Source organism: Canis lupus, chromosome 6 (genome assembly GCF_003254725.2).
Source record: "Canis lupus dingo isolate Sandy chromosome 6, ASM325472v2, whole genome shotgun sequence".
NCBI classification, from domain to species: domain Eukaryota; kingdom Metazoa; phylum Chordata; class Mammalia; order Carnivora; family Canidae; genus Canis; species Canis lupus.
In genome coordinates, this window is record NC_064248.1 from 46,200,889 (window position 1) to 46,272,977 (window position 72,089).

A 72,089-nucleotide genomic window follows, 5' to 3' on the forward strand; every position below is an offset into this window, starting at 1 on the left:
CTACTTATGTTTTGTTTTAAAATTTTAAATATGTTTTAACTTTAACTATACAGTGATATGTTATATTAAATAATAGATGATGCATATTGTATGCTATACTATATACATTAATATAATATGTACATATAATATACTGAGTGTTGCTGGAAGGGGGTGGGTGGAGGGATGGGGTAACTGGGTGATGGGGATTAAGGAGGGCACCTGAAGTAATGAACACTGGGTGTTATATGCAACTGATGAATCACTAAACTCTACCTCTGAAACTAAAAAAAAAAAAAAAAAAAAAAAAAGAAAGAAAAAAAACCCTAAATGTTGGGGATTATAAAATCTTATTTTTTCTTATTTTTACATTCTAGTCATTATTCTAGGATTTTGAGAGAAAGAGAAACAATGAAGTGTAAAGAAGAAAAAATGAAATTAAGTTTATTAAATACTTAAAAATAAATATATGTTTATATATGGAATATATAATGTAATTCTCTAAAAAACACCCAATTTAAACAGCTTAAAAACAAGCATAACTAGGTGAGCATAAAACTAAAATGGTCGAATCAAATACATATGGCTTTACTAGGATAAAGCATAGTTAAACATTCACAAGCATTTATCTTTTAATGAGTGTTGCTTTTACTATGCCTTACAAGTGTGTTGATTAATCAAGAAAGTCAGTTATCAGAAGTTATTTAAGAAAACTATGAGATAAATACATTTCTTTATATTAAACAGATAAGTCTTGAGTAAATCAAGTCACTTTATCCTTGGAAATTTCTATATTGTTATGTCAACAAGGATGTGAACCCTTTGATATCGTCTTCGTTGTCACATCATAACAACTACTATATATTGAACAATACCAAACCCATGACATGGTGATTTTGAGTAGTCTTTAAAATGTCTTTTTTAGTAGTTCAAATAATTAAAATGATGTTATTCATATTCTGTAGCCTCATTTATTATGTTAGTATGTGAATGGAGTCTATAACAGAGTATGCAATAAAAAGGAACATGCCAATGTGTTTTAAATTAAAGAGTATAATCACAAGCTATAATCCACATGACTCCAAATTTATCAGACAAAATGTTCTTTCCATGGAAATCAGTAAAATAAGAAAAGTATCTAGAATATTATTAGAATGGTTACTTCTTATTTCTGTGACCTAATATACTGATCGCAATGAGAAAGTATTATTTCTTTAAAGCAATCTTTTAAGGATGCCCAGGTGCCTCAGTGGTTGAGCATCTGCCTTCAGCTCATGATGTGATCCTGCTTCTCCTTCTGTGTATGTCTCTGCTTCTCTCTCTGTGTCTCTCATGAATAAATAAATAAAATCTTTTTTAAAAAATCCATTTATTTCATTTTTTGTTTGCGTCTTTATTTATTTATAGAACCATAATTTGTTTTAATCATCTTGAAAAGATCGCTACAACCAGCAACACCCTGCTTGGTAAAAGCTACAAGAAGTCATTAATTCTTTTAGTTATTTTTAAAGAATATTCTAGGGGAATTGGAAATCTACGTCAAAGGTTACTTCACATTGAAAGTATTCTAACGAGTTAAGAAATGCAGACAGTTATCAATTATACGATTCTTGCTGGTAAAACAGAATGGGCAGTGTTCATATAAATATCTATAAGAAAATTGCCACAGTCCTCTGTCTATTGACAGTATGCTACAATGGCACCAATTTCTTGTAAATTATCAACACAATAGAACAAATGAGGGTGAGCAGATCTTGGTATATTTATGAATGGAAAACATTACCATTATATTAATTGTATCCTATTGTCAACATCCTTTTCAGTACTGGTGAACAAGCACTATCATTGATGTAAATGACAAAGAAATTTGAATGTATTATCTGTGAAATGATGATTGCCTATAGTATTTTAGGTACTAAGGTTAAATATATATATGAAATATATATATGAAAGTAGTATCTAGGAAAGCTTTTTTTTTTTTTTTTTTTTTGCTTGGGATTATGAGACTTCCTTTTAGTCCTATAGACACAGAAAAAATAGAAAAATAGTCAAAAGCAACAAGAAAGAGGAACTAGAATAACATCCATCTGTTTTAATGACACTTTTATAAATAGTGAAATACTTAGTATTATATGCATTAAAGGGTAAAAAATCAAAATCCATAAGTTGTAGCCCTTTGAGTTAAAGATACAATACAAAATATATAATACAAAAGAAAACAAAGGAAAAAATCAAATATTAACTGAGGAGTCCTAACTAATGAAATAAAAGCAAGCTTTGTCATTTCCAGCCTACCTTTTAGAAATATGACTTTAAAAATAACTTTTAGCTTCAATATTATTCAACTAGTATATTTACAAGTCAAGTTGAATCTAACTAATTATAATTAGAATCAATTAGAACCATAGTATTGGTTGTTTTTCTTCTTTGAATAAGTTTTCAATGACAATGAGTCCAAGTGCTCATTTTAAAGCAATCACCCCATTTGAGAAGCATCTGTTATTAGTGTGATGGTACCAACATCCATTGAATTCAAAGCAAAATTTCTACAATTGCACTAAGCCCTCAGAAGAAATATAGAAGAAACACTTAGTCCTAAAGTTTTACTATTTGACATTAAAAAATGGGTGACAGAACAGAGCAGATACGAAGAGAACAGTCATCCAAATTTACTTCCCCTAATGAGCACCAGGAAGCTATATTGTTGGCATAAGTAATATATTTGCATAAGTTGGCATAAGTCATTATATTTTTTAATTTCATAACTTAGATGATATCAACTTACAATAGAAAGAGTTTTTTTTTATATGAAATGATAAATGAGTGGAAGAGAGATAGAATAGATCAGAAAAGGCTAAGGCTTACAATTAAAAAATGCCAGAAAGCTGTACCTGCCCAGTTGTCATAGCCATAGCCCTGAAGCAAGAATCTAAGATCATTACTTTAGAAAACTATAGATCTCTAACCAACACTTCATGAGCTTTATTACTCAGCAATTTACTTCTTTAAATGTATCTTCCCCATCTCAGCTTCTGACCTCAGCTCCAAAAATGGTCCTACAAGCTATTCAGTTTAAATTTCTGCTCTTGATCTAACCTTGGCCTTTTTGTTTATTTGTTTGTTTTAATGAAAAGCCTCTGCTCATGCTTAACTTCATTTTAAGACTCCAGGGGTTATGATGTTCAGATCTCTCTCTGACTTCAGGTTAACCTGAGCTCCACACACGTAACTCCACTTGCCTATCTTTAGCATTGCTTGTCTACACAACAGTGTTCTTAAATTCTGCTCTTAGATTTTAGGCTTCTAAATCATGCCCATAGCCTCTAAAGCAAAACAGGGCAAAACTTTTTGCCAATTTTTAAGCAAATTCTGAATTCATCAACATCTCTCTTCTGGTTTCCCATAGTTTTCCTGCTTCTTTCTTTGTGGCTACTAAGGAAATTTCCCCTACATCCAAACAGAAATTGCTGAAAGATTAGATTACTCCAGTTCTTTATTCAGAATTTACAGAACTATTATTGGAAGAAATTCAGAGGTATCAATTTCTTTTAAAATTAGCTCATGATTCTTTTTTTTTTTTTTTTTTTTTTTTGCCAGTTGTACTTCAGAGCCAAGAATTGGAGGGGAAAAGCTGTAAAAATTAGTGTTGCTTCATATGCCAAAAATCTAAAAGAACCCATAATGTAACAAACTAAATTAAATGCAAGATTTGGAATATCATGACTATATGAAAATATATCATACCCTCAAAGTAGAGTTTTCAGAAAAAAAATTGCTCATATCCACAAGTATCACTGCAGCTCACCACTGTGTAGGAGTATTGCTTTCTTTTAGTGAAATAATAGCTGTTTCAGCAATCTTAAACTGGAATATTTTTAAATAGTATTTCCCCTCTGTGAATCTATTATATATCTTCTTTCATTTGAAGAAACACAGTATCTGTCCATCAAGTCTTTTTCCCACCTCAGTCTTGAATTGTCTGTTCTCTCCACTATCAAACTCAGTGGAAATAGTTACATGTCAGTATTTAGACATACGTTATCATACTTCAATATTAAATCATTACAAAACTCCACTTCTGGATAGTATATATCAGTTTCTTTCATTATTACCCATTCAGGATTATTATACTATTATACATCCAACATTTATTGAAGGTTTATTTAAGAATCGTCATGTACTTAATATTTTAATATATTTTTGTAGCAAGATAGGTAATATGAATCATTTTTATATATGGTTTGATGTTCAGAATACAAAGTAGGTCATCTCATTCCCCTCAGAATTCAGAGCTGGGAAGAAAAATGAACCCACCACTCAGGAGGTATGCTTTTATTAGAATATTAAAACTCTACAGTACATTGTATTTTATTCTTGTATTTGGTTGCTTAAAAATTCAGAATTAAATTCTTTCTTGGCATAAGTGTTCAAATAAATTTACATTCATTTTTATTCTCCTTTCTCTCCATTTTGATATTTAGTTCACAAATTTTAATTTTCATTGTGACTTTTGGGTTTGTGGTATCTATAACTTTTATGGGTTATATAAATACTGTCTTAGAATTGTATAGGCTACATAGTTTTATAAAGTACAACGATGATGCATATTTCTGTGTTCACAATGAACTGTAGTTAACAGGGTAGAAAGACATAATAACAAAATTAAAAAAAAATCTTTCATTTTATACAAAGTAGACTTTTTTGTTTAATCTATTAATTTAAATACGTAGAGGATAGAAGTTATGTGCATAAATGTGAGCAGGATACTAATTGGTAATAACAAGCGAAAATTGCTGCAAATTTGGACAAGTTATGTTTGGTATCATGAAATCAATTTGGGACATTGCTCTAATACCATTCTCTGAGACGAAGACTTTTGTCAGTTGGATAGTCAAAAAGAAAGAACATGAATCATCCTGACCAATCCTATCTTGGCTTTAAGCATCAATAACAAATTACTATCACTGAGAATGGCAGGTAAAGGACTGGGCAGGGGAAATTGTTAAAGGAAAAAGAAACAGAGTAAATGACAGAAATCAATGCCATGGTCAAAATTTTTCATTTATAACAGAAACTAGTCACATAATACCATATTGCTAACAAGGCATCTACACTCATTTTGTGATTTAATATTTAGGCATTAGCCTAGAAAAATATCTACTTTGTTCCCCAAAAGATGCACACCATTGTCAGAACAGTGGGGGAAACGATCTTTGAGGCGTTAGGAGCCTGCTCTGACTTCTGTAATGGTGATTGTACTGCCATTCACATTGTAATTATCATTATTTACATTGGCTGAAAATGAGAGATGAGATTATATTCTTCAGGATATATTGGTACAAACCTAATGGCTTAAATTATACAGTTTTTTAATAATATAAAAATATGTCACATGCAGACATTTACATTATGGGAGCCCAGTTTCATTTTTTGAACACTTTGGTTAGATATTCTCTGAACTTCTTAGAACTATTATTTCCAGGAGAAATTTTTAAGAAGGGATCACAGTTGCTTTGAAAATCAAATGATAAATGCCCTAGAAAAATGAAAATGTCCAAGTAAAAAAAAAAAAAAAAAAAAAAAGGTGAATTGTTAAAGTCACATCCAAGGCCTCTAAAAATATTTTTGTGCTGTTCAACAATAGCGGTGTCCTAGTTTTCACATAACTTCCACATTAACAAATGGGTTTTGTCAGTAAAGTTTATGGACACTTGGATACTTTAGGCATTTGTAGACCTCAAAGCTTGCTGACATTTTAAACAATTTTTCCTCTATTGATATTTATATTGCATAAATTTCTGATTTTAAAATTAATTATTTGACTACACTTCATTATTTTACTCACAACCATTTTGCATATTATTTTATTTATGTATATTTTTTACTGAATAAAATTGGTAGGCCCACAGCTTGTGCAAATTGTTATGGTATTTCTGCTCCTGGCAGTGGAAGAAAAGTTTATCTTAAATCATCTCTCCCAGTGAGGACAACTAGAAAATTTATATTTGAAAAAATATATAAAAATCGTCTAATTAAAGCGCAGAAGACAGCAAAGATGTGAGGTAATTAAGATCACAGAAAGAACAGAGCCTATACAGGGTGTGCCTTTTCCCTTGAGGTACTTGTCAAGTCTAAAATAGGCAAGAATGAGAGGCAAAAATATGCCAGAGCTCTTCACAGTCTCGTGGGCTGGAGTCAAACAACTGGAGTTCTGTATGTGACAAGTAGGACAAGGGTATCTGTTAAGGCACTGGAAGAAACATGCCTTAGTGGTAAAGAAGAGCTGGCAATAATGTAGCAATCGTAAAGACTGAAGCACCTTCTCCAGTCATCTCAATCCCTAACTGGTTAAACATTTTCTGTGTGCAATCCACCTCTAAAGAGAAACAGGAGTAAAGTATTTCTGAAGGGAGATAATATAATTAAGATATTCAAATCACCATGATTAAACCAACAATAGCTTAACGCCTGGCTCTCAATCAAGATATATAAAAGTAACAGGAATTGATAAGAAATAGAAAAAACAAATGATAGTGATGGGAGCAAAGGTTATCCAGATATTCAAAATGTCATATACTGACTTTCAAATGAGCAAGATTGATATGTTTAAGACATTTAAGTGACAAGATGGAGGATTTCAGGGAAAAAAAAAGAAAAGGAATCAATGGAAATATAACAGAAAACAAAAGCTACCATAAATTACAAAATGGACTTAAATGGCAGATTAGACAAATGAGAAGGAAGAATTGTTGAATTGTATTACATGTAAAAAAATAAAAATAAAAATATATTTTTTTTTAAATTGCAGAATGAAGCATAAAATGAAATGAATATTAAACAATGAGAAACAATATGTCAAAGAGACTTTTCAATTCTGACAGGTAAAGACCTTGGAAGTTTTCCCTCTTGTTATTATAAAAATAAAGTGTTGCACAAACAAAACATTTACCTTTCTTGGACCATCAGAAATCTGAGGTTGCGAAAGGCAGATTGCCACACTGAAATTTGAAAGAGGAAATTCAGTCACGGCCAGGATTTGGTTACCTACAGCAGAAGCCATTGGAGCTACTACAAACTGGTAGAAACAGTAAAATGGTCATTTTGATAAATTACTGAATATAGAAACTTTTACCAACTCCTCTCTGTGAAAATCCAGAACAATCTTCTTGAAACTTTGGTGGGGATATGGTAAAAGTAATCATTGTGAAATATGCCTAGAGTGTTTTAAAGGCCTAGTCTCTAGAGTAAAGACTTTATCAGAGACTTCCCATGGGTGTTGAATTCAGAATCCTAGTACTGCTATACATGAAGCTGAGCAACTAAGTAACTGAGTGATAGGTGGAATGAGTCAGATTTCTCACTATTAGAATTGGACGTTACAAATAAGCAGGGGGAAGAGGGTAAAACAATCACTACGTGGATATTTGTGTGTATCTGGTATATCTGTGTATAGCTGCTATACCTTGCTTTGTCAGCTGGGAGGGCCTGACAGAAATAGCACCTCGGTAACACCCTAGTACCCAAAACTTAATTTCCAACGCTGTTCTCCTATAAAAGGAACCAGAGTTCATTAAATAAATGATTGATTCTAGGGTAAGGGAGAAAGTATAGAAGATTAGCCTGGGGCATCTTTTAGTGCCAAAAAAATAAGACTCTGCTAAAACCAGACAAAAAATAAACAAACAAATAAACAAAAACAGTGATGGGAGTATCTGAAAAGGATGTAGCAGTCAGTGTAAGAAATCTCAATAGCAAAAAATGAAACAATACTCATGAGTTTATACTGTTTTTATCAAAAACAAATGAATAAATAAACATTTGAATAGGGAGAAGAGTCAAAACTCTCATGCAGAAGAATTCCAAATAATTTAAGTAAAGAGTTATACCCTCAGGCAGGTGGAACATAATTCCCCACTCCTTAGGCAGGATGGTGCATAGTGATTTCCTTCCAAAAAGTACAATGTGGAAAGGGGAGAAAAATAATAACTGTAGAATGGGAAAATCTGACAGTCATTACTTCAGCCAGAGGTAAGTCTTGTTAGTATACATTCATGAGAAGGGCACTCTACCTCTGTAGTCATCCTCCAAAAAAGTATGTAACTCTGTTCTAATCATGAGTAAAACATCATACGAATCCCAACTGAAGGGCTTTCTACAAAATGCCTGAATGTACTTTTCAAAATTGTCAAGATCATTTGGAAAAGGAAAGAAAAGAAAAAGTTTTTTAAGAAACTAGCACATACAAGAAAACTTAGATGCATGACAACTAGTTATTATATAGTGTCTTGAATGGAAAAGTCCATTTCTATAAACAAGGAAATATGAATAAAGTGTAGTCTTAAGTTGATAATAATGTATAGTCATTGATTCATTAATTGTAACAAATGGACAATACTAAGATGTTAGTGTAATAGAAGCACAAAGGATTTCAGTGTTAGCTTTCCTTGGTATGATTGAAGGATACGTGAATGTTTTTACTTTATGGAAATTCCTAGAGCTGAACAGTTTTGATATTATCTTTTTCTATCTTTATATTATACTTCAATTAAAAAGTTTATCAATAAATAGAAAAGAAAGCATAGAGATGATTATCAATTGAACTGACAGAGCAAAGTCCTATGAAAGTAGATCCGCACATTGTATAAACCATAGAACCAAGCCAACTTGGGGCACCTGGGGGTGACTCAGCCAGTTGGGTGTCTGACTCTGGATTTCCACTCAGGGCATAGTCTGAGGGTCATAATGAGATCAGCTGTCTTGTGCTCTGTGCTCTGCAGGAAGTCTGAGATTCTTTCCCTCTCCCTCTCTCTTTGCCCCTTCCCCGCACTCATGCAGCCCCTCTGTTTCTCTGCCTCCCTCTCCAAAATAAATAAATCTAAAAGAAAAGAAAAGAAAAAGTACCAGGCCAACCTTCACATGAGTCCCTAAATTGTCAAAATGTTAGGCAACTTTCAGCTCTAAAAGTGCAGATGCCCCAAAAGGAGGATCGAGTATGCACTAAAAATCTGCATGAACTCTGTTGGATCTCCAGGGTCTGTCCTTCACTATATATATTCAGAATCTTTAGAGCACTTAAAGAAGACTCTCAATTCATGTACAGGGTCCCCATAACACACTGAAAATTTCAAAATAAAATATCCCAATACCCTTTCTCCATCAAACTAATACTGTAAAATTCTTGAATCTTCTTTAACAAAAAATACCAGAAAACTATTCTCTGTGGGGATATTGACAAATGCAGAAACATGAATTGACACATACTGATATTTTGGTGTCCACTAATAAATTAAATAAACAGCCTAATGTAAAAATCGACATTGATATTTCAGAGATGTTTTTATTACTTTAAATGTATACAAATGAAATTTAATGAAACCTCTAATAAAAAGATAATTCTATAACACATATATGATAAGAGAAAATATATTCTGAACACCTGGATGGCTCAGTCAGTTAAGCATCTGCCTTCAGCTCAGGTCATGATTGATCTGAAGGTCCTGAGATTGAGTTGGGCTCCCTGCTCATCAGAGTCTATTTCTCCCTTTTCCTCCGCCTCTCCCTCTCCCTACCATTCCTGCTCTCTTCCAAATAAATAAATTCTAAAATTAATGTTTTTATGTCAATATTATCTTGATGTCAAAGATAATTCAATATGAAAGTCATACCTTGTTTGAATGTTTATGTAAATTCAGACACTGTGGCTCTAGCAAGGTTTATAAATACACTATGTACTTGCGGTACCACCACTCAAATGAGCATCTCTTGAGAGGTAAAATTTTTTGACCAATGATTATGAGTAAATTGTTACATTTATTAAGGAAGCTTGACATAGATAAAATATGACTCTCGGAAATATACTCAAGTTCATTGGCAATATAGTGGCAAAGCTTTATTAGGCTACCTGTTTTGATTTATATAGGGAACCTAAGAAACTTGAATACAAACATAAATGAGAATGCACAAAGAATATGAATAGAAATTAAAACATAAAATTACAGTTTTTAAATTAAAAAATAATAACAACAAAAATCCCTGTCTCTGAATCATTCCTGAAATATCCTCATCATATCACCATTTTACAATGAGAAAATGGACCAAGTGGCTACAGAAGCTAGTGAAAATTTATTTTACACTAGGAATCCTTCACATCCTGTAATAATAATGTCCTGTGAAGCCTTCTGTTTAAGATGCATCATTGTCCTCTCCTACGAGCATAATCACCACTAAATGTAGTGATAGAGAATCTCTGCCATGGTAAACTTGGCCCTATGTTCAGTTTAGTTACTCCCTATTTCAAGCAATACCTAGAACTTAAGCCAAAACATTTACACATAAATATGCCAATTATGTGGATCTTTTTAAGACTATGGACATTTACCAAAATAATTCTCAACCTGCAAGATTAAGTCAATAATATGAGAATGTAGATATTCTTTGAACATATTATAGCTCCACATAAAGAGATGTCTACTAATTTATAAATGCAAAAACATCCTTCATATTTAGAATCAATCTCAACCAGAGAGGCCAAGAGTTTTGCCCACACTGCTGATATTAACATGTCTCTTAACTTGGCATGAGTTCACTTAACAAATTTTGAATTAAAAATATGTTACATAAAAAAAAATAATAAAAAAATAAATAAATAAAAAATAAAAATAAAAATATGTTACATAAGCTAGGTTAGACCATAAAGGGGTTGTCCAGGTCCAAAGAATTTGATAGTAAACACTTGGGCACAATCACAGGTTGCTTTGGCTATAAGGTGCTGGGAAAATTGGACATCCACATGCAGAAGAATGAAACTAGACCATTCTCTTGCACCATACACAAAGATAAACTCAAAATGGATGAAAGATCTAAATGTGAAACAAAAATCCATCAAAATCCTAGGGGAGAACACAGGCAACACCCTTTTTGGACTTGGCCATAGCAACTTCTTGCAAGATACATCTATGAAGGCAAGAGAAACAGAAACAAAAATGAACTATTAGGACTTCATCAAGATAAAAAGCTTCTGCACAGCAAAAGAAACAGTCAACAAAGCTAAAAGACAACCTACAGATTGGGAGAAGATATTTGCAAATGACATATGGGATAAAGAACTAGTATTCAAGATCTGTAAAGAACTTATTAAACTCAACACCCAAGAAACAAACAATCCAATCATGAAATGGGCAAAAGACATGAACAGAAATTTCACCAAAGAAGACATACACATGACCAACAAGCACATAAGAAAATGCTCCGCATCACTTGCCATCAGGGAAATACAAATCAAAACCACAATGAGATCCCACCTCACCCCAGTGAGAATGGGGAAAACTAACAAGACAGGAAACAACAAATGTTGGAGAAGAGGTGGAGAAGGGGGAACCCTCTTGCACTGTTGGTGGGAATGTGAACTGGTGCAGCCACTCTGGAAAACTGTGTGGAGGTTCCTCAAAGAGTTCAAAATACATCTGCCCTACAATCTGGCAATTGACTGCTGGAGATTTACCCCAAAGATACAGATGCAATGAAACGCCTGTATACCTGCACCCCAATGTTTATAGCAGCAATGTCCACGATAGCCAAACTGTGGAAGGAGCCTCGGTGTCCATCGACAGATGAATGGATAAAGAAGATGTGGTCTATGTATACAATGGAATATTCCTCAGCTATCAGAAGAGACGAATACCCACCATTTGCTTTGACATGGATAGAATTGGAGGGTATTATGCTGAGTGAAGTAAGTCAATCGGAGAAGGACAAACATTATATGGTTTCACTCATTTCACTTATGGGGAGTATAAGAAATAGTGAGAGGGATTAAAGGGGAAAGAAGAGAAAATGAGTGGGAAATATCAGAGAGAGTGACGGAACATGAGAGACTCCTAACTCTGGGAAAGGAACAAAGGAGTAGTGGAAGGGGAGGTGGGCAAGGGAGTTGGGGTGACTGGGTGTCGGGCACTGAGGGGGGGCATTTGACGGGATGAGCACTGGGTGTTATGCTATTTCTTGGCAAATTGAACTCTAATAAAAAAATATACAAAAAAAAAAAAAAAAGAATCAAACAGAAAACAAGTAATGCAAAAGACATACACCAGACAAGGATATATATCAGTAAGCATGTATTCAAAACTCACAAGGGAAAAATATGTCTGTTTCACTAAGCAATGTACTGTGAAACAGGTCTGCAATTTTGCCATATTCCATGAGGTTATAATATATAGTTCTATCACGCTATTTCTTCTTTTCAGTTAAAAGGGTATGATCCATATTTGTTCTCTAGGTGTAACATTAACTGGGTTAGTTTTAGTTTAAATATGTTATCATTCTCCTGGTAAGTCATAGGGTAAGAAAACAAGGCCAAATATAACTTGTGCAATATTCACATACTGCATGTGGTGAAGCCAATTTGACCTCTAAAAGGCTCCTGAGTGCCACTGATCTTTCTACATGAACTTGCAACTTTGTGTTGTTTCTAATCATTTGGCATTTTTCATTTTAGAATCTATTAAATAAAAATTGATAAGATTAATTTCTAGAAGATGCAAAGTTGTTACTGAAGAGTATTAGAACTATATCAGAAAATGAAATTAAAATGAGGCAACTGTATCACAAATTTTCTTTTGATGATTATATTATCCATAGGATTTCATTTTCTTTCAGAACATGATATGTGTTCAAGGCACTAAATGTATTCAGGTTATTTTAGGAAGCTTTCAATATTCAGTGGACTGTCCAGAATACAGATTACTAATACTGCTAAATTATGTGCCCAGTTTACTCTATTAAAGATAGTCAATTAGATAAGTTAAAATGAAATCAGGAATATTTGAATATTGCCATTGTTAATTATATCAAGTATTTTTCATACATATGCATTTTATTATGACATTATTGACATCAGCATATAATCATTGAAATCCCAAAATTGTCCCAAAAGTAGTCCCATTTTAAGGGTGTCTATCTTACAAATGAATTTTACTGCATGAATCTAGTAAAATAGAATGTTCTTTGAAACTCATTTTGTTAAACTATATACTTTCATTTTTTTCCTTCTAAATATCATTTTGTATCTGCATTCATACATAGCAAAACAATCCCATGAGTGTTTTGATTTCTATTTCAAACCTGCAGCTGGAGTGTTTCTAAAAATGATGCATATAAAACATTTCCTCAAAACTGATGTTAACAGAAAAGGCATTAAAGGTTGCCTCTACAAATGAGGACTGGTATTGATTCTTATAAATAGGGTTCTACTGTGCTTTTCATGTGTTCAGTCATTAACCAGAGTATTTGGATTATACAGCTTTTATGATTCTTTCTGCACATATAGCCTGATTTAATTTTAGCATTTTCATTGATTTCAAGGGGTGTCACAGAGGGCAGCAGGACGTACTGGGTTGACAGAGTTCAACATATGGCATCCAATTAGAGATACCAGAGAATGTTAGTACTTTCTTTCTCACTCTTATAAAGAAGAAAGAAAGAAAAAACACTCTAATGCTATTTATTGTTGAGAGAAGAATGCATCTAAGATTCCACTCAAAGGCTTTTATAGAATACCTCTTCTTATCATATTTTATCACAATAGATTTGCAGGAGTTATATAAAAGATTTTTGGAAAATTTTTTAGGTAGTAAGAAATGCTTATAATGGATTTGGCACCAGACAGTGCTATTTATCATCAATATGGTAAATTTGGATAATTTACTTAAGCATTTGAAGCCCTAATTTCTCCTGGGTAAAATGAAAATTACAATCTATTTCAGAAAGCTTGTATTTGTTTCCTAGGGCTGCCATAACAAAATACCAAAATTTGGATGGCTTAACACAATTGACATTTAGTGTCTCACAGTTCCGGAGGCTGGAGATAGTACGTCAAGGTGTCAGCAGTGCCACTCTCTCTCTCTGAAACATGTTGAAGAAACTCCTTCCTTGCTTCTCTTGTAGCTTCTGGTGGTTTGCCAGCAATCTTCGGTGTTCCTTGGCTTATGGTTGTGTCACTCTAATCTTGTCTCTCTTGTCCCTGTGTGTCTCCATCTCCATGTTTCTTCTCTTTCAATAAGAACATCAGTAACACTGTGTCAAAGGCCCACCCTACACCAGTATGATCCCATCTTAACTAATTGCATTTGCAACAATCTTGTTTCCAAATCAGGTCACATTCTAAGAGAGGACAGCTTAAAACTTCAACATATTCTTTTAGGAGGCACAATTCCACCCATAACAGAGTGGGAGTAAGGATCTAAAGAAAATAACGATAATTTTTTTTGCATGCTATCCAGTAATAATAGCTTCTCGATGAGTATTAGAGAATTGAGAAGAGAAAATAAAGTCATCTAGACTTGAGTCAAGTAGGATCCTCATGGTTCCATTAATGGCAAAGTCAAATCATAGAAAATTGCTAGCAAACTAAAAAGCTGATCCCAGAGGTTCAATGCCTTATGGTATAGTCAGGAAATTCCTAGGCCAGCATTTGCACAACAAACATTGGAGCACGTGTATGTGTCCTACTTGGAGAACTTAAAAAAAAAAGGAGGGAGAGAGTGACCTTAAACCTCCAATCACTGTGGTTCAATAGAGTTAGGTAGATGAGGTATGTTAATATGTTCATATGAAGTTCCTTTGTTTCAGATACCCAGGTTTGAAACTTTGAAAACCACTAATTAATCTGGTTTCTAAAACAGTCATGTTAGTGAAACTTATTTGTGGTCAAGTGTTTTCACTGTGACATAATTTTTTTTTTTTTTTACTTTAAGAAAGTGATTCTCCTTCAGAGTTCTTCCTATTTTTCATGTCAAGATTTGCATATTTTCCAGCTCCTCAGATCTCATGCTCTCTTTTGATTAAAGGATGTAGTATCAAGCTAAAGCAAAGAAGAGAATTAAGTTTGTAGTTAGAGTCAGAAAGGAGTTGTGAAAGTTAACCAGATTCAAATCAAGAAAAAAAAAAAGTACTACAATCTAGAGAATAGAAAAATGTGAGGCAAAATGTGTTTGAGAAGCATATAGATTTCCAGATTGCTTTCTTTGTTCATTGCCTATGGGAGACTGAAACATCTCTACAGAGATCTTAAGGTAGATTATCTGGAGAAGTTACAAATGTGGATCTATAAATTAGGGGTTAATAGGTATAAGATCAAAGTTTGAATACCCTGTAGGCAGGGACAAATCAAAAATTGTAGGATAAGAATCATAAGACAATTTGAGAGGTCCTTAAAAAAAGATAACAAAATTATGAATAAAAAGTAGTATTCAACACTGAGCATTTTATAAAAATGTGAAAACAATCCATACTATACCAATTTTAAAATGCTGGTAAACACTAAGGGATCCCCAAATTTTAAAATAATATATTCATCCACCAACTGCCTAATAAACTTCTATACTACTTTTGCTATATATTTGCCTCTGTAATATCCAATTATAATCTGGGTGATTATCCCAAAGTTTAAAAAGCTGTAAAGTGGCTTTAAGTCTAGGTAGTCTTATTCTATAATCCATGTTCTTAATTTTTATGCTATTCTACCCAAATAAAAGGAATTCTCTTTTTTACACATAGATGCTTGTGAATGCTTATAGTATCTGTGAAAGGACAGACAGAAAGTTTGAAGAGTGGTAACCCCTGGAGATAAGAAGTGAGGGGTAAAGGAAAGGAATATGAGGCAAAGTACTCATTGTTTACTGTTTTGTTCCTTTTGACTTTTATACAATGCTCTTATAAATCAATGAAACAGAAAAATAAGGAAGACAGGAAGGAAGAAACTAGTAAAGCCCATGTTTATATTATAAATATATTTTTTTTCTAATCATGGCTAATTTCACTTCTCCATGGAGAATATTTTATGGGCTTTAAAACAGTTTAAAAGCATTCTTTATTGACATGCAAAAATGTACACATTGTAGTGAATGAAAAACAATTTTTTAAAGTTTGTATATTTTGGAAGTAGAGAGAAAAGTTATGTAAGCATTCATTATATATGTCAGATTACATATGGAATAATAAAGACCAAAATTTTAAAATAATAGAGACAGCTATAATTATGTCTGATTGTGTTTTTTGAAGTTCTTACCTAAAATCAAGACATACATAGTACTATCATAATAGTTTAAGCAATTACAATTGATTTGGCTCCAAAAAGTATGACAGTGAATCTCATGTTTTAGACTACTCTTAGTGTTAACATAATTAGTGACTTTAAGGAAATAAATTACTTTTTATTCATGCTAGTAAATGTAATGAAGTTAAATTCTGAACCATAGGAAGCCAAGAAACAGACTTCATACATTCAAGGTATAAATGTTGTTTGTTTTGGAGAATGAAGGTTTCTTGGTTAATTCTTTTACATAGAAACAAATGAACTTTGCAGGTGTATAAAGAGCATTATACAGACACATACCATACTCTTCAGCATTCCCAAATAAGTAACACCGTTATCTGGTGGTGCATAGTGCCATGTTACCTATAACCACAGTCATACAGGCAATGTACTCTGATTAGATTGTATTGATTTGATAACATTTGAGAGAAAAAGTGTCAAAACACAAAGGCAGAGATATAACAACGATGACAACTTTCAGCCTTTCACTGTTTTTTGTGGAGTGTTCATGGACTATTGGATGAAGAAGATAAAAGTTGCAATCTCTGTCAAATAAAATACACATCAACATTCTTTGATGAAACACCAAAAATACTGCCAACCCTGATCAAGACTTCTTCCTTCTGAGAAAATAAAATAAAATCAACGAAAAATAAGTCAGAAATCTGAAATATATGTCTATGTGAATATATATATACACATTTTATATTGTATTATATGCTACATGATGCATACAAATATAATATGCACATATTTTGTAAGACCAAAGTAAAAATCAATAAATATAAAATATTCTTAAGTTGAAGAATAAATCGTATGCCAGGTATATGAATAATTAACAGGGTTTTAAAAAAATTTGAAGGCATGTATAACAATAAAAATGAGTGACATTTGCTGCATGACGGCCATCTGTAGTTCTGAAAATAATTCTCAACTACTAAGGTTGAATTTTCTCTTCCACATTCAGTAATGAAGCTGATCTCTAAAGCCTCCCTGGCATTTTACTTTTATTACGCAGTTCTATCCAGAGCACGGTCACTGGTGCTTCACTCAATGCCTGTTATACTTTTTTTTTTTTTTTTTTTTTTTAGTTGTCTGCTCACTGCACAGTACCATAAGAAATATCTTACTTTCATGAAAGAATCAAGGGAAGAGCGGTTGTATAAATATTATTTGGCTGTTAAAAAGACATTGACTTTCAGGACAAAAGAAAAACTACAGATATTACTAAACTATTTAACTAAAATAGACTATATTTTTGAATAAAAGACATTTTTATGTACAAATTTCCTCTAGAGATTTTATTTTTGTTGTAGGTTAAAAAATATAAATTAATAAAAAAACAAAAATCAAATTATGGAGTAGAAGTTATTTTTTTCCAATCATAAGGAGTGTTTTACTATTCATAGATTTCATGTGAAAATTCTCAAGTCTTTCTCATATATTTTCACATACTTATGCCTTTATACAATTTAGAAGACATGCTGTTAGGACATGATTCAGTTAAGGCAAAGCAAGAAGTTACATTTATTTACAGGAGAAGGTCGGTAGTACCTACTATGTCTCTAGCATTGTTATGACAGCACGAATGCTTTGAGTGATTTCATCATGTCCCACATAATACACATCCATCTCGACTTGTTATACAACAACATACATTGATACTTTTGTCAGATTCAATACCAATGGATGTATCAGCTTCGCCCAGATTCGCTGCCAACACTTAAAACTACTATCATATTTTTCCTTTCTTCTATGTATTTGTTACATTTTGCTGCACCAGTGGGAGATGGACATTTTACCATTGTTGTCTTGTAAGTAGGGAACAGATAGTCTGATAAGGATAGAAAAAGCATGACTTGGTCATGATGAATTTTCCAGCTTTCAGTTACTGAGTAAAAAGGTTGAAAAGACTACAATTTTCATAGGATGTAGTTTCTATTTGGGATAGATTCTCTGTTAAAAATAATAACCAAGGGGTACCTGGCTAGCTGGGACAGGAGAATATGTGGCTCTCTGATCTCTGGGTTGTAAATTTGAGCCCCATACTGGGAGTGAAGATCACTTAAAAATAAAAATCTTGTTTTAAAAATGTATTTATTTGTTTGAGAGAGAGAGAGAGAGAGTGGGAGAAGGGGCAGAGGGAGAGAATATCCAAGCAGATCCCCACTGAGCAGTGAGCCTGGCATGGAACTTGATCTCATGACCCATAAGATCAGGACCTAAGCTGAAACCAACAGTTGGATCCTTAACTCATTAAGCCACCCAGGCGCCCTTACTTAAAAATAAAATATTTGAAGAAAAGTAATAACCAAATGGCTAACATTCTGTAATTGATTATACATGATTTCTGGGTGCATTGAAAGTGGACGTTTGCCTGGTTGTAAGCATTTCTATTATTGCTTTTATATTATGTTGTAAATATTACTTTGCATATTGTTTTCCACTGGACAATGAGCTCCAAAAGGATAGGAATCATGTGTTGGCTACCATGAGCATAGTCTCTGACCCACAACAAACACTCAAAAAACAAACAAACAAACAAACAAACAAACAGCAAAAAACAAACAAACAAAAAAACAGAGTGGGTTGGATTTAATCCATCACAGGTGAGACTTGTAGGCCTCAAAAGAATAAGATTATTGATATGCTTTCAGAGGCGGACCAGTTTTTTTAGAAAAGGGGAGTCAAGAGTATTCTTATTAGTATATTTAGCCCTTAAATATAACAAAATCAATTTCTGCTTTTGTCTAATTAAAAATTATTTTCCACTAATTATCTAGACCTGCATCTGAAAAGTTAATAAACCAATTTTAGTGCTCAGAATAGACTCTTTACTTTTCAGTTGAAAAGGTGATGGAATTTGTATCCTGGTAGCACCAGTTGGAAGGCCTATTTCTGTGCAGTTACTCAAATGCCTTTTAATTATGCCTTTAGCCAATGTTATAGAACTACAGAAAATTGTTGAAAAATATTAATCATGAGTTTTTTGGTTTTGTTTTTTGGTCTAAATTTGTGTTTATATTATTACTAACAGCTTTTTAGGAGCAATGCCATTTCTAACAAACTTTACCATGATGATATGAAGAATGATTAGGATAACTTGTAATGTGCTAAATCAGTTAAATAATCTATCTAAAGAGTAGATGGGACTATTTTAAATCCACTTACCATCTTATTTTTTCTAAATATTTAGATTTTTATGTTAAAATAATTTTCAATCTAATTGTTTATAGGTAGTTTGTACACAGTTTTTAATACAAGTTATATTTTGGGCTCACCATTCCTACTACTCGTTTCTACCACTCTACCACTCTCCCAAACACAAAATCAATAGGTTTGGGCATAAAAAATTTTTTTTCAGTTCTTGAAATTCAAAGTTTAAGTCAGAAAGAATACGTTTAATGAAAATATTAATACCTATGATCTTGAGGACTTGCAGACAGGACCATGTGATCCAGCTGAGTTTGTCAGTGGCTTTGTTGGCTCTTTTGTGGCTCTCTGGTTATTGATCCACAACTTGGGTTAAATCATTCATGAGAAGCTACAATATGCCAGGAAGTACACTGGGCATTAGGTATTCAATGATGAGTAAATCTAATTTTATGGGGGAAAAGAGACAAGTAAATAGGTAGTTATGGTACAGAGTATCCTGAGGAATTTCTGTTTCCCAAATATATCTTAGGCCCATGAACTCTTTTCTCTGTGTACTAATACTATTATCTCTTCACAAAAACTATGACTTATCTAAGATACTAAATTAGATTTTAGCATTTTTGTCTGCCCTCACCATTTTTTTTCTACACATTTGAGCTAGAGTTAGGTTTTAAACAGGCAAATCCAAAAAAATTCAAGCAATTATAAAACTTTTGAGTTTTATAATAATTTTATAATATAAAATATAATTTTGTATTATAAATTTCTCACTGTTTTTGGATAAAATTCTAAATTATTTACATGGACTATAGTTTAGCCTTATTTACCTCTTCAACCTCATCCTCTGATATGCATGCATTTGCTTTCTGTTCCTAAGCCACTTAGGCATTTTCTCTATTTATGATTATGCAACACTGCTTTCCACCTTAAAATCATAGCATATGTATTTCTCTGCCTCATAAGATGGTTGTGACACTCTGAGGTTTTGATAAACTAAAGTATTAAAGTATTCGTATTGTTGTATCACATTAGTGATATAGTCAGGGACTTCTAGGTAATAATTTAGGAATTAAACCAATAGTCACCATTGGGACAGGAAAAATTGATAGATGACAGTGAAAAGAACAAGGAACAAGAGTAAGGAGTATAAACACAGTTCTTGCTTTGGGAAATTGAAGATACTTTGGTTGGGTCCATGTTCTATTTTTTCTAATCCATCATTACTTTAAAAATTTTTAACCAGGGATCCCTGGGTGGCTCAGCAGTTTAGCCCTTGCCTTCAGCCCAGGGCATGATCCTGGAGTCCCGGGATCCGGTCCCACATCAGGCTTCCTGCATGGAGCCTGCTTCTCCCTCTGCCTGTGTCACTGCCTCTCTCTCTCTCTCTCTCTCTCTCTGTGTGTCTCTCATTGATAAATAAATAAAATCTTAAAAATAAAATAAAAAGTCAAAAAAAATTAATCAACCTCATTTTTTCAGTTTCTACTAAATGCTCTAAATGCATTATTCTAAGTACACTACATGTGGATATTACTTTTTTATAATTATGAACTAAGTATGTAAAATATGTCTAATACATAAAAATTATGAAAAATATAAGTTTTAGTCATACTCTTTATTTAGCAAAAGTCTTCCTACTATCCTTTTTAAATGCATTCGATATAAGAATCTTCTGTGCTTTTCAAGTTTAATTCCTACTAGAAAAATCTTTAAAGTTCTTGTTCACTCAAAGTATCTAAGAGTCTGAAGCCATTAACACCATATCAGACTTTGTTTCGGATCTAATTGATTGTTAAGGGATATTACAGGGTTGTCTTGCTCTAGGAAAGTAATGTGCTAGACAAAATTCTCTCTGAAGAGCTGCATGGTATTGAGATTCAGCTGAAAAAAAGAAATAACGACCCTTATCAAGCTAAACATTTGAATGAGAACTTTGTCATGTATGGATGTATTTTTAATAAGAATCAAGTTGAAATTAGAGGGGAAAATGACGTCAGATGCTGTAAGATAATCTGAAAAAATTCAGGCATTTGGCATAACATATTTTTAAATAATGCCTACTGATGTTTTTTTCTTTTTTTTTTTTTTTATTTTTTATTTTTTTTTTTTTTTTTTTTTTTTTTTTTTTTTTTTTTTTTTCTAACTTTAATAAAAATGCCTTAAGCATAAACTTAATGCCAAGTGAAGCAAACACAGATGCTTCTGTTTCATAAGCTATGTGTTCCTTTCTCTCCTGGGGATCATCATGTTGTAGTACTAATACTGAATTACTCAAGAGGCTTAAATACACTTAACTTCTTTCCCTTAAGGTTAGTGGGAACTGTAACACAGAGAACCAAGTATAATTCTCTACATGAAATTCTTACCTCAAGACTTAGAGTAGTGTTGGGCAGCCCCGGTGGCTCAGCGGTTTAGAGCCGCCTACAGCTCAGGGCGTGATCCCGGGGTCACAGGAACGAGTCCCACATCAGGCTCCCTGCATGGAGCCTGCTTCTCCCTCTGCCTGTGTCTCTGCCTCTTTCTCTCTCCTCTCTGTGTATTCTCATGAATAAATAAATAAAATCTTAAAAAAAAAAAAAGACTTGGAGCAGTGACTTTACAGGCTTCGAGGATGCCATAAAAGATGTCTGCAGTTTACAGTGCAAGGTAGAGGGAACATTAAAATACATGCTCACAGTTTTAGATAAAGGGATGGAGAGTTCACCATTTATCCCATGTATGTTCCAATTCCAACAAGCAAAGGAGTTAGCAGCCTAGACCTTTCAAATGAGTCAATCTGTGACACCTCTGATGCCAGGTTAACCCTTGTGGTTATAACACAGGCAATGTTTTGGAGCATTGCATTTTTCTATAACAGCCTAAAACAACCACCTTTCAAGTATCTGTCAATGCTGCATAAAATTTGTATTTAAAATAATTATTTTATCTCATCATTATGTTTTAGCCATTTTAATGAGTTTCCTTATTTCTCTGTTGAAAAAAAAAAAAAAAACACTCTCACGATTATTGTTCAACATAGTACTGGAAGTCCAACCTCTTTGACATAGGCCGCAGCAACTTACAGCAATCAGATAACAAAAAGAAATAAAAGGCATCTGATTTGGCAAAGAAGAGGTGAAACTTTCAGTCTTCACTGACGACCTGATACTCTACATAGGAAACTCAAAAGACTCGACCAAAAAATTGCTAGAACTGATACAGGAATTCAACAGTCACAGGATATAAAATCAATGCACAGAAGTCTGTTCCATTTCTATACAATGAAGCAGAAGAAAGAAATCAAGGAGTCGATCCTATTTACAATTGTACCAGATACCATGGAATAAATCTAACCAAAGAGGCAAAGTATCTGTACTCAGTAAATTATAGAACACTCATGAAAGAAATTGAGGAAGACACAAAAAATTGGAAAAATGTTCAATGCTCATGGATTGGAAGAACAAATATTGTTAAAATGACTAAGCCACTCAAAGCAATCTACATATTCAATGCAATTCATATAAAAATACCATCAACATTTTTCACAGAGCTAGAACAAACAATTCTAAAGTTTGTATGGAACCAGAAGAGATCCCAAATTGAAAAAGAAAACCAAAGCTGGAAGCATCACAATTCAAGACTTCAAGCTGTATTAAAAAGCTGTAACCATCAAGACAGTATGGTGCTGGCACAAAAACAGACACATAGATCAAGGGAACAGAATTGAAAACCCAGAAATGTACCCTCAACTCTATGGTCAACTAATCTTTGACTAAGCAGGAAAGAATATCCAATGTACAAAAGACAGTCTCTTTAACAAATAGTGTTGGGGCAAGTGGACAGCAACATGCAAATAATGAAACTGGACCACCAAGTACAAAAATAAACTCAAAATGGATGAAAGACCTAATGTGAGACAGGAATCCATCTAAATGCTAGAAGAGAACACAGACAGCAACCTCTTTAACATTGGCTGCCGCAATTTTTTACTAGACATGTGTCCAGAAGCAAAGGAAACAAGCAAAAATGAGCTCTTGGGACTTAATTAAGATAAAAAGATTTTGCACAGCAAAGGAAACTATCAACAAAATTAAAAGAAAACCTATTTTGAATTTGAATATTTTTTAAATTAACAGATTTTAATTTATTATCACAGAAATTTTCATTAGTTATTTGCACTACGCAATAACTTAAAAATCTAGTTTATCTGAAGGTATTATGCTAAGAGTTTAAGTTTGATGGAATACTATTCAGAGTAAATATATGAATAAGTTAGTGAGAATGCTGTATATCTGTGTGCCAATTTTTCTCCCATAAGTCCCATGATTTAATGTACTTTGTACTTAAGTTTCTCCTTTTCTGTTACTTAAGCTACTATTACTTTGCTATATTAAAGAATATAATTAAGATTTTTTCTTTCCTAGTTTATCGTAATAATTTTATCATATATCATTTTTATATTTACAAGTTAAAATTTTATGAACACGATTACTATTTTACTGTATCTGAAGAATATAAAATTGTGCCGTTTGTATTTTCAAATATATAAGTAACATGCTAAATGAATCTGTTAAGTTCATCACAGAAAACTCATTTTAGAATGATAGTAATACAATTGGACATAATCTAAAATATTGGTGAGCATTGTACTGCCCCTTCCAATTTTTAACAATTCAATAAATTAAAAAAAAAACAATAAATTATCAAATTTAAATATAGTAGAGTCAATTAAGTGTTGAAGTAATCAGTAAAGATATCACAGAAATTCATCTTTTAAAAAGTCCCATTAAGAGGAAGCATGGGATGCCTTCCATCTTCCACTTACAAATGATGATCTCACCTCAGAGAATTTGGGGGAAGGGTCAAGTTCAGGTAAATCTATACAGAGTGATGTTTTGATGTTTCAAAACAAGATTGGGCTATGTGAACTGGGTTACCATCAGACCTCTGCTGAGAAGTTGACTCAATACAAACTTATGAAGTTGTGAAATATTGTGTCCTAAAATCTCTTTTGGAAGCTCTAAAATGATTTGGAAATTGAGTGTTTCTCTCCCAAAGTGACTCAGATCCTTCAGACAAGAGTCAGATATTCTGTCCTTACGGGATTTTAAAGCACCAAGTTTCTCACCATCTACAATTAAAACAAAAACAAACAACAAAACATGTTTTTTCAGCACTATGTCTTTCTGTTAATTAATAAAAGTAGTTGTATAGGTTCACACAGAAGATAAAATTGAAATAAGTTACCCAAGACGTTGGCAAGGACTTCATTTGAACTCAAGAAATATGGGTTTTGCTATCAACCTCATTTATAATAACTTCAAGAAGGGGTTATCAGTACTCAAATATATAATATAGTTTAAAATATATGAGAACATTTAATTGACTTTAAAGATGAAGATATTAGTTAAATATAACTAAATTTCTAAATTGAATAATGTGATTTGTATGTAAGATCATCTTGAAAACTTATGGAAAAGCATTTTAAATTATTTTTGTATGTCATCCTAGAAGTTGAGTAATAATTCCAGAGCCCAAGTAGCCACATATACGTATACAAAAACATACAAAAAAGGCTACCGTAAAGGAAAACCAGAGCTTATTAACAGAAATTCAAGAAGACAGATTTCCCTAGATTTTATCCAGAAATTCCTATTTTCTGTGGAAGTTCCAAACTTATCTTATTAAATTAGAAACTTCTTTGATTCTCTTACCATCTTTTGCCTGAGTTCTTAAAGCTCACTATTCCAATGAGCAATACTGACACCTTATGTGTTTTATGTATTACAATCAGATATAGAAGAATACTAGATTTTGAACAGGAGATGCTAGCTTAGTTTTCTGTAGCTATCTCATAAACATGAAAGAAAAATAACAAGAAAATGTGGCATTGAGATATGCTCAAGATATTTACTTGGGAATGTTAAATTATTGCTTATACACTGTTGCCGAGACATAATTCAAGGGCTAGATGAAATACATATATTTGAAGCTGACTCAGCAAGCTCATACTAGCATAAAGTAGCTTGGGTAGGAGATATTTATTAAAAACCTGGTCTCTACTCCTGAGACAGCAGGTGATGAGAACGCTGCAAAAGTTTTGTTCTTTGTCCTGCAATTGGTGGGAGTGTAAAAAAAGAATTGCTTTCCATCATTTGGCAGGAACTACCTGGACCTTTTAGAGACTTAGGAAGTGGCTTACCAAGTTTGCATTTCAAGGAATCAATTCCATTCTATCCTATCATGCTAAAACCACAGTTTAATATTTTAATATAATTAAATGAGCTTCAGTCTTCTAAATTAAGAAAAGAAAATAATAATATATTCTGCTCATCCACATAAACTAATCAAGTAGAAATTGTTATTGTTTAGTAATTAACATTCTGTTTCTTCAAAATTATCCACAATAAAATTATTTCACAAATAATATTTTCAAAGATTGCTTTCTTTAAAAAAAATAAGATTTTATTTATTTATTCATGAGAGACACAGAGAGAAAGGCACAGACACAGGCAGAGGGAGAAGGCAGGCTCCCTGCAGGGAGCCCTATGCGGGACTGGATCCCAGAACTCCAGGATCACACCCTGAGCCAAAGGCAGATGCTTAATCACTGAGCCACCCAGGTGTCCCCAAAGATTGCTTTCGGTTCACTTCAAGGATTCCTAAATTCTACTGTGAAACTATACAGACCAAAGGTCAGCAGTGTTTTTCTGTAAAGGTTGGATGGTAAATATTTTAGGTTTTATGTGCCCTACTACAATGTCTGTCACAAGTATCTAACTCTGCCGTTGCGGTGCAGAAGAAATCATAAGCAATAAGTACACAGATGTTCCAATACAGCTATTTACAAAAATGGGTGAAGGGCCTGAAACCGCATGCAGGCCATATTTTGCTGATCTTGATCTAGGTGACTGATTAGGAAGTTGTCATTGGAAATATATTCCCTGAGTTCTTGGAATTTCAGAACAGAATGTATACAGTCTTTCTATTAGAAAGAGAGCTTAGTTGAATAAAAAACACTTGACTTGTTCTTTAATGACCTTCTTAGAAATAGGTCTCTACTCTCTGCAGACATTAAAAGTACTGAGAATAATAATACAGCTTGAGCTTACAATTTCTTTCTTTTTTTTTTTTAAGATTTTATTTATCCATTCATGATAGACATAGAGAGAGAGAGAGAGGCAGAGACACAGGCAGAGGGAGAAGCAGGCTCCATGCCGGGAGCCCGACGCAGGACTCGATCCTAGGACCCCAGGATCACGCCCCCGGCAGAAGGCAGGCGCTAAACCGCTGAGCCACCCAGGGATCCCCTTACAATTTATTTCTAAAAGGAAACTTTTTTGAGAGATTACTAAAACCTTGACAGTACACAAGATATAAACCAGATACTGACGCAGGATAACTAGAATGCCTGGTTGTTCTCTTTAAAGGAACTTGAAATAACCTGATCTTTTTTTGTACAGGGATGGCCAAACAATTTTTATATGTATTAAGACATGCTACTGTCCTGGGTCAATTTTTACAGGAATAGTGTGTGTGTGTGTGTGTGTGTGTAAAATGTTCAGGAATAATCTCTCTTATTTTAGGAATTATTTTTGGTTTATATTTTTGAATATTCATTCTGTGGCAGTGTTTTGGTTATTTTTTTTCCCAGGATTTCAAATAACTATGTTGCATCTTCTTTGCCAGTTTCCTCTATGGATTGCTTTTTTTCTTTCTAGGATCTTTTGATATTATTTGTCATTCATTTTGGTCACAGTTTCCATTTAAACCTTCCTGTACTTCATTGCATCTCTCCTACATCTAGATCAAGTTGCTCTACCAGGTTCGTCTCACCTGCTCTTTGGCCCTGGTCTTCTGTTACCTGGTCATATTTTCCCTGTGGGGCTCTGGAAACCCTTTGCGCTTTGTGATCTTTCTTCATAGTTATAATTGCCTCATTAAAATAATAATAAGAAAAAAGCATTGGGTATGTGGCTCACAAATTTTGTGTGTCACATTTTTCTGGGTGATTTTCTCTTCGGGAGTATTTTGCCACTTTAAAAAATTTAATTATTTTCCTTCTTTCTCCTCTGCAGTGTTTTTGCTGTTGTTGTTGTTGTTGTTGTGTGTTTTTCCCCCCTTATTAAGGGTATCCTTGAAGAGAAATAGTCTTCAGGCTTTTTTTGTCATTTATATGTAAGGTAGATATTACCATATCAGCAATAATAAAGAATTCTGAGATGTGTGTGAAGAACCAGTGGAGGCTGTTCAGTTTCTCTGTGATCTCACGGACTCCCTCCTGGGTAGCAGAATTAAGAAATAGTTTCTTCACGAATGTTCTTCCCTGTGGCCAGACCGGTTCTGATTCTCGGATCCTAACCTAACTCAGGATACCTTTTACCAAGGTTTCCTCAGGTATCACCATTGACCTACGGACAAGGGTTAGTACCCCTGTTCTCAAAGGAGGAATTCTCTCTTTTAAAAAAAGTAGCTTCTTGAGTGCCTGGGTGGCTCGGTGGCTTAAGCGTCTGCCTTCCACTTGGGTCATAGGCCTGGGGTCCTAGGATGGAGCCCCACATCAGGCTCCCCGCTCAGTGGGAGCTGCTTCTCCCTCTCCCTCTGCCTCCCCATTCCCCATGCTCTCTCTCTCTCTCTCTCTCAAATAAATAAATAAAATCTTAAAAAAAAAAGTAGCTTCCTAAATATGCCACCTCTATGCTTCCTAGGCACTTTGTACATTTGTTTCCACTCTCATTCCAGCTTTATTTCACTCTCCGTTGCTTACCTGATACTAAAACCAAGCTGGCATGAGTTTGTTCCTTGAGTTACAGCTACACCAAGAAGAGTTGTCACATAAATTAAACTTTATTTGCAACAAATAAGGAGATCGGGGGGAATAACTTCCAAAGCTGTGACTCCCTGAGCAAGCATGAGTGGGTTCCTTTTATTTAAGTTTAGGATGAATATTCAGAAAGGGGAATTTTGTCATTGCAAGTAAAGGCGAGCATAAAATTGCGCAGGTATACTTAGAAAATAGGCTTTTCCATGCACCCTTTGTTCTGTTAATGAAGCTTTCACTGCTCCTAGTGTGAAGACTTTAGCATTATAATGAGCAGAGGTTGGACAAGGGGAAGAGCCAGTGAGTGCCCTCCAAGAGCCAAAAAAAAAAAAAGAACCTGGATGGGGTATTGGCTCCTTATTCAGGTAAGGAATGCAGAGCCTTGCTTACTTTTGAAACAGAATTAGGAGACTTTCCAAGGATTTATGGCTTCTGTTATGGTTAGGCTATACCCTGGCCTGGTAGAGACTGTTAGTTTTTGCATTCCCTTAAAATCATTTTGCATTTCTTTGTAATTCTGACACCTCCTAGGAAGTGTGTTTGGGCAAAAAGTGTGTTTGGGCAAGTAGAGCCTGTAAGGTCAAGGAAAATATCTGGGGGCTTAAAATGACTTCTCTTTCTTTTTCTGGGACACTTAATTATTTCACAGCTTATAATACCCACAACCTCTGCCTGTTTGTGGTCACTCCTGTCATAGGCAATTCACACTCAAGGTTGGGCCATCTCCTAATGCATGTGAATATTTGATATGATTTCTAAGATCTTCCCTGTGTCCTGTCTAGTCTCACTGAATTGACTTTACCTCTCCCGGTTTCTCCGGCAATTCTGCTGTATTTAGGTATTCTTGGCCATGTACATGTAAGGCATGTGTACTTGTTAGCTTTTTTTAAAAAATGTCCTTGAATTTCAAAAAGTGGTTTTTGTGAGATACTAGGAAATATATCTATTGGTCTTTGCCCCTCGTCCTGGCACAGAGTTCTTATAACCCTTGTAATTTCTTTTTTTTTTTTTTTTTTACCCTTGTAATTTCTTAAATGATGAGAGCACCAGGAGTGATTTCTCTTCTAATGTTTGACTCTGCTTCCTGACACAGGGCTCCTAGATCCCTTGGAATTTCCTCTGCAATAGGAGTGTCTTTTGGTCCAATGAGACAACTCCAGGTAGGCCCCTGGATGGAGGCTGGCTGGACATCAAAAAGATCAAACCATAGTTAGAAGCTTGGAACATTTGGCCCTACCCTTGTCTTCCAGAGAGGGGAGAGAGGCTGGAAATTAAATTAATAACTGATCATGCCTACAGGAGGAAATCTCCCTAAAAATCCCAAAAGTATAGGGTTCAGAGAACTTTCAGTTTGATGAACACATCCACAACGGGATGGTGATGACCCCACCCCACAGGGACAGAAGTTCCTGTTCCCTGGAATCTCACAGACCTTGCTCTATATATCTCTTCATCTGACTATTCATCTTTCCTTTATCATACCGTTTCTGCTCAATATGAGTACATATTTCCCTTAGTTTTGTGAGCTTTTCCAGGAAATTAATCAAACCTGAGGAAGGAATCTATAAATCTCTGGTTTATAGCCCATTGGTCAGAAGCATAGGTGATAAGCTAGACTTGGGATTGGCTCTCTGAAGTAATATAGGGGTAGTCTTGAGGGACTGTCATCTTCACCAGTGGGAGCAGATACTATCTTCAGGTAGATAAGGTCAGAAATGAGGTGAATTGTAGAATACACAGCTGGTGTTAGAGAATTGCTTGGTGTGGGGGGAACCCCCCCCCCACAAACACACAGGTTTGGTGACCAGAAGTAAAGTGTTCTGTATGAGTAGTAAAGGAGACATACAGGAGGTGAAAAACTGAAGTTTTCTGTTTTTGTTTGTTTGTTTAATGCAGATTTGCATTGTTGTTTAATTGTTTTAATTCTCTTCATTGCCACTCTGGATTTGAAGGAAGAAACATGGCTCAGTTTGCAACTAGGGTACAGCAAAGCACTTTTCAGAAGGGAGAGTCATTCCTCTTCATATCCTAGAAATAAATACTATAATATTTTATCTATTTTAAGATATATTTTTCATATTTTAATATATCTAAAATCTGGGTGCATGTTACACTTAACAATATCTTAAATTAGAATTGTATGCATTTATTTTTTATTTCTTATTGGGATATGAAATATATGATGTGTTTTGCATTAGATTCAGTATAATACAGTAAGTTCACAATAAATACTGAATGAATGAAACGATGACTGAATAAATAATTTAGTTCCATTGAAACTTACCAAAATCCTTTTAGGGTTTGGTAGCTTTAAGTACCCATATTTAAGAATTGAGCAAACAAACAAAAAGTAATCCTGATATCACAGCAGTTAAAGGCTATCTCTTGGAAATATGAAAATAAAATAATCTGACATAAAGAGACATAAAAAATGGGAAGAGACATAAAAAAATTAAAAAAAAATAAATGGGAAGAAACAAACTGTGCCTTTCTTTTTTTCAAACATTAGTATTTATAGGGAGTTTTAAAAAAATGTACCCAAAATGGTGTCACTTAAATCAAGTCTCCAAACTGGGGTTTGATACCTACTTGCAGTTTCAACCTTCCCCAGAAATGTAATCATAACTGGTCAGTTAGAAATGTTCTTGTAAGCACTGATGAAGTACTTTGTCACTTGGGCCCTCTTGATCTAACCCCGTCTGCTTCCCCCACCCCCACTAATGTTCCTCGTGAGGTTCCCTGCACTTCTCCCTAAGGGAAAATGACAATGCCTGAAATAATTCTTTCTTGCCTTTTGCTAATGACTCTTCACCCCACCATCCTCAACTAAATTTTTGTTTTTTGGTGGCGTTACATGGACACGTCAGAATGCTTGGGGTTCTGTCAATGAAGATCATGTTCCACTCTTGAAATTTGCAGCATGAAATGACACTCCATTAACTCAGATAAAAATAAAGAAAATATGAGCCTCAGAATCACTGATCTAGAAATGATTCTCCCAAAAGTACCAATGAAATTAATATAGAGTTATTACTACACACACATACAAACATGGGAATAAAACAGAATAATGCAATTCAAACAAGTCCACATTCATGGGGATTGAAAAGAGGAGAAGCGGAAAAGTAGAGATCCATGGGACTTAACTCCCAGTGATAGTCAAGATCATCTCCCATTGAAGGTGATACCCTAATGAGCCTATACTTGAAGCTTTATATTTTAAACAGCTATTGAGGGTAGGGTGGGGAGATGAAAATTATGCCATAACTTAGTATAACTAGGTTTTGGCCATTATCAATTTTCCAGCTTCTCGGACATGTCTCTCTATTCTCTATGGTCTGATCAAATTGTCCAATATTAAGTTCCCAGAAGGCATCATGTTCTCAAATGTCATAGCATCACTGACTGCGGTGTGCATTCTAGAATGCATTTCCTTCCTCTCCCTACCGTCTCCTTACCTCATCAATCAACTACTACACATTCTATTGTCTTTCATTTCAGATCAAGAGTCATTTAAGATATCAGAGTCATTTCAGATACTGTCCCTGGTCCATCTGGAATAACTCTCTAAATCAGGTTGCTTTGTTAATACACTAGACCAGAGGTAGGTAATGAGGTAAGTTATGTTAATAACGTAACTTAAGCATCAGAATTTCTTACTTTCTGGTACTTCTTCCCGTTTCCTTTATATGAGACTTTATTTGTCTTTTGCATTATTTCCTTACAAAGGCCACCAGATCGTAATAGTTTCAGTCCTATGACATCTCCTTCTCTTCATGCCCTCAAAGGGTCATCGTTTTCCTTCACAGTGCATCTTTACTGCTATTATTTAATATCTGTCTCCCAGAGAGAGAAAGAATTCTCCTTCTTTGTTCTCATCATTTTATCCTAAGGGCCTGAAACAGTGTCTGGCCTAACATGGATGTTGAGTAAATATTTTCTGGATGAATGAGCATCACTTTAGATAATGATCTTTCTGCTCTTCCATACACAGTTTTCAATTTAGTCAAAAGGATCATAGGCACAGATATACTGTGTTCTCCAAATATATTTCTTGTAGAATTGGAGGTAAAGCAGCTTATGACTATTCAGCATAACATTGCATTAGAGATAACATTTGTTGTTGAGGCAGGATTACTCTGAGGTACATGTATTTGTAAACCCTTTACAGCAAGTAAGATGTATTTCTTCAGAGATGCTTTCCTTAATAGGATTTCAGGCAGCTTTTGGAAGCAGCTAAAATAAATTGCTTTTAAACATGTGTGTCATATCACATTAAAAGGGGTTATGAATCAATATCCACCATATATACCCTCACCTTGTAATAGAATTAATCCTGGATTAAAAAGAGAAATCCTTTTCTGATCTTCCTTTCAACCCACTTTCCAACCTTTTCCTAAAAATATGAGCTTTTCAAATGACATATGACTAGAAGAATCCATTAGAAGCGTCCACTGTTTTGCCTGTGGTAAAGTAATTGGGTTCTGCTTTAATAACCCTCACTTCACAATCTCACATAAGCTCAGTTTAAATGCCGATGTCTTAAATGAGATTGCTTATTTTATGAAGGGATATTTGATGGTCCAAATGCTCTGCGGGTCATCATATGGTATAAAGAGTTGGTACTAGACAAAGCTGTAGAGAAGGTCTGTCAAATTTGTCCTCAACATTCCTTCTCTGCTCCCCAGCTTCTTACAGTCAGCAGTGAGGGTATTTGGCTTTGGGAGTCATGAAATCCAGAAGGTGCCCACCTATCAAGGTGTAAGTAAACTCAGAATCTAATGGACAGGACAGCCACATTACCAGATACAATTCAGAGCAATTAGTTCTATTTGAGACTTCAAGATTATATATGAGATCGTGGAGGAAGGAAGGAAGGAAGGAAGGAAGGAAGGAAGGAAGGAAGGAAGGAAGGAAGGAAGGAAGGAAGGAAGGAAGATATAACAAGTCAGGCTATTCAGGAAAGGCTTAACAGAGCCGAAATGAAAATGATATTTCAAATGTGTTAAAAGATGAGCTTCCTACCTATTGGAGAAATGAGTGAGAAAGCATTTTGACTGGACAAGCAGGGCCATTTCAGGAATGAGGAGAAGTTCAGAAAATTACAAAACTGAAAATGAAGGCGTTACCAGATTATAAATGGTCTTTTAACACTGCTAAGGAGCTTAGATATTTTCTGCAGATAACAGACTGAGGAATTAAGCAGAAAAAAAAAGAAAAGAAATGTTTTGGGGTGCCCGGATGGCTCAATCGGTTAAGCATCTGGATGGCTCAATCGGTTAAGCATCTGCCTTTGGCTCAGGTCATAAACCCAGAGTCTCACATAGGGGTGGAGGAGGTCCTTGCTGAGCAGAGAGCCTGCTTCTCCCTCTCTCTCTCCCCCCTACTTAGGCTCTCTTTCTTTTGTTCTCTCTCTATCTCAAATAAATAAATAAAATCTTAAAAAAATAGACTTTTTATTCATTAATTAATTTGTTTTATGGAGTATATGATAGTTATGTAGAGAATATACTTAAATGATGAGGCCCATGTTGCAATATTCCAGTAAGACATGAGGAAGCCTAAGTACAGAGTTTTAAGAATGATAAGGACAAGCAGAGTGCAAATATATTTACAGTGGTGTGCTGGGGTATGTTTAACTAGTTCAAAACAATACCTGATTTGTACCATTTGACAGCTTCTGTGGTACACAAACACCCCCAGCATGGCCAATTTAAAACTACCTTATCAACTTCAGACTGAATTATCACTGAATGCAGAATTGGGAAGAGGCTCACACAATCAACTCCCCTGAGCGCAGACCAGCTGGCCCCAACACAGCACTAAATATTTCTGAGGTACAATCAGTAAAAAGTGGAGGTTGATGGAATGCTGTATATGATGGAAAAAAAACCTTGTATATAAACCCCAGATTTCCAGCTTGGAAAAGTAAATGCATCAGTATTTTATGGCTTGTGTGTAATTCTGAGACGGCTTTGTATCCTTCTAAAAAAAATGATAATGGTAATAATACTTGCTGAAAGAAATCTTTCAAGTAAATACTTTCATTTTAACTGACATCCTCAAGAGACATAGTATCTTCACTTAGTGGTATATAAATAATGATTTGAAGGACTTCAGTAAAGGACATCTGTTGACTAGTAGTAGTAAAATTGCCTTACAGCAGTGTTACCTTGGCACAGTCCATTTTGTGCAGCCAAATGGCCTGCGGGGGCCTTGAACTGACACTAGGTCTTCCACTGAGCCATGCTCTAGATTACAGCCACAAAGTCACAAGTAAAAGTAAATTCTTGATACTGACTTTCCCAACGATGCCCTTGTGATGAGCATTCTCTCCAGCCTTTCCCTTATGAGCCCCTCAGATAAAACCTTCCGGGAGCCTTACCAAAATCCCACTACTTTTTGTTGGATTTGACAAATCTAGCTTTAGCCTGGAACCCCTTGGGCACTCTACATGGACCCAATACAGGAATGTGCTGCAGGTCCTGCCCTACCCTCTGTCAGCGCTCGGCCTTGGCCTCTCCACATGGTCCCTTCAAGTGTGCATGTACCGCCTCGAGGGCCTGTGAGTATAATATTTCTCTATTTCATTTCCCTTTTGCTGTCCACACCCTGACATCCCTGAGCTCTACTTAATAAATGTTCATTTAACAAAGTCACAATAATATCAGTTGAGGAATGTTTGGTGTTGAGGATAAAAGAAGGTAACCACACTCAATTATTTAACACAGATCAATAATCTCTGAGCCAACCTTCTCTAGCGATCAAGGATATTAATCAAGGTTAAAAGAAGCTTTCTTTACTTCAGGCCTTTTCAAAGATTTTAATATGTTAATTTACCTTGTAAAACTAAAGCAGAATAGACTATACAATATTTTCCAAAATAAATTGGGAAAAGATTCTGTTTTTACTGCATGTCGTGAAGGGCCAGTATTTTGGTAAGAATTGATGTAGGCTATTTTTTCTATTAATTGAATTAGCATTCTCTGTATTACTAGTTCCAAAATTAAGTACCTTACTTATCTTTAAATCATGAGCAAGTATGATTTTATTGAACTAGTTCAACAAATAATAAAAGTTTGGATACTGGGCATGTATATTTTCTTGCAAGTGTACATAGAAATCAGTTGATGGGCTTGTAATTTGAATGATAGAAACTACATTTAAAAAGTTCCAGGGGCACCTGGGTGGCTCAGTGGTTGAGCACCTGCCTTTGGCTCAGGTCCTGTTCCCAGGGTCCTTGGATCAAGTCCCACTTCAGGCTCCCTGTGGAGAGCCTGCTTCTCCCTATACCTATATCTCTGCCTCTCTCTGTGTCTCTCCTGAATAATAAAATCTTAAAAAAAAAATGTTATTCACTATCTTAAGGTACATATTGCCACTACAAAAATTTATCCTCTGGGAGGGCTTGAGAGAAGTCAGCTGATAAAAACATGTTCTCCCCAGACCTTCAAAATCAGGTGGTTAAATGAGATACATGAAAATTGACTCTATCATTGATCTAAAACTATATCCTTGACAGTTGGATAGTACATCGTTTTAGGGAATCATATTTTTATGCAAGGAGATGTGAAGCACACCAGTATATAAAGGGAGTTTCCAGGTGCCATATTTTCCTGGGTAGAAAATAATGAGAGCAAAGAAACAATCATTGTTATTGGGTACAAACTAAGTGATTTATTAACATTTTCTCTTCTAATTCTACAACAATCTTATCAGCTATAAGTATTATTGTCTGTATTTTCATTTGAAGAAAGTTAATTTGGGGAATTGAAATACTTGTCATGAGCCAATTTGTGTCAGGATCATAAATGTTAATGTTCTTAATCACTATTCTATCCATGTTCTTATCAAAGGCAAAGAGAAATTAACTCTACATTGTTCTTCGTATGGCAATCCATTAGCCAACTAAGGAGACCATTCTAAAAGGGAAAGCTGAAAACTTTTTTAATGAATGGATGAGTAACCCAACATTTGTCAGCCCAAGCAATTTCTTCTCACCTGTCCAGTCCTTCCTCTTGACACAATTCTTTTTACCTCAGCCATGCTGTGAATTCTGTTGTTCTTATATATGTATATATCTTGCTTTGACTGTCACTTCTTTTTTGTTGATTATTATAATTTTCCTATTATCCTTTCTTGTTTTCTTGCCTTGGCTTTTATTTAAATCACTTTGGGACAGCCTGCCAGATGTGTTGTTTTCATTTTTCAAAATTCTCTGGGGGAAAGATACTTTGCAAGTATTCAAAACAACAAAACCCCATGTATGTTAAATGTGGACAAATATATGAACTTAAAGGAAATGGCTCTGCCTTGAATAAAGCAAAATGAGGTTAACCATGAACGTGTTCCAGAAGAACCAGATAGCAAGGTTGAAAAAGGCAAATAACTCCTAGCTACATTAATCATAAATGAGATTATGAGATTGGTTTATTGACCATTAGTGTCTGCTAATTGTTCAAAAATGAAACATAGAAAGACCTTCCACCTTGTAGTAATGCTTTATAACCAATTCAAATTTGAAGAATTATTTGCCTAGTCTATAAAACAGTATAGTGTATATTTTTAGAATTTATGAATGCAAGTCTCCATTCCTATTACCCAGATAATTAAAGGCAAGTCTTGCTATGGGATTTAGAACGTATTTGCTTGACACTAGGCTTTCATGAGATTCAATAAATTCAACAAAATTTTATTTACAAAAAAAAAAAAAAAACCCTGAATTGTATTGTAGACTTAAGTGATTACTTTTTAATACAGATTGTGTGCACAATTTAAAAGAGGGCAGATAGAGTTAAAATGTTTTGTATTTCCTGCTATACTTCCCACTCCTCAGAAACATCGGTTGTTACGATCCTTATTTGTACATCTAGCAGAGGGGAGACACATAGTAGGTTCTCTATACATGTTTGTTTCTGAAATAACTACTGTATAGTCAAAATGAACATTTGTGAGGTATATATATAAAAGAATGGTCCCAAATATATAAGAAATACAGACCCTAAAGTGAGAGAGAATACAATAGTCAATCCCATGAGTTCTAGGGGACATTTTTTAAATCATTTTTTAAAGATTTATTTATTTGAGAGACAGAGGGGAAAAAAAGAGAGAGAGAGAGTTAGGAGGGAAGGGCAGATGAAGAGAGAATCCCCAGGAGACTGTGCTGAGCACAGAGCCCAACAAGTAGCTCGATCCTATGATCATGATCTGAGTGGAAACCAAGAGTCAGATACTTAACCAGTTGTGCCACCCAGGTGCCCTGGGGGATGTTTTAAATGGCAACAGGCACCAATAATTTCACTTTTTTTTTTTGGTCTATATTTATTGATTTCTCTCAGTGGCAGTTCTAATGGTAATGACAAAGTAAAAGAATAAAATGTAGAGTGGGACTTGGAGAACCATGACAGTTTAGGAGACTCTCCATTCTAAATAAGCAATTTGTTAGTGAAGTGGCCTTTAAATGGCTCTTTTATGTTATTTTATTGTTTTCTTTTTAAAGCAACTCACCCAAAAGTGGCATAATTTTCTTTTTCAAGAAGAATCTATTCTTTCTTGGCCAGAACATTATCTAGAAGTTCTCATCTTAAGACTACCAAGAAAACAAGATCATGAATATAAAAATATGGACATTAACTAGGTACATGGGCGATCCTGCCTCAATAGTTAGGATATTCATCCTGCAGGTAGGTACGCAGGAACCTGTAAATTGTCCAAGTGTCAAATCCACACTGCCAGTGCACTTCTTCACAAACCATCAAAGACTGTCATTATTCCATACTACGAAGCATATTTCAGTAAGAGCGCCTTTAAAAACAGATATTCACAATAGCAATTTGCCTTTTAAATTAGTTGATGTCTAATAACTATCTGTAGGATGATTCATGCTATTGTACCAATGAAGTATCTGTAACTCTCTAGAAACATTGCAGGAAAAGAGGAATCAAGATTATACCTTACCCATTTGTCTGTAGCCCTTTACGTTGTCATTTTGCTTAAAGATATTACTGCAGGGGACAATAGAGACACACAGATCTATCTATTTTCTCTGGAAAAAAGCCTTCCAGGCAGAGGTTTCAGTTCAGAACATTCATTACCTTTTAATTGCTTCTAAATTGCATTGTGACCTGTGGCATCAATAGCCAAATCTATCTAACCGAGACTAGCACAATTCGGGCATGTGTGCTGTGAAAAGCTTTCACCTTCATTGGCCTATGTGTGTGTGTTATTGGCATGCTTGTGCAGCTGCACCTGTTATTATAAAACCAGGAAAGACATAGTAAAAGAAAAAGGCAAAAGTATTGCTAGGGAAAAGAGCTAAAAAATAAAAATGGAAAAATTTTATCCAAACATTTGTCACGTATACATGGCTGAATAAGGACAATGTCAAAAAATGAAAATCTCTAACTATTGAATACAATTATTTACAATATCAGATATCCCATATGTCAGCAAAAGCTTGGCTGTTACTGCAGAATTAAGCATTGCATATAATATTTTAAGCCATGTAGAAAAAATCCACCAGGAGAACAGGAAAGTCTGAATATTTTAAGCTGGGCCACAATAAGAACAATGTCATAAACAAAACTAACTAGCACATCAACCACTGTGTGACCAAGGTATACAAATTTTCATTTCCCTAGGAGAGTTACTGAAACCTATTTCACAATCACTGGTAATGTATACTTACCATCTTACCTTCAAAAAAAGTGCAAACAGAAAGCTCATGTTTCTCAGCTTCCAAAGAAAATTTTCATAATTCAGAACCTTAAGCGGAGCTTTCCATTCTCCTTACCACTTGACATTTCTTTTATATATCCATTTCTATAGTTCAGTAAAACAAAATGAAAATTCAGACAGTGAGGGAATTAACTCATTTTCTCCTTTCAGTTCTTTAGTCTGCTCTTTGTCCCAATTTAACTCCTTTTTAGAAAAGGTGTTGGACGCAGTGGGATATATAACTGCTTCCCAAAAGAGACAAGCAACTTATCCATGCCATCCAAAAAGCCTTGTGGGCCTAACAGGAATAGTAGTGGTTCTGCGCTGAGCTGGCCAGCAGGGGCAGCAAGTTCAATATCGTCAATGGCATCACATGGAGAAGTTTAAATATAACACCCCTGATCTTAAAATCTTGATGTATGCAGTGATTTAGGAGGGCCTATAGAAGATAAGAAGAAGCAATAAGCCCAGGGTATTATGTCAGAAATGAAGAAGAACCATCGAAAGGACCTACGATCATCAGCCAATGAAGTAGGAGTTTAATGAAGACAGTAAGATTCTGGAAGCTAAGTAAAGAGAAACTTCAGCAAATTGTGACCTATGCTGCAGATAGGTCAAGTAACCCAGAGGCTGAGAAATAATCATCAAATCCTGCAAAATCTAAGTTATGGCTGATCTTTGAAAAAAACCTGTTGGTGGTGGTCAGGAGGCTAGAGGCCATTTAGGAAAGAATAGGGAGAGAAATGCAGACAATGAATATAGAGAACTGTTTGAAGATGCTTTTGTGTAAAGAAAAGCAGACATTTTGAACAGTAGTTGCAGGGGGTGTGGGTCAAAGGATGATTTTTCTTTAAGATGAGAAATATTTGAGTAATGGTGAGAATAAAATAGTTGTGAGAAAAAAAAACACCCTGATGATGTAGAGATATTAAGGAGTAAAATTCTAGGAATATTCTTGAGTAGAAAAGATATGCAGGGATTCAGCACACAAATGGAGGGGGGGCGGTTATCCATATTTGGGAGCAAGGGAAATTCATCATGGGAATGAGGGACAATAGATCACATTCCCCTAGAAGCAGGTTGAGATTGCTGGCAGGAGAGTGTGGAAGTGCTCTGATTTCTACTACTTCTCCTAATGAAACAGGAACAAGATCACGAACTAAATGTGAGGAGGGAGGAAGGCAAGCTCAATGCCATGTTTGAGGGAAGAAAGTAAAGTAAGGAAACAGTTGTCTCAGAGACTGAGAATGAAAGGCCATGGGCAAGTATAAGAGCATCCCTAGGCAAACCTAAAGTTCCACATTATGTTTACTTGTCAAGAATTAAAAATGTATCGAACATTGTGGTTGTGTGTTTTCTGTGGCTAGAGCCAGTTTCTAGGGTGTAGGTGAAAGGTAGCAAAGTTGGGTTTAATTAGGGATGAGATTTTTCCTGGTAAGTATGATAGAGAAATGGTGGAAGGAGATAGGGACTGTATCTGAGGCAATGATTGTGATAGTGGACCATGGATTCTAAGTGGAATAAGGAGGGGGAAAAGAGCACAAGGAGTCAAGAGTGGGCATGTAAAGAACAATAAATAGCAAGTCCCAGTGATGTCAAAGACTTGTGAGACAAATGTGAACTGGCTGCCGTCAGTGACAGATGCTATTTAAGACAGTGAAACTACTCTATTTGGTACTATAATGATGACTATATGTCATTATACACTTGACCAAACCCATAGAATACACAACACAAAGAGTGAATCCTAATGTGAACTATGAACCATGGGTGATTGTTGTGTATCAGCGTAGGTTCCTCAATGGTTACAAATGTACCACTCTGATGAGGGATGTTGATAATAGGGGAGGCTGTGCATGGGGTCAGAGAGTATATGGGAAATCTCTGTACCTTCTGCTCCATATTGCTCTGAACAATAAAGATACTTAAAAATAAAGCCTATTAAAACAATGTCTTGACCACTTCTCCCTTTGGCTGACATGTAGCTTGACTAACATTTTTATTTCTAGTTCATCTTTATTTTTTTTTCTCTTTACTGAAATAATTTTTCATTTCCCTTTTGAGCAAAATTCCTAGGATAGTTGTTTATACTGATTGCTTCCAAACACCCCCTTCATTTTTTCTTAAACCAAATCCACATAGAGGTTCTTTTTCTCTTGAAAGATTTTTTTTTCAAGTCATCAATAAATTCAATGACGGTGTTTTCATTATTCTTGACCTAGTAGTAGCATTTTATATAGTTGTTCATTCTTTTCTTAGGTATTTTCTTTTTGGCTTCCCGGACATCACATTCTTTTGGTTTTCCTCTTATGGTTCTGATTGCGCTTCCTCAGGCTCTTTGCCAATTCCTCTTTTTCTTCTTATCTTGATTATTGAAATGCCCTGAGATTTGGTCCATGTTCCTTTCCCCTTGTCTATCTACACTCACATCCTTCTGGCCACACATTTTAAGTTCTATCCTTAGGCTAGTGACTCCTATATTTCTATCTCTTATCCAGCTCCCATTCTTGAGCTTCAGTTATCATAATTAGTTCTGTTCTCAAAACTTAAAGCACACCTCATTTAATGACAAATCCATTCACTTGAAAGCAGCTGAAGCCAAAAATCTTGAGATCATCTTTGATTTCATTTTTTTCTTACATTTTTCTTCCAAATCAATATGAATCCTTGTTGGATTTGCCTTAAGTCATGCCCCAAATGATTCCTCCTGACTATGAAGAAGTAGCCTATATCAGAAAACAACCCTCCTTATAAGAACAACTAAAAACTGAACAAAATGCAATACACACACATACACACACACATACACACATCATTTTGTAGGCATCAGAGAACAACTGAGTCAGCTAGAATCTGCTGGAGGAGCAAAGATCCTCAGGAAACAGTGTTAGGAGTTAGAGTTAGGTAGTCAGGACCAGAGTCTGTAACAAGAAAATATGGAGTCAAGACAGCTAAATTAAAAACACTGACATCCTGTTTTGTAGCTTGGACAGGATTGCACTGACATTCTGTTTTGTAGCCTTTGCAGAAATGACTTCTGCAAAATGTCCTAAAAAAGGCAGCTAACCACAGAAACATTTGTCAGTATCACGGGCAAGGGGCAGTTAAGACCTAGTCCCCAGATGTCAGCAAAAAGAGACCATCAGCACTTGGACAGTAACCTAATAGGTAGACAAATAGGTGAACGAAGCCCTGATTGGCACAACTCAGCACACCCCAATTACTCTAGATGGTTCCACAAAAGAGCTCATAAAACCACCTAAACTCGAGAGGCAACCCATTCATGTCTCCCTCCCTCTCCAGGAGCTTTATATTCTTGCTCAATAAACTTTCCTTTGCTGCCCACCATTCTTTGTTCTATCTCTTCATTCTTCAAAGCAGCATGACCAAGAACCATGGGGACCAAAATCCTGTAACAAAAGGAGACATTACATCTTCCCTCAAGAAATTTGCCAATTGGGATCCCGGGGTGGCGCAGCGGTTTGGCGCCTGCCTTTGGCCCAGGGCGCGATCCTGGAGACCCGGGATCGAATCCCACGTCTGGCTCCCGGTGCATGGAGCCTGCTTCTCCCTCTGCCTGTGTCTCTGGCTCTGTCTCTCCTTCTCTCTCTCAAGAATAAATAAATAAAATCTTAAAAAAAAAATTTGCCAATTTACAATCAGCAAGGGACTAAGGTAACAAACAAAATTGGCAATTTCATGGGTCTAAGGATGAAAAGCAAAAACTTTTTTAGGGTTCACCAAGTAGGAGATAACTTTAGAAACATCATATTATATGAAAGTTCCAAAGGAACTCTAGGAGTAAAAGGAAATTGGTAAGACAAGCTCTCAGGATAACTGAAGTTAGCCCCAAATCATATCAAATCTGGTTGTATCAAAGTTATCTCACTCTCCTCTGCCTGACAGAAATTCTTCAGACATTACATCTATTTTTGAGGAAGATGATGTCATCCTGAATCTCTGAAATTTTTCAAGTGCAATATCCAGAATTTAGCCAAAACTTAATAGGTATACCAAAGAACAAAAAACAAAACACACACACACACACACACACACACACACGAAGTAAACTAAGAAACAGGAACAAATGGTCAAATCCAAGAAAAAAAAGTAGTTCTAGGTCATTCCAATATTGAGGTTTTATGCAGACTTAAAAATTATTGAGATTAAAAAAAATTATTGTGATAATGGATTGAGTAGAGTAGAAGACGGGATGGAGAATTTCACCAGGAATGGACTCTGTACTAAAGTTTAAATGCATATTTTGAAACAGAAAATGACAATATGGGACAAGTAACTTACCACATAGATTTAGCCATGCATTCAACACGCATCAAACTGGTAACTGGACTGTAGATGAGTAGAAATGTTCAATGTAAATGTCACGAGCACACTATGAAGGTGCGCACACAGGCGTGTCTTTCCACTATGTCAGCTTTATTCAGTCATTAAGCAAAGTTAATCACAACTATAAAGCACGTTCAGGATTCCACACTCAATGACATTTCACCGTGTGATTAAACTTGGCTTCTAACACGGCACACAGAGCGGGGCAGAAGACAAACCACACAGCAAACAAGATAGCAGAAGGGGTGCAGGGAGTTAACGAACCATGTGTGAAGTCAGTCTGTGGGTGTGCACTGAGATGAGGCCTCGGTCTGGTCCAGGTCAGCTCCTGGCACTTATCGCTTCTGTTCAAACAGTGACGGATCTCGGTTCTATTCGGAGATCAGTGGGGAAGAGCCTTGGTGGCAGTTGCCTGTTTTAAGTGGTCAGACATAGAGAGGTCATGTCTGGAGAGTCTGACAGTGTGCTGCTGAAATCCTCCCCTTTCTAAAGGGATTTAATCGGTTTTGGGTCCCTGTAGACCTCCTCTGGGTCTGCTCATTATCAATTCTGGGGTGTCAGCTGTTGCTGGTCCTAGGGATATCTCATGGCTGGAGGACCTTAACTGCTTACATCATTGCTTGTCACAGGCCCCTGCTTGACATGAGAGACTCCATTTTGCTCTCTACAGTAAAACACAGGCAGAAAAAAAAAAAAGGGGGGGGGGGAACAAAAGCAAGCATGAGAAACACCCAAGTATGAGACATGAGTGAAGGTTGTAGCATATGTGTCATTTCAGTCTTTGAATGGGATGAATGAGAGAAGGGGCAGAGCAATACAAGAAAAGTAACAAGGGATTCTTACAAGTGACAAAAAACAAAAACAACAAAAAACCAAACTCCAAGCTCAGGAAATTCTCCAAAAGCAAGAAGGAGGTATTAAACAAGACAAAAACAAACCCAAAACCCTGCACCTAGTTACATATAATAAAACTGCTGAAAATTGGTAACAAAAAATCTAAAAGCCAAAAGAAAAATAAAGGCATGATATTGTTAGACAGAAGGAGAAAAACTGAAAGGTAACTTATCAATAGGAGCAATAGAAACTGAAAAAAAAATAGAATGAATTCTTTAAAGACGTGAAAGGAAATACCTGCCAACTTAGATTCTGAATCACTTGGAAAATCCTTCAAAATGATAGCTATGTAAAGATGTTTGCAGATAAGCAAAACTGAGCGGCTCTTTTGCCTGCAGACTTAAACAAGAGAAATATCAATGGTAATTCTTAAGGCAAAAGCAAAATTATCCTTAACACACTGCGACCATGCAAAAAAGGAAAACTACTAAACGGGAGACATACAGGTAAATAAGAAGTGAATTGATTAAAACAATCTCCATATTTTGAGACACTGAAAATTTGTATGAAATTAAAATGCATAAATACAATAAGATGAAGCATGGGAGGGAATACATACAGTTCTAAATCCTTATTCTAAGTCTGGTTGGTAGTCAAATATTAATTTAGGGGCACCTGGGTGGCTCAGTGGTTGAGCATCTGCCTTTGGCTCAGGTCATGGTCCAGAGTCCCAGGATCAAGTCCTGCATCAGGCTCCCCACAGGAAGCCTGCTTCTCCCTCTGCCTATGTCTCTGCCTCTCTCTGTGTTCTCTCATGAACAAAAAAAAAAAAAAAATCTTTTTAAAAGAGTATTAATTTATAGTAGTTTTTAATAAATCAGGATGTATATTATAATTTCTAGTAAAACCAGTAAAAAATAATAAAAGAAAGTATAACAAGTAAATTAATTAAAATGTAAAGTGGGATGATTCATGCAAAATCTATTCAGAATCAAAACCACCACTCGTTTCTTCCCCTGTTGCCATCCTGGTTTGACTTACCAACAACTCTCACCTGGATTACCACAATAAATTTTTATACCCTTGTGGCTACCTTTGTTGATCTCACAGTATTCCCAACACAACAGCCATAGAGTTCATTTTAAAATGTGTCAGATCATGGCTTTGCTCTGGTCAAACCTTCCAAATGATTCCGTTGCTTACTGAGTGAAAGCCAAAGTCGTTGAAATGACCTAAAAGTCCTCTGTGATCTTCGCTAATGAACTCAGTGGCTTCATCTACTATTCTTCTTAGTCTCTTATTGTCTCATGGTCTAACCGGCCCATATACATGTCAGGCACCTTAGCTTTAGGGACTTTGCACTGGCTTTTGCTGTCCTTTTTGATATTCATCCTCCATCTATATGAACCACTCAGATCCATACCTCTGTCAAATTTTTGTTCACATACTTCTCAGTGAGGTTGCTTGGACCATTTTATTTGAAATCACATCCCCTTCCTGGACTTCTGGTCTCCTTTGCCCTGTTTTCTTTTGTTTTATTTTGTGTGGCTCTAAATTATGTTTCTAAATCTGAATAAATCAGTTTTCCTTCATGGTACTGCAGGCAAGACAATAATCCCATTTTGCTCACTGATGATCTGTATATTTGTATTTCCCACAAGATTGTAGGATCCTTGAAGAAGGGTATCTTTGATGTCCCATCTGGTATCGCATTCAATAAATCATTTTTTAAAGATTTATTTACTTATTTGAGAGAGACGGAGAACACGAATGGGGGGAACACAGGGAGAGAGTCTCATGCAGACTCTTCTGAGTGCGGAGCCCTTCCAGGGGCTCTATCTTACAACCCTGAGATCATCACAACCTGAGCCAAAACCAAGAGTGGACACTTAACCAACTGTGCTCCACAATAAATCACTTCTAAAACATAGGAAAATATAAAGTAAATCAAAACATAATCCTGACTTTAATATTCTTAGATTTGTGGACAATTCATGATTTGAAAGATATAAATATTGATAAATAAAGTTATTTTCAAAATAAAATCTGTATAACAATGAAAATGAATGAGTTATGGATATACAACATAGTTAGAATTTAGAAATAATAAGCAAAAAATTACATTATAAATGTTCATACACAATATGATACTCTATAAAACCAAAAAATACAAACAAAATACATCACTTGGTGATGTATCTACATACATAGCAAAATATTTTAAGATCAAAAAAAAAAAACATTGGCACTAGATTTAGAGAAATAGCTATCACCATGTTTAGGCAGAGGATGCAATAGGAAAGGCATGTTGTTAGATATAGTGTGTTGGCAGTGTTCTCATTCTAAATCTGGCTGGTAGATTCACAAAAGTTTATTTTATTATTACATTTCATAATTTAAACTTTGTTTCTACTAAGATGTAACAAATATTGTGTAATCATACATAATTTAAAATTTTGAACATTCTAAAGATACTTATTCCAATGTCATGAATTGCATTCTATACATTCAGTTAAAATTAGACCTTCAAAATTAATCTTTAGTTTTCACCAAAAGAGTTCCCGTGGAACACTTGCACAAGATGATGTACTGAAATAAAAACAAAAAGTCACAGGGTTAGATCATTTCTTGATAGACTTCCTAAAATATCCTCCTGTTACAGATTCTTAACCTGTGGCCTAGAAAAGCCCTTCAGTAAGTACATTTTTTTTTATTTGTTTAATACAATGTTTCTCAGACTTATCTGACCACATTTCTTCTATCATTTCTCAATATCGGAAATAGTTTTCAACCGAAATACTTTAGGAAGTATTGCTGATAAACAATCCAAGCTTGCTATAAATCTATAGTCATGAATAGCATCCCATAAGTGAAAAAAACAAACAAACAAACAAACAAATATCCAGGAAATTGTGAAAGATAAGTAGGGACAATCTTTCAGACCAATTCTACAGGCCTGACTTTGTGGGGGAAGACTGAGTCTTTTTCTGTGTCCCTGCAGCATAGATATATTTTATATGATATTAATATCGACCTAATTATTCATTGTCATCTACACTTTCTTAGTTTTTTTTAACCTGTAAAAGTGTATAATTTATATTAAATTTCTATTAAATCACTGGATCACCTATATCAATGACAATGCTTTTGCATCCCACAGAGAAAGTGGGATAAAGTTTTCAAAACACAAGGTGTGCTATTTTGAAAAAAAAAAAACAAGATTCATTCTTACAAGCCAAATTTTTAGCTAGATGTATTCTCCTCTTTGCCTAACTCAGCTTTTGATTTTATGATTCTTTTAGAATATGGCTATACTAATTAAAAAGATTTTTCTTGAAAATCAGATTATGCTACTTCCACAGAGCCTCAAATTAATAGTGATAATGTAGAGATTACAATTGAGTCAGCAAAGTAAATTAACAGTTTGGGATAAGTTTCATAAATAAGGACATAACATAATTCTATTATTCTAATTACCATGTGCTCCAAAAAGAAAAATGAACATTTACATTTTTTAGTTAACCTTTGAGAAATTAGATGCTTTATTTCAATAAGATCCTTAGTACTGTTTATATAATTCATTTTAAATGGGAAATGTTATAATTATTATATTTCGAAGGCTAATAGCAATGAAAATTCTTCCTTTAAGAGACAGAAATCACATAGCTAATAAAAAAATACTGAAAATACAACACCATGGGTTGCCTTTATGGCTCAGTCAGTTAAGTGACTACCTTTGGCTAAGGGTCTATGATCTCAGGGTCCTAGGATCCAGCCCTGAGTCAGGCTCCTTCTTCAGTGGGAAGTCTGCTTCTCCCTCTCCCTCTGCCCCTCCTCCCTGCTTCTGTTCTCTCTCTCTCTCTCTCTCTCAAATACATACATACATACATACATACATACATACATAAAATCTTTAAAAAAAATACAACACCATGAAAATTAATTACGAGCCTCCCGGTATTTGGTTTTATTCAGTTAAAGACAGCTATTATTACCCAGAAATTTTGAGATTTTTGGTACATTCAATAAGCAGGCTGAATCTGTCTCAAAAAACATATCAGTTTAGCAAAATCTATTTTTCCTTGAATGGTTCTTTAATTTGTTTTTCCTTGGATACATGGGGAAAAGCTCAAGGTCATTAATGCTAGCATTAGTATACATTAATTATTAGAGTGGCCCATTTCCCAACTAGGCAACACCACATTTCCAATTGCTACCCAATTAATGACTGTCTAATTGACTCATCTGCAAATCTTACAAAGCAATACTTTTACTAAGTAAATTGAACCTGCCATTGCAAAAACTCTGCAGGGCTGAGGGTGTAATTAACTATACTGAGGCATACTTGATCTCAGAAGCCCTGGGGATAATCAATAATTAGTTTCATTCTGAAATGGTTTTGTTGCTATAACCATGACACAATGTTTCTGAATTACTGAAGTTTTGATGACTGTTGCTTATTTGAATCATAACAGAAAAACTGTAGCTAACTCAAGCTTTATAGCATAATAAATTTTCCAAAGTATCTTGAGATTAAAAACAATCAAAGTAAATGAAGCATCCAGTACTATTTATCTTCCAAAATATTAGTGCTTACAAAAACAAAGAAGGCCAATCTAAACACCACTCTGTATCCATCACATTCAGAAATGTTATATAGAAGCCACATTTCATTTCATAAAACAAGGGAGAGAATGAAGAGATCTGATTGGCTGATAAACATTCTAACTGTGGCTTCCTGGACAATTCAGGGTCTGAAATTTATGAGCATCACCACTTAATTAAGACTAAGAATTCTGAGCACAGAGACTATAATCAGTACAATTCATGGGGTTCAATATTTATGGGACCCATCAGTTCGCCAAGTAGGCAGAAGAAATGGAACACCGATAATCTAATAAAAATTCCAAAAACAGGAATTCTAAGTGAAGTAAATTTATAAAACTCAAAATATATGCTTTGCATATGCTATGTAAATAGAGTTTTAAATACAATTTTCTGGCATCATGACCCCATTTTGCTTTAAAGTTAGAAAAAAAGTGCTAAATTATTGAAGCTATCTTTCTGTTCTAATGTAAGAGATGACATTGAAGCAGCTTTATCTTTTTGCTTCCCAGTTCTAAAGGAATGTATTTTGCCCTTTGTGCATTGAGAGCAAACACTCTTCCAGGGACATATTAAGATTTTTATCCTGGGTTTAAGTACGGGTAATAATAAAAGAAGCACACACCAATGATTTCCTTAATCATGTTTACTTTCTCTTAGTCCTGATCACAATCTGACACTAAAACAAGAAAGCATGCGACACTTTAATTTTACCAGTATATACTAATACTAGTTGGACCTAAAAAAATCAAGACTGAATGATGTTAGTACAGAAGGTTTCGAGTTGTGCAGCATATCAATTTTTTACTGAATCATAAAAATGTGTAGCCTAAAATACTATGACATGACTGTCAAACAGATATTTAAGTACAAAGGGACTATAGGAAGACATGGGACACATCTATGTCTAAGAGGACAAATGTGTAGCTTGAGGACAAAACTGGCAAAACAGAGAGTGAGTTTTCTCTTCAGTGAGTTGAAGAACTGAGTTTCCCAATAGTAGAGACCATAGTTTATGTGTTCCTGCGTTAACCTGACGTACCCACTCGGCTGCCTAATGGTGTCATGGCCACGTAGTTATCCAACCTAACTTGGGTTTGTTGGCATGCTTGCCTCTTCACAAATTTAGGAATAATGCAAGAGGATCAGAGACATGGTCTCATATGAAACTACAAACTAGATTTTCTCTCAATCAATGCATATAGAAATGAGCACCTTTAACAATTTATGTAAGAAAAATAATCTTACTATGTGCCTGGAAGTCAAGAAGTGAGAGAACCTGATATGAGAAATATAAGGAGTCATCTATTATAACTCTTAAGAATCATGGTTCTGTAGTCAAACTCCATGGATTTAAGAATCATGGCTCGGGGCACCTGGGTGGCTCAGTGGTTGAGCATCTGCCTTTGGCTCAGGTCGTGATCCCAGGGTCCTGGGATTGAATCCTGCATCGGGCTGTGTGGAGCCTGCTTCTCCCTCTGCCTGTGTCTCTGCCTCTCTCTGTGGTGTCTCTCATAAACAAATAAATAAAATCTTAAAAAGAAAAAAGAATCAAGGCTCTGCAGTTAAACTTCACCACTTATTAGTCATGCAAAGAATTGTAAGAAATCTTTCTATGATCTCAGTTTTCTCATTTGTAAAATGGGGTTAGGATTAGTAGTTACTAAGTGTTATGAGATTCCATAAGACAATGCATGTAAATGTGTGAAACAAAAATGACAATTACCATTCTGATTGTTCCTAAAGATGATCATAACTTCGGCAAATTAAATGCTAATAATAAAATTACAATAACTTCTATTAATTGAGTTCTTACCAGGTTCTAAAAGCTTTGTGTATGCTAACTCATTTAGTTCTTACAAATCTCTATGGGGTAAATATTATTTTACTGGTGAGATGTGGGAAAAAGAAATAATTAGTTTCAGGTCACAAGGCTAGCATTGCTGAGATGAAGGGGTTTAGGCTAAAATATCATATGATTGGGCTCTGTGCAACTTGGCAGCTTAGGAAACCAGAATGGTTGTTGTGTTCTGATGTTGGAAGCTGAAATCTTTTAAGCTGCAGAGGCTGGAGGGAGCAGCTATTGCCTGGCTAATGAAAATGATGCAGTTTCCATGGAAAGATATCCTTCATACCTAGAAGAAAACAGAACTCCTATATTGCCATATCCAGACATTTTGTTGTTGTTGTTGACATCTTGTAAAACTAACTTTTTGCATGCACAGGACAAAATAGAAAGAATAGAAAATATCTCTGCTTCTCTCAGTGGAAATAAGCCAGCGGATAGAGTTTTATAAGTGTTCTTATGTTTCAAGTGTTCAAGTGACTAAAGAAGAAAAAAAAAAACACCAACTTTCCAGCTTTTGTGAGAATTTCCACTAAAGGAAAATGAGATAATAGTTACAAAATTTTCTGAGAATAAAAATTAATATATTAATAAAATGAAGATATCTTTAATATTAATCGTTGGGAAATAATCGATGTAGATTTATAATCCCAAACCTAACTTGGGAGAATTACTGTAGGATAAATTTCCAGGGAAAAATATATTCAAAACTTATAATTTTCCTAAGACTATTTCAAATCTACTTTCTAAGCAACTGCTTCATTTTATATTTTACTAACCTTCCTCCTACCCAGGTATCATTTGCCCTTTTCAACACAGTTTACAGTTGGACATAACCCTAGGGCTCATGTGAAGATGACCAACAGTCCTCTCAATAGCACTGTTTCCCATTTGAGATTTACATCTTTGTATTCTATTTTCAATAATTTGTGAATAAACACCATCTCAAAGAACATAAGTGATAAAGAAACTTTTAAGAGTTTACTATTCCTTTAGGTAACAAATGTGAACTCTTGCAGAAAAAAGCACTGTTGACTACAATTTTCAAAGTTAACTTTAAATTTTTGAAGCTATTCATATTCTATGGAAAATGGAAGAAACACATTTTTAAATCAAAATGAGGCAAAGGCAATATGAAGTCAACACTATGTTGTGCTCAGAATATAGTATTTCTTGAAGATTAGGCTGTGCATTTCAGCACAGTCTGTATTTTTCCTTTAAACAATTTATTTCTGCCACCACTCTATTTTGTGCTGGAGACTTTGAAAGCTAATTAAAGCCATATTGAATGGTTTGGACCAAAACTAAACAATGATGAATTTTCAGAATGTTTTTGTGCTCAAGGTTTAAAAGTTTCCAGGAAGAAAATGCATCACCTCATAAACCCACCCTGCCTGGCCTTTGTTTCTAATGTCCCAGCATCCAACAAGCTGAGGAAAACTCTGAAGATTCAAAATCAGATATTTAAACATAAGAAAATAAAATTTCCAATTTTTCTAAAATGTTTTCTAAATCAAAAGAAACTTGTATTTTTTGTTAAAATTTAAGATAGGTGGTGATTTTATCTGGCTTTTAACTCATTTAAGAAGGTAATATTGTATCAACTTTATTAGGAAAAGAAGATTAAGTTTTATAGGCCTCATTTTAGCACAATGATCCTCTAAATTTCAAATAATTAAGTAAAGTAACCAAATTATTAGCATCTAAGAGTATACAGTATTATGAAAGTAAGAATATCACAGCCAGAAATTATTAGTTTCCTGAATTTAATAATACAAACCCAGTCTTCTGCTTCCAGGAAGTACATAAAATACCTCATGTGTTGATCCAAAATGTCATCACGACACTTCTCCACTTTACAACATCAGCCACTTATTCTATAAGCCTTAAATTTCATCAGCTGTAACCAAGTTGTCATTTGCCACTTAACACTGGAGCTTCGGAGCCATGTTCCCATTGGTCTTCCACAACCATTTAGCCAGACCTCGGGAAGGGGAAGGGTGGGGAGAGGAGGTTCCTGCTCCATCTAAGCTAGTGTCCAGTCCTCATGATCATCAGCTCTCTTGGGCTTTTACGTTCTTACGATGCATCTGCAAAACAATTTTTTTAGTTACTTTTTTCCTTAATACAGGCTGCTTCCACAGCTAAGCTATCAAACAGTCCTGGGGACCCTTCCCACTCACAAACCATTACCTCCACTAACTATCTTAAATATCTGATTTTTCCTCACTTCAGGATTAGTGCTTTCCCATCCCAAACACTGCTTGGCAGTTATTCCTTACTCTGTATTTTGCTTTAACTATGGGGTTCGACAGTGTCTCATATTTTGCCATTACATTTCCTAATGGAGAAAGTAGCTCAAAGAGAAAAAGGCTCCAGTTTTCTTACATCTTGGTTGAGAAAACAGAATCTATAGCCATAAGCATACAACAAATCACCCTGCGACAGTTCCAAGAGCACATTAGTAGAAACAAAAGGAAGGAAGATTTTCAAATTCCCGCTCTCTTTTCCAACCCTTTCAGCCAGTAGGTCCCCGTTTTAGTCATCTTTGTAGCATAAGCACATAGAACAGATCATGTTCATGGTAAGTAGGCATATTTAGGAATTTTATTATTTATTTATTTATTTATTTATTTATTTATTTATTTATTTTAAAGGTTTCATTTATTTAAGAAAGAAAGAGTGAGAGAGAGAGCACAAGCAGGGGGAGGGGCAGAGGCAGAGGGAAAAGCAGAGGGAGAGGGAGAGAGAATCTTAGGCAGGTTCCACACCCAGCGCAGAGCCTCAACAGGGGCTCCATCTAATGACCCTGAGATTGTGACCTGAGCCAAAATCAAGATCCAGGCCTAACCTACTAAGCCATCCAGATGCCCCTAACAATTTTATTTTTAAATTTGCAGCTGCATTCGATGCCCATTAAAACCTGACTGAAAGTGAGCACACAGTGAAACAGATGCCATTCCTGCTCCATGCACAGTTGTTAGCCTGATGTAAAATTACAGATTCTTAATGTTAAACTCCAAAGTTCTTATAAGGGGCTTTTCAAAGCTATAAATGACTGTTTTAGTGTCCAAAGTCTAATAGATTGGTACCAAATTTGCAAAATAAGTAATCGTGAGGCCAAAAATGCATCCTTAAGAATAATGTTTTTGTATTTTTAAAAACATTTTTAGTGTTCTAAGGTTAATTTTAAAAATACCTTATTTTCTCAAATCTGCCAGCAAAAGAACATTTTGACAACTAGTATGTTAGAACAAAATCATAGTATTTTATCTTTTTTAATCACTATCTGCCTAAATTATCCATGTTATAGATGATTTCTAGCCAATGCAAATTTTAAAATGAAATTTTAAAAAGCTCTAATAAAATTCTATTTAATTATCATCTTATAAGGCAAATGGATTCAGTTTTATTGTGTTTAAATGAGTCTCTCTCTGCTCATTTAAGTCTTCATCATCTTTCAATTTAAAGTAATAGAACATCAGTAATTTTTCTCTAACATTGTAGTTTAATAAAGCCAGATATGCTTCCTGCCATTACACTATAATTCCTACCAACAAAAGATCTAGCCAGTTTTGAAGAAGAACTGCAATAGGTGGATTCCTTGGAATACTTTCTTAACGTGGTAGAGGAAAAACATGTTTCAAACATCTGAATATCAATTTGTAAGTCAGAACTCCCCACTACCATTAATTTCTATTTTCATCTGTGTCTTCTTGAAAGTCTGAAATAAAAATGCTAATGCATTTTTAAAGGTTAATAGTTGCCTAAGTGGTCCATAAAATAGAAACTTAAACATAGCAGCTTGCAAAATTTAATGAGAGGGCAAACACAAGTTCACCTTGTCTTTTTATCTTCTTTAGCAGTGTCGTCTAGAGACCTGTAAGTGTCTGAAGATGATTATATCACCTGCAGGATTAGGCGACATGAGCCCAGAGCAGATTAAATGGCTCAACGTCTATGCACTCGGGGGGTTACGTGGCAAAGTGTGTAGGCTTTACTCAGAGGGCAAACGCATATTCCTGATGTCTATGGTATCATGAGAATAACTATCAGGTTCTGAATTCTATCCATCATTTTTATATCTGAAGAAAGCCTGCCTCCAGCCTAATGAATGCTGCAGAAAACTGAAGTCAATGAAGCCACTTGTCTTTACAGCTCTTAGTCAAAGTACTAAATTCCTCAAGAGCTAAGACCCCATAATGAAACTAAGTGGTACATTTTACTTCATTTTCCACTATCACAGATGTTTGAAGATACTAAAATAAATATATTAATAGTGATACGGGAGAGCTTGGTTCTTGTCTCACCGAGTTTAAGAATGAAGCTTGAGGACAACAGAGTGAGCAAAGTGATAGAAGTTTATTAAGCAGATAACAGAGAAAGCTCTCAAAAGTGAGAGGGGTCCCGACAGGGTTGCCATCGAGGGCTTTTATGGTCTGTCTTTTGTAGGAAACAGACCAGGGAACTTGGTAAATTTCTTATTACTATCAGTGTGGATTTGTCACTATCATGTCTATAGTTAGATCAAATAAGGTGGACTTGTAATTACCATAATAACAAACAAGCTGTTCTTGCAAATGTCATGAGCCCACCAAGGTGTTCCCTTCCTTCTGGTTAATATCTTCTCCATGACCTTTCTCTATGTCTAGGATTTCTGTGAGCCTAGTCATTAGCCCATGGCCTTGAGATTCTTGTGCCTCTGTGGTTTGAGCAGGGACTATTGATAACACCTTAATGACCTGTGTCTTTGTAGTCCGGTGAGTTTCTGTGATTACTTGATAGTCATCAAAGGGGGATACTCCCTAATGTTTTGGAACTAGGGAGCCAGGTTTATTTTTTTCTGTTTTTACTGTCCTAGCTCTCTTTTCTTGGGATGGGTAGGAGCCTGAATCTGGGGCCTTTCCCTTATCTTTCCCTGCCTAGCCCCATCTGCCCCAACTCGTTCTTGTATCAATAGTAACAATAACCTATTTAGCTAAATACTTTAAACATATGGCAATGCCAAAACTATGCCTAAAACATTTTATTTTTATTGTGCTGTTTAATATAATCTTGGTGGTTCTCAATTGGGTCAACTGTGGCCTCCCACCTACCCCCTCAAACTCAATAGAATTGCCAGAATTAAAATAAAAATATAAATATAGTTAAATTTGAATTTCAGATAAACATTTTTTGGTATAACTGATCTATGCAATATTTCAGATATGCTTACATTTTTTTTAAAAAAAGATATATTTTTGTCATCTGAAATTCAAATTAAAGTGGGTATCTTGCATTTTAACTGGCGACCTTATGAGTTACAGAGGACATTTGACATGTCCTGAGACAATTTTCTCACAAATAGAGGTGAGGGGAGTACAATTGCCATCATGTGAATAGAGCCCAGGGATACTTCTAAACACCTTCCAATGCACAAGACAGCCACTGCTACAGCAAAGAATTATCCAGCCTCAAGTGTCAAGAGTGCCGAGTTTGAGAAACTCTGCCCTAGATTATAACAGGAAATTAACTGCAGAATCATTAAGTCGAGTTCTTGCTTTATTTGGGGTTTTAGTTTACTTTGCTTTTAGAGTAGCTTCTAGCTATTTCTGGAGAGAAAGTAGTTCTAAAGATAGCAGTAAACAGGTGAGTAATCGTTCAGAAGAGAAAGAAACCATTGATGGTGATTTTTGCTGAGAGAGTTGGTGAGCTCAGAGAGAAGAATGAAGTGAAATTTAGCTCCTGAAACCACTTAGCAGTGTTGCAGAGTAGTACGGGTGCAGGAGGATTTTTTGACCACCTAGAAAATGAACATAACTGGAATTTATGAGATTAATAGGAGATTTTAATTCTTTTTATTACTAGTTAAACTTTTTTCTACAACACTTAGTTATATTTGGTTGATAGTAATAGAAGGGGAGAGGGGGAGAGAGAGAGATTTGGGTTATGGTCTCTTTATATTCTGAGCCATACTGAATAAGCATAAAGGCAATGGAAGTAAGTGCTTAAAATAGAGAATTAAGGTGACATGGACATATGTAACACACACACACACAAAAAATAATTCAAAGGATGTGATTGAACTGTAAAGATGAATACATTTCAGATTCTTCCCTGTGTTGTCAAAAACCAACCTCTGTACTCTGGAACTGAAACATGTAAGGTGAAGTCAGTTTAGGTATCAAGAAGGAAGATCATTTATTACTTTGCCAGGCAAAGGTAGCTACAGAAAGCTAATGCCTCCAAAACTGCAAAACCACACAGGGTAAAAGGCTGAGGGGATTTATAGGAAATAATAGGAACTGGGTGGTTTCAGTAGGAATCTAGTAGGTGCTGTGGGCCATGTTCATTGTGTCTTCAAGGCACTGTCCTGACTAATTCTGGTCCCTGCCCTCCAGGCTCCTCGGTACTAAGTATCAATATTGATACCTAGTTCCTAGAACAAAGGATTCTACAGAAAAACAAGTGAAGGGGAGGGGGAGAAAAATATGTTCAATTTAAAGTCAAGCTTTGCTGAAGCATTAGTGTGCCCATGTTCGTTTCCGTCCATCTTTACACTTCCATAGTGGTTTCACTTGTTCAGATCTCTAATTCACAGCCAAAACTTCAAGCTCATGAAGGACAAATTACTCATTTAAGTGTATCCAAGATAAGGATCTAGATGTTTCCTGGAAATCAAGTGTTGAGACATACTATTTTAAATAAGCCAAAGTAACAGCAGTAGCACTGTTCAGTATCAGTAATATTATTTACATAGAAAAAGTAGCCCTCCCTCATCTTTTACAAAATTTTAAATATCAACCTTCCTGAAATCTCTACTGATGTTTTCCACCACACAATTAGGGACTCATTTCTTTATAATCCCTTTTTATCTATACACAGCTTTACCCACCCATGTTCACAGGAAATACATCCCATTCCATTTGGAACTACCCATCACAGTGTTTAGTACGAAATGAACCACTACTCTTTTTATATATCTCTATTTATGCTTATATCTATTGATGGAACTAATTCATTCTATTCCATTTAACTTTTAAAATAGCTTCATATCCCGTGGGCAACACATTTCTTCAGAATAGAGAAAATACTATTAATTGTTCTAAACACAGTCAGCCAACTTTTCAGCACAAAGTAGGCACTCAATACACACATAAACAAAATAATCATCCCCAAGATTTTTCATTTCACAGTAAATACCTATGATATGGGAATCTAAATTATAATGAGGACCTACTTCAGTGGGAAAAGTGCCTTTATATAATATTTTTGTGATTTTCATGAAAATACACATATTCTCTTTTTATAATCTTATCTCAATTGTATGTAAAATTCCTTGTATTTTAAGAATATTTGCAACTGAATCTGCACTACATGGTTAAATACGAATATAGCGATTAGTATAATGTGAAATCAATGGAAAGCCCACAGCAACTTGCTGATTTTAATAATGGAATTTATGTGAAATCTTTAATATATTAGGAATTAATATTCAGTTGTCTTTTGCTCATAATATAAGGAAAAAAAGAGGATAATCTGGAATCCTTTAATACGGAAATATCTACGCTTTAGCAAAAGGAACTACTGTTTAGTTACCAAAAGGCTTGCTTTCACAATAAAAAAAGGGGGAAATAACCCAGACCATCAATATGGGGCCACTGACAGTGAAAATCAGAGGGAGAGCTTGAGAGAAAAAGAGAGAAAAGGAAGAGGTACTGAGACACAGAGAACTGTTTCAGAGAAGAAGAAAACCCCAGGTAATCATTCACCAGTTTAAATTTTAGAAACAATCTTTTCTGTCAAGAAAGCTTCAGCATCTAAATTCTGATGTGTTTTCTCCACTTAAACTCTACATATGATCATTTATTTTCTAATGTATAGAAGCATTACTTAACTATAATGGCTTTATTATCCCTTAGTGTGATATGCTAGGATGTGAGAATTGCAATAGTTGCTGAATTTTTACTACATAATTGTGTTACTTTCTGAAATGTTCAGGATAGTCAAGAAGATATACAATATTCAGAGTTGCAATGCTTACTTTGAGAAAGTGGTGCTTTCTGCAGCTGCTTTCATGTCCTTTGGCTTTATTTTCTCTGCAAGCCTCACATTAAGTGAATCACTTCTTACTAAGATATAGCTTCACCACTCATTTCTTCCTACTCACATTTAACATCTAAACTAGGCTTATAGAATGTGTTTTTATGTCAAATTTTCATAGTTCTGACCGAAATACCTGATCCCTTTTCTCAAGCATAAAAGTTACCTTTTATGTGATAATACTAATTCACAGCTTCCTAATATCATGCATAACTTCGATCATAGACACCTATATTATTATCTCCTTAGAAACCAATCTCCTCCACTAAACAATCTGATTTCAAAGACAAAGATCATGTACTTTTCTGCCATACATTCAACAGATCCTCAAAATACCTGGAGTACATTATTTAATGAATAAATTTTGAAAACAAATTAATTGTTATATATGTGGAACTTTGGTAAATATACTTTGGTCAACAAATTAGGGTTACAAGTGTCCTTCAATTCTTGGCTTATGTTCTGTTAACCTTCAAGGACATAGATCTTAAAAGCATTAGCTAATAACTGTCCTATAACCAAAAATCACCAAACAAGTAAATAAAAATAGGAAGAAATTACAAACATGAAAAAAAATCCAAGTCCAAAGTAGATAGAGTGGATATATTAGTAACTAGAAAATAGAAATAAATGAAATAGGAAAAAATCGAAATGGGACTGCTTTGTAAAATAAAAAGTCAGTTTCTTTGAAAAGTGAAAGTACCAAACACTGCAAGTTTAATTGAGACAAATGGAAAGAAAACCCAATAAAAACAACAAAAGAGAAAACACATATCTGATAGAAGATATTTGGGGACAAAAAGAGAGATGGAAAAGTTAAAATCTTTAATTTTAAGGGGATACAATGTAAAAATTCACACCCATCAATTTTAAAAACTAAAGGAACTAAAACTCAAGGAACAACTCTCTTGAAAAAAAAAAACATAGTTAATGAAATTGCCAACAAATGGCCTAGGAATATAAAAGTTTACTGAGTTTTTACACTTATGTGCACATTTCTCTATATTATACCTCAATGCAAAGTTTTAAATTGAGCTGAAAACTCTGAAAGGAAGAGCAAAAGGGTGAAGAAGGAAGAGGAAGCAAATAAAGAGAACAAGAGGGAAGGAGAAGAGGAGAACCAGCAGGTAGAGAAGGAGAAGAGGAGGGGAAGGAGAGAAGTGAAGGAAGCAGTAGGAAGAAGAGAAATGAAAATTATAAACCATTTCCCAATTAAGACACTATGGAATAACTTAAGTCAGAAACAAGGAACAAGAAGGATAGCACTCATTATTTTTAATAAAGATTGTTCTGGAAGTTCTAGCTAATGCATTAAGACAATGGAAAAGTAAATATATATGTATATATATATATATATAATTTGTACGGTATTAGAATATAAGAAATAAAGCAATCATTTGCAGAAGATATATTTGTTTACATTGAAAATACAAAAGCTCTTACTGGGAATTTATAAGAACTAAAACATAAGGTTAGCAGTGGTAAAATCAATATATTATATATATAAGTTAATTCGTTTTCTTATATACTGACATCTAACTCTTGAAATAATATAACTGCAAGGAAAATAAGGGATACCATTTATAATAGCTTCAAAAATCAAAAAGATTTAGTTTTAAATAAAGTGTGCAAAAACATTATGGAAGAAGGGATCCCTGGGTGGCACAGAGGTTTAGCGCCTGCCTTTGGCCCAGGGCGCGATCCTGGAGACCCCGGATCGAATCCTACGTCGTGCATGGAGCCTGCTTCTCCCTCTGCCTATGTCTCTGCCTCTCTCTCTCTCTCTGTGTGACTATCATAAATAAATAAAAATTAAAAAAAAACATTATGGAAGAAATAAAACATTATTCAAACTCATTAAGAAAGTCATATTCATAGCTTGGAAACCAAAATATCATGAAGATGACAATTTTCTCCTAAGTCAAGCTATGCATTTAATTTATTCATTCTCTGTAATTCTAATTAAAATATCAAAAGTCTTTTTCATGGAAGTTTAAAAGCTGGTGCTCTAATTTATATAGAACAGCAAGAAGCCAGAATAACAATTTTGAAATGTATATATGGAGAGATTTGTTTTATGATACACCACATTTTTAAAGATAGATAGATGATAGATAGATCATGTAGGGCAGCCCGGGTGGCTCAGCAGTTTAGCGCCACCTTCAGCCCTGGGCCAGATCCTGGAGTCCTGGAATCAAGTACCACATCAGGCTCCCTACATGGAGCCTGCTTCTCCCTCTGCCTGTGTCTCTGCTTCTCTCTCTCTCTCTCTCTCTCTCTCTCTCTCTCTCTCTGTCTCTCTCATGAATAAATAAATAAATTTAAAAAAAGATCGATCATGTAGTATACAATTTTATATTTTTTAACTACATTAAGTAAGTATATAGTAGTTTTCTACATACCAAGACAAAGTTATTGAGAGAATAGGGGAATTAGAAACTTAGAAACATGCCTATATGTATAGAAATTTGATTTATATCAGAGCTGGCATCACAAGTCATTGGGAAAAACTTGGGAAAATCCAATCTGATGCTAAATTGGTTAGCCATATTAGAAATAATAAGTGTCAGACTTGTACTAGATAATATACACAGAAATCAATTTCAGATTAAGGATTTCAAGGTAAAAGACAGTATTTTTAATAAGGTGCCAAGATACAGTAATTGATATATAGTATTTTAAATTAAATATAATAAATTAAAAATATGTACATTAAAATGTACTACATATTTGACAAAATATTTGAAAACATTTAGCCAAATTCATATATACAAATATATATATAGCTAATAAACATATCAATAAATGCTCAACATCAGTCACTATTGAAATGCAAAATAAAACCAATAATAATAAATCACTACACATGTAGGGCACCTAGGTGGCTTATTTGGTTGGGTGTCTGACTCTTGATTTCAGCTGAGGTCATGATTTCAGGTTGTGACATCAAACCCCATGTCAGGATGTATGCTGGGCATGGAGCCTGCTTGAGATACTCAAGTGATACTCAATGATAGATTGATAGATAGATAGATAGATAGATAGATAGATATCAATACAGATCAATATCTATATCTATAGATATAGATATCTCACTACACACTGAATATCTATATCTATATCTATCTATATATAGATATAGATATAGATATAGATCTCACTACACCCTGAATATAATATCAAAATTTAAAATCCTGACCATGACCTTGTTTGCAAGGCTGAAACTCATATAATATTCGTGAGAATGGAAATGGTTCAATAGCTTTGGAAAACAGTTTGACAATTTCTTAAAAAGTTAAGCACACACTTTTCATATGGCCCAGTATCCTCCTTCCAAGTATCTACTCAAGAGAAATAAAAACATGTCCACACACACTTTTGTTTTCAGAGTAACTTTATTTCCAATGACTCCAAACTGGAATCTACCCATGTCTATTGACTACTGAATGGGTAAACACAATGTAGTATACCCATACAAAATGGAACAAACTACTGATGTTTGCAACAACATGGATGAACTTGAAATATATTATTCTATGTGAAAGAAATCAGACACAAAGAAAATACACTGGGGATGCCTGGGTGGTTCAGCAGTTGAACATCTGCCTTTGGCTCAGGGTGTGACCCCAGGGTCCAGGGATGGAGTCCCACATCAGGCTCCCTGTGAAGAACCTGCTTCTCCCTCTTTAATTCTCTCCCTGTGTCTCTCATGAATAAATAAACAAAATCTTTTAAAAAAAGAGAATGTATTGTATGATCCCATTTATTTTAATGGAAAGGCAAATCTATATATAGAGAAATCAAATTAGTGGTTTTCTGATCCTAGGGGTAAGAAAGGGTATTGAGTAGAAGCAGGTACTTGTTGCGGTGAGTAATAAAATGTTCAGAAAAGTGGATTGTTGTTATAACTGCACAAGTTCATGTATTATTTGAAATCTTGAAATTGTATGGTATGCAAATTATAACTCAATAAAGCTGTGAAGTTTTTCAATATTTCTTTTTTAAAAAGTTCCCATAAGTAAAAAAAAATATTTAAAACTGGGAAAAGATAAGTGCAATGTATAAAATTTCAAAATATCAATCAGTGTTCAAATGTTAAAGTAACACATAACAGAAAAAATGTGCAGAAGTTAATAGGTAATTCACAAATTCAGACATTTAAATAGCCAGTAAAAAAACAACAAAAAGGTGTGAAATGAAGCCAAATCTCACAGACAATCAGAGAAATACAATTGAAAATCACAGGGAATTTCATTTTATCTCAAACAGATTGGCAAAAAAGGAAATGTGTGGTTGTAACTAATGTTGGCAATATTATGAGGAGCAATATGAACTCATGTATACCATTGTGTGGAGTATAAACTGGAATAAGCACTTAAAAAGAATTTGGCAGAAAAATTGAATATGCTCACACATCACAGTTCAATAATTCCCCTCCTGGGTAAATAACCTTAGAATTGTTTGCAGAGTTGCACAAAAGAAATGTAAAAGATGGCTCACAGCAGGTAATTTTTTTTTTTTTTGTAGAAAACCTAGAAACAATGAAATGCTCAAGAACAAGGAAATGATAAATACATTGTGATATGTGCAAATTTATACATATTCAATGTAATGCTACAAAGCAGGTAAAATTCATGTTTTAGAACTGAATATTCCATTCTGGACATTCTTAAAAATCTATAAACAAAAGGAATACAGTGCAGAAGGACATATAACAGAGATGCTACCTACAAAAATATTAATACATATAAATATTCTATGTTGGTTATTGATATATGCTATGAGTAAAAAAAAAAAAAACGAACAAACTTGCAAGGCAATGATAATAAATTCCCATAATAGTTTTCTCTGAAGAGAAATGGGAAGGAATTAGATTAAGTAGAGCTACCAAAGGGGCTCCAACTTGTTTATGTAAAGATTTATAAATTCTACTTTGCAGATATAAAGATACTTATTGTAATCTTCAATATTCTATATTCCTAAAGTATTTCATTGAAAAGAAAATTGCTAAGCACAGATTTTTACATTAGTAAGTTCTATTTTCAAAGCATTAGGTGAGGGTGCCTGGCTGGCTCAGTAGAGCATGAGGTTCTTTATCTTTGGATTGTGAGACACACATTGGGTGTGGGCATTGCTAAAAGATATCAACTTAAAAAAAATCTTTGGAAAGCACAAGTAACTAACATTTTTTTTTTAATTGTAAGATATAGGAACAGATAAAAACTTCTCAACACATTGTATGAAGATTGCATACGTCCAATTCCAGAATTTGGTAGGGTTAAGAATAAATCTTTAAAACAACAGAATAATTTTACATACTAAAAATGATTCAAGAATCATCAACAGAATATAAGTAAAGAAAATCAAGTTGTATAATCAAATAATCTCACATTACAGAAACCCACCAATAATGCAAGTATGGTTGACATTGGAAATTCCACCAATTTCTTTCATTTCAACCAAGAATGAGAGTAAAATAAAAATATTTATCACTTCAGTTATGTTGGAAAATCTTTGAAATATTTTAATAGTCATTCCTAAAATAAAGGTCAATAAGGAAGGAATTAAAATCACAAGTAAATTATTTCATAGACATTAATCCTAAAATTATATGGAAGAGAAAATAATTTTCTAAAAGATATCAAGTGTGCTAAATATATAGTATTTTCCAATTTCACTAATTATTTGTTCATTCAGTAAGAATTTCCTGAGTAATAAAATAGTGCGTAGCATTGTTATAGTTGTTGGTGAAACACGCAAAGTCCATACTCTCTTAGACTTTCCATTCTAGCAGCCAAAGACAGACAACACACAGGTAAAACAAGTACCTAACATGGAAGCAAATGATAGTTGCTCTGAAGAAAATTTAGAAAGTGTGAATTTGTGGACAGGGAATCCCCCTCATAATATAATTTAGGAGCTGAGACCTAGAAGACTTGAGGGAATGTCTTATTCTATGTTAAAGAAACAACAAATACGAAAGTTGTAAAACAAGAGTATTTTGAATGTTGAAATGTCAGTAAGTAAGCCACAGCATCATGAGTGGAGTGAGAAGTGAAGAGTAGTAAGAGAATGTATGGTGGTGCCAAATCACACAGCATCTTATGGATAGTAGTAAGAAATGTATTTTTATTTTATTCTAATAATATGCTGTCATTCAAATATGTTTACAGGAGAACTTTCAATAATGGCAGAGAAATGAAGTAGTTAAATAATCTCTCCTATAGATTAAAAAAAGTTTTGATTGATTCTATAAAAGCTACTTAAAAACGCTGGAATCTATCCAAAATCAAACAGAAGCTAAATAATTTAATCCCATAAAAATTTGAGAGATAAAAATTCTGAGTTTATGAGCTTCTGGACTGAAAGCACTCCTTCAAACTCCCAAGGCTGTGACAGCAGAAAAAGTCTAAGAGGCCACAGGCTTACCTACCATAGTTACTAGAGAACACAGAGTCTAGGACTCAAAACTCAGCTGAGAATGTAAACAAGAATTCTGGCACCAAGAAATTGTAGAAGTGGTCCCAAAATTTTGAATATAAATTCTGTCCAAATGCCTGGCTGTCAGTGTGGCATAGAATCCAATTGGCCTAAGAAAGAAGCAGGCAGAAAGCAAAGAAAAATCCACTTTTGATAAACAAGGTGCAGGGGAATAGATGTGTGAATTTTTGCTTTTTTTAAAAAAAAAGATTTTATTGATTTATTCATGAGAGGCACAGAGAGAGAGAGAGAGAGAGAGAGAGAGAGGCAGAGACACAGGCAGAGGGAGAAGCAGGCTCCATGCAGGGAGCCTGACGTGGGACTCGATCTCGGGTCTCCAGGATTTGACAAAATCAAACCCTCTTTCATGATACAATCCTCAACAAATTAAATCTGGAAGGAATATACTTCAATACAATAAAGGCCATCTGTGGCAAGTCCACAGCTAACATCATGCTCAATAGTGAAAAACAAAATTTTTTTTTTCTAAGATCAGGAAGGAGACAAGAATGCTCACTGTCCCTACTTCCATCAACATAGTACTGAAAATCCAAACCAGAGCAATTAGGAAAGAAGAAATAAAAGCCATCCAAGTCAGAGAGGCTACACTTAAGAGTAGAGAAACACAGGGAACACATGAATATATCTGGGAACGTTTTTCAGGTCTTATTTTCCTCTTTTGCTTTCTCTTCCTCTTACTGCATTAGTTTTATTTAGTTATTCTTTTTTTTTTTAATTTCACATTATGATTAATTATTTTCTTGGGAAATTTTATCACATCTTTGACTTCAAATACCACAAATAATTCTTAAATATGTATGTGTGTATACATATACATACATATATATATATATATATATATATATATATATATACAGAGAGAGAGAGAGAGAATTTTCTTCCATAATCCAGTCTCATGTTCAACTAAAACTAGAGACCAATCAAATGCCTTACGTCTAAATCCAGCCCATACCCAGTCTTCATCTTGAGTTGCTGCTAGCATTTGAACTGCTTACCCTGCCCCACTCTTGAATCATTTTCTTCACTTGATTTTCTGAATGCCAGACACTTCTGTTTATCCTTCTATCCAGGTCAACACTTCACAATTCCTTTGCTGGCTTCTCCGCATTTTCCAAATTTCACAACAAAATTATGTACATAGAGCTCAACCCTTAGGTGGTTATGGAAGCAGAAGTTTCAAGAGCTGCCATCTCAAGCCAGAGAGCTACAAAAACTAATGCTGTAAATACGAGTCAGTCCTAAGCCCTGAGAACCAGGAGCACTGATGGTATAAGTCTCAATCCTGGGGCAGGAGAAAAACCATGTCTCAGCTCATGCAGTCAGGCAAAAAGAAAGAGTAAATTCTCCCCCTCCCTCAACTTTTTGTTCTATTCAGGACTTCAATGGATTGGATAGTGCCCACCCACCCCCGTTACTTAGTCTACTGATTCAAATGCTGATGTCATCCTGAAATACTGTTACAGACACACTCAGAAAAAAACATTTAGCCAAATATCTGGGTACCCTGTGATCCAGTCAAATCCACACGTAAAATTAATCATGACACTATCTACATATTAATGTCTCCACAATGTATATCTCAATTCTGGTACATTCAGTAAATTCTTAAATGGCATATCTAGTTTTTCCTTCTCTGCATATTATCACTTGGATGTCTTAGGAATATCTAAAATTTAGTATGTTCAAAATTGTCTCTGCAAAATTGAGGTCTCACAGCAAAGTGTTTCTTCTTCAATTTTCCCTAGCTCAATTGATTGAGGTTTCATTGTTCCACTTCTTTACGTAAATCTTTTTTTTTTTTATTTTTTAAGATTTTTATTTGCTTCTTCATGAAAGATGCAGAGAGAGAGAGAGGGAGAGAGAGGGAGGCAGACACAGGCAGAGGGAGAAGCAGGCTCCATGCAGGGAGCCCGACGTGGGACTTGATCCCGGGACCCCAGGATCATGCCTTGGGCTGAAGGTGGCGCTAAACCACTGAGGCCCCTGGGCTGCCCACATAAATCTTATAGTCACTATAGTCTTACATATTTTTTTTCTTTTGCATTCCAAATTGTTTTGCCTTTTATTTTAAAATATCTTCAGACTCTGGCAATTTCTTATTACTTCTACTTCTATCACTATGGCCCAAACTATACTCATTTCTTGACTGGATCATTGTGACTACATGAAAATGGATCTTTTTGCTTCCCCCATTTCCTCTTCTGTTCTCAACGTGGTAGCCCTGAAGCTTTTTTTCTTTTCTTTTCTTTTTTCTTTTCTTTTCTTTTCTTTCTTTTCTTTTCTTTTTCTTTTCTTTTCTTTTCTTTTCTTTTCTTTTCTTTTCTTTTCTTTCCTTTCCTTTTCTTTTCTTCTTTTCTTTTCTTTTCTTCTTTTCTTTTTTTCTTTTCTTTTCTTTTCTTTTTTTTCTTTTCTTCCTTTCCTTTCCTTTCCTTTCCTTTCCTTTCCTTTCCTTTCCTTTCCTTTCCTTTCCTTTCCTTTCCTTTCTTTTTTCTTTCTTTTCTTGTTAGCATGAGTTAGATCATATTCTTCTGCTCAAAATTTTCTGGTGACATCCCACCTCATTACAAAGATAAAGTTCTTATGTTGACCCACACACTTGTAGATGATCCACTAAAACCACCCTCTCAAACGTTCTCTTTTCCTAGTATTTTATGCCTCACTCATTTAGCTGCATACTGGCCTCCTTGAGTATATGCCAACTTTCTAGGGATATTCTTACAAGAGGGACTTGAAATGGTTACCCCATCAACCTAGAACTTTCCCTCTCATTCCCAGTTTAGATAGCCTCCACCTTATTCCTTAACTTGCCCTGGGGTTTTCCTTTAATATTTTCTTCTTAGTGATATCTTCTGATAATATCACAGAAAACTGCAACCTATACTACACTCCTGATCTCTCTTGCCTACTTTTAGCCATTACACTTACCACCATCAAAAATACTTTATAGGGATGCCTAGGTGGCTCAGCAGTTGAGCATCTGCCTTTGGCTCAGGGTATGGTCCTGGGATCCAGGATCAAGTCCCACATCATTCCCTGCATGGACCCTTCTTCTCCCTCTGCCTATGTCTCTGCTTCTCTTTCTCTGTGTCTCTCATGAATAAATAAATAATCTAAAAAATACTTTATATATATAAATGCATATATATACATATATATGTTTTATGCATATATCATATTTTATAGCATATATATGTATGTGCCTGTGTGTGTGCGTGTTACATTATTTCTCCCATAAGAAAGTATCCTCTTAAAGGGTTAGGCTTCTGTCACATAGTAAATGCTCAATAAATTTCTCCTGAATAAATAAATAACTGGAATCACCATCTTATTCCCGGTGTATTCACCTCTTTCTTTGTTTCTTACATTGGCAAATGAAAATTTCACATGGGTATCATCAGTCAGAAACTTATCCCCTCTTCAATTAATCACAACGCTTTTTCAATTTTATCTTCTGAGTATCCATTCTTTCTATAATCATAATCATACCATCTTAGCTTATGAATTAAAAATGTATTATCTATAATACTAGACATCTTTCTACTTTTCATCTTATCTGACTCAGAAACATGCACAAATCTGCCAAACTAGTCTTCACTTCTTGATTAAAGTTAGTATCCGATTTGTCTTTCCAAACTCAGAATGACACCCAAGACATTTTACTTTATGGTTTCTGGTTATCTCTCTGTCTCAAACTGCAGAAATTGTTCCAGATATATTCAATGATTTGCATACAGTCTCTAAAGCATACATTGCACTCTCTTGACTTGAACATGTGCTGTCCCTGTGTATCCAATGCTGACTGGCCCTCCATCTTCACCTGACAAAATTATGTATTTTGCAATAGTCAGTCTGGTTATTCACTTACCCTCTTGGAGGAAAAACAAAATCAGATTCATATTTCTTGAATGTTTGTTTCTAATCTCCCGGGGCATTTCATGTGAACATACTATGTACTCTATAGCATTTGGTGCATATATTTATATTAGAACATAGTATACTACTGGCACATATCCACTTGGAGGTCTGCTTTCTGCTACCTCCAAAATGTGAAGTTTGTCAAGGAAGAGACCATGTTTTTCATTGACGTATCTGCAATACCCAGCTCAATGCCTGAGGATAGATACTCAAAAAAAGGAATTGCACTTGCATAAAGTGATGTTATCAATGGAAAATAAAAAGAAAAAAAAAAAAAGCTCTTCCTAACTAGGATGATGACCATATAGACCATGCTTACAATTTTATAGACCATGAGGGGAATTATCTGGGCTTAAGGTATTTAAATAATGTAAACCTGCTTTGGTGCTAGAACTGGTTTAGAGACATAGATAATCAAAGAACCTCCTCCTGCAGAAGATGCTTCATGGTTTATAGAATATTACCTTTCAAGCTAAAATTTCCACAGATTGTTTTAGCTCTTTGTAGAAGTGAGATTGAGATAATTAAACAAACAAAAAGGAGAATAAATAAGCTCTCCTATACACTAATATCCCTTCCATCAATATCGTGCCTAGTTTTAGATATATATTGCTGTAGATATATATTGACTAAGTATCTTTTTCTTAAAGAACTTACATAATAAATAAATTATTAAAACTCCAAGTTATGATGGTTTCTAATCCTATTCTTTCTCCTGAACTCAAAACAAAAAAGTAAAACATGCTTTTTAGATTAAAAACACACTACCAAACAAAGCAATTCTTATTTTTCCCCCCTCCTTTACTTTTCTTTCAGGCATACTGTTGCATAGATTGAATCAGTCCTGTGGGTATAAACATGAATTTGATTTAAAAACATCCTTTTTAAGCTCCTATGCTACAAACAATAAGAAGAGGTAGAAACTTGTTCACATAAACAACAAGCTTACTTGAAAAACAGCAATATTGTTGAAACTTTAAAATAAATTGAATAATATAAATAATAACACAAAACTTCTATAGAGTAATAATGTATCAGTCCCTCTTCTAGCAATGTGTAAATAGAAATACTATAAGATATTTTCAGTCATTATTCTCATTATATATGTGGAAAATCTGAGAAGAGATATTTTAATAACTTTAAATTTGCAAATATTAAATAAATTAAAATCAAATTCACTCAGTGAAAATTATAGAGCTGGTAACTGGGCAATAAACTATTAATTGAGGCAATGTTGAGTAGATACTATAAGTGTGTGAGTGCGTGAGTGCGTGTGTGCACGCGCGCGCGTGTTGAACAAGTTTGGATTGTACAGGTCCACTCATAGGAGGATTTTTAAAAATAAGTACATGGGGCACCTGGGTGGCACTGTTGCTTGAGTGTCCTACTCTTTGTTTTGGCTAAGGTTGTGATCTCAGAGTTATGAGATCAAGCTCCATGTCAGGCTGTGCGCTCAGCGCAGAGTTGGCTCGAGATTCTCTCTCCTTCTCCCGCTGCCCCTCAGGCTTATGTGCTCTCTCTCTCCCTCTAAAATAAATAAGTTAATCTTTTAAAAATATAAGTCTTGTACTGTAAATGTATTCTCTCTTCCTTATGATTTTCTTGCATTTTCTTTTCTGTAGCTTACTTTATTATAAGTATACAGTATATAGATAACATGCAAATATGTTTTAATCTAATGTACATGTTATCCATAAGGCTTCTAATCAATAGTAGGCTCTTGGTAGTTAAGCTTCTGGGGAGTCAAAAGTTATACATGGAGTTTGGACTGCATTAAGGTCAATATCCCTAACTCTTGGGTTATTCAGGAGTGAACTGTATGTACATATATGTATGTGTTGTATGTATATGGATTATATAGATACACATCTTTTATATATGTGTGGGTGTATATATATATGTACAGTGAGAGAGGGAAAAAGAGAGAGAAAAGGAGTGTACACCATTCTGAGGAAATAGAAGAGCAAATGTTATAATGCATTTCCCACTACCATCTTTTAGTGTGTTAATATAGAGACTTCCTCCACTTGAATCCATTCTTTTTCATTTTTTTTTGTTGAAATAGACTTTGAATAGCTATCTGCTTTGAAATCCCCCAGGTTGCAGAACTATGAGTATATCCTAAGTCATCTGTGAATTTTCCTCCTCAAGCTTTTTAAATAGCAATTTCTGTATTTTTTCCCAGATATAATAAGAAAGAATTCAAGGAGAAAAGCAAAAGATAAAGCAGCAAGAAAACAGATGCAAACCTATCTTATGTTTGCTTATATTTACAACATAGCATTTCTTGGTTTCAATTTATCTCTCATTTTTGAATTACAAAGGTCTTTGATGTGTGAACTTTATTTGTAGACTATCACATTTATTATTCATGCTCTATAAATAATAAATGAAAGCAATAATAATGAACTAAAAATGTATGAGACTATCTAGTTCTAAGATGATGAAAAACAACTTTAAAAATTATTTGACCTAACAGTAATATTAGCAAGAAAAAAAAAAAACTTTAAAGAAAACTTTAAGGATGCAAACAGAATTGTAAGATTTACTTTTTTTTTCAATTTATTGAGGGGGAATTTGCATATGGGAAATGATGGATCTTTACAATTCAATGAGTCTTATTAAATATATATATATATATTTGTGTAACCAAAACCCTTATCAAAATAGATTTTAGTTATTTATTCATGAGGGACAGAGAGAGACAGAGATATAGGCAGAGGGAGAAGCAGGCTCTCTGTGGGGAGCCGGATGTGGAACTTGATCCCAGAACCCAAGGATCATGCCCTGAACCTAGGACAGACACTCAACCACTCAGGCACCCAGGCATCCCGAAAACAGAAAATTTTTACATAACCCCATAAAATTCATATTTCCCCAGCCAGGCTATGCCCAGCCCCCAATCCATTCACTTTCTAAATTCTTTTGCTAAAGATTTCTTTCACTAGGGGCAGCTCAGGTGGCTCAGAGGTTTGGAGCTGCTTTGGGCCCAGGTTGTGATCCTGCAGAATCGGGATCAAGTCCCAAGTCAGGCTCTCTGCGAGGAGCCTGCTTTTCCCTCTGCCTGTGTCTCTGCCTCTCTCTCACTGTGTCTCTCATGAAAAAATTTAAAAAAAAAAATCTTAAAAAAAGATTTTTTTTGCTTTTTAAAAAATTCATTTAAATGGATTCAAATGATATATACTTTGCTGTGATTGTCTTATTTGGCTAAACATAAT